Genomic DNA, 66735 nt, shown 5'->3' with positions numbered 1-66735 from the left:
AAAAGTCCTTAAAGCGACAGAATCACCTCAAAATCTCTCATCAGCCGTTAAAATTTTCACTGAAAACCAGCTTAATTTTTCGAACCGTGTCCACTTCGATGTGTCTCACAGGTTTAGAAAAAATTTTGATCAAACAACGCGCCAGTCTCTCAGCAACTTCTCAGACAAAGGAATTCCGACGAGGGGCTGGACAACTCCTCCCACAAGGAGTGCTCACAGGCGAATGACGTCACCGACAGGCGTGGAAAAACTCACGCACGCGCACGAGGGTTCAAGCATGTCTGACGTAAAAACATATGAATGAAATCCATATAGTTTTTGAAAAAAATAAAAAGGACCGTAACTTTATTGACAGCCCTCGTATTTTATATTTTATCTTAGCATTTTATATTGCTTTCTGCTTAATGTTGCACCATTATATCAAAGCAAATTCCTAGTCTGTGAATCCTGTTCATTGGCAATGGCAGTAAACTTCTTCTGATTCTGATTCTGATTCAATTGAATGTTGAATGTTGTTCACAACAACTGCACGAAACTGCATGAACTGAAAGTTCATGAACTGCATGAACAACTACTGATACTCCTTTTATATCCAATCATGACCCTCACCTGTTTCCAATTAGGTGTTCTTTGCGGATTCATCAACTTTCCCAGTCTTTTGTTGCCCCGTCCCAACTTTTTTGAAACGTGTTGCAGGCATCCATTTCACAATGAGTAAATATTTGCACAGAAAAATGAAGTTTGGCCATTAAATATCTTGTCTTTGTGGTGTATTCAGTTGACTATAGGTTGAAGAGTATTTGCAAATCATTGTATTCTGTTTTTATTTACATTTCACACAACGTCCCAACTTCATTGGAATTGGTGTTGTATCATACTGATATGACAATGTTGAGATATGATAATAAATAAATAAATACGATAATTTGGCCATATTATACAGCCCTACTGTCAACTAGCTGAAAACTTTGAATATTAATTTACATCTACATTAAAAAAATGCTTAAAGTGGCAGGGGGTTAAGAGGGCTGTAATTAGGAGGGTCTGTGGGGTGGAGCAGGGGTCTTTGGGGGTAAAGTCTGAAGGACCTAAATGACATGGTTAGATGGTGAAGAGCTTCGCTCGTTCATGTCCACGTCATATACATATTAATATAGATGTACGAGATTGGTGAGCTTCTCCTTTTTCAGTGCAAATAGTTAAATAAAAAACAGAAGTAAAGCATAAAATAGTTATAAATATAAAATAATTAAAAGAAAGTATCACATTCTGGACTCGTCCGTGCCACAAACACATTTGGTCCATGTGTTTTAGCCCTGGTGTCATAGATTGTCAAGATATGTTTAAAGTAAAACCTATAGCTACTCTCACACATCTGCTGCCGAGTCCTCTCAGCACAAGTCGGGAAAAGTCTGTCTTTTTTCCTGAACTTGATCACACTCTCAACCACCTCTACTCAACCTACTCAACTCAGATTTAAATCAGGATAACACTTTCTGTGCTCATTGTGAAAAACTGGATGCTGAGTTGTGCCAAGCCGACAGCGAGTCACACAAGTGAAGCACAAGTCAAACCGAGGCAGCCAGGAGTCTGAATGAGCCCCTGAAAATTCCAAACATGAGCAGCACACCTCTTAGCTGTGATGCTTTAGAATGATTTAAGAGGTTTTGCCTTTATCATCTGATGGTTATTAATCACATTAATCCATTTGGTTGCTTTGAGTGAAGAGATTCCGTCTCAGACGTGCTGCTGTGGTCCGAAATGACGCATGTGCAAATGTTATTGTGTAGTTATTGTGAAGCTTTCTGTTATATCATTTTTTGTCAGGTTTCAGTTCTGATTTCACACAGGTTTATTCCATGTTAGTTTCTGTAGATTTGCACTTGGATGCTGTTGGTTTTGTTTATATTGTTATTGTTGCATTTATGTTTTTTCTTTTATTCTGGACTCAGGTTTTTGTCACTTTTTCTGTTCAATCTTACATGCTGTGTTTGCACCTGTCACTGATCAGCTTGTTTGTCATTTAAACCTTCACTAGTTGTTGCTTTGCTGTTTGATTCTTTCCCTCTTTCCATTTTTGTGGCTCCCCCAGTAATTACTCCATGAGTACTTAGTGGTCTTTTTCCCATGTAGTTTTTGGTCTCTGTGTTAAATCATCTCATGTAAATCTATTTTTGGCCTCTATTGGTTTTTTTTTTACCGCGTGGAGGTTGTCATCTCTTGGAATTTGTGTGTAAAATTAATCACTTTGGTTTTGGAACATAATCATTGTGTTCTGCAGCTTACATCCTGGGGTTCTATTTTTGACTTTCTGAGATCTAAGTTGCTATTAACACTGTCCATCATACAAGTAGCATTTGACAGAGGTTTTTCAACAGTGAAAACAAAACAAACAAATAAACAAACAAACAAACAAAACATTCAGGAGCACTTTGACCCAGAACAAAACTTGAGTCATTCAGGCTCATGTACACTGCGAAAGAAATTCTCACGTCTTTGGACAATGATACTGTAATAAAATTGTTTATTAATGTTTTAGGGCTGGTCATGTTTCTTTGAAACTACTCTAATGCAGAGGAAAAAGATGATAATGGCATCATTAGAAATTTATGTTATACTGTGAATAACAAGCTTGCAGAGAACAGTGCAATATTATTTTATTCTTTATTTATTAGAATTACATATCTGTGGTCACTAATTTGCTTGTTATTTGATACTGCTGCAAAGGACATGCTGATGATGTAAAGAATAGTATTGAAGATTTGCCATTTAAATCATGTTCTCATATTTGTGAAATCTAAGTTGTGAACATGTGCACTCAAGTTGAAATAAATCTACATTGTGAAACAACCGTTACTTGCACTGAATTAGAAATATTTCAGTAAAAATACACTGAATTATTATATGGCGGTGACGCTATGCGCGCTCTGATTGGCTGATTCCCAGTCTGATATTTTCGCATATCAGACCGTTACCATGACAATCAGTCTCAACGCGTATTTTCTTTTAGTCCAAAGGTGTATTTTCTTTACAAACCAGGAAGCTAAAAGTGCATTTAGAAAAAAAAAAAACAATTCAGGTTTTTCGCACGGACCGAGCAAAGCGAGGTCCATACTGACAACACGTCCCTGTACAGACCTCACACTTGGTTATTATAAGGCTTTACAAGAACAATGTGCTATTGTAGACTAAGGTTATAATTACATGATTTTAATAATAATACGAGGTTGTGATCTAAAGTGGGCTGGTCTGAGGCATGACACTCCAGGGCTGAAAATGGGTCCCACTCTGGTCCTTGTCATGCTTTTTTGTTTTATTTTTTTAGATGTTACTGACTGGAGGATTACCCATTCACACTATCTTTCAAATGCACATTTTTTTTTTTAAAGATTTAGTGGAGCTGCACATCAGCAAACTGCATTTAATTTAAATATGATCAGATTAAAATATTCATGATAATATGAAAATTCAGTAAGGTATATCTTCTATTATACATTCCAAATCAAAGGTCTATACTAGTGTATACTAAGATACACCTAAATATCTTAAAAAAGAGAGTAGAGCTACTAAGGTGCCTGGTCTTGAGAACCAGGGATGTATGGTATATGCTAAAGAAAAGAAGTGGACCAAAAGACAATCCTTGCAGGACTCCACAGTAAACAGTTGTTATGAAATCAAATATTGTTTGATTTATTTTACATTATTTAAGGCAATATTAAGGCTTCACTCACGGCAGAAGTCGGGAGAGCTGACAATTGCCGTTTGGTATGCTTATGTATTTTGGGTCATGGATGAACGCTGCAACAGTGGAAAGTTGATAGGACAAACATTTTAGTGAAATTAGCAATTTTAGCTAACCAATAAACAATTTACCTCATGCTGCAATGCATCATGGCTGTTCAGGGTTTTGAGGTTTTAAATGTTATTGTGGTTCATGTTAGTTTAACAGTGTTATTGATTTATTGTGTTTTTGTAGTTCAATTGGTTTAAGCAGTTTAGTTAAGTGCTATGTTGCCATTACCATGAGTGACTTAAGTGTCATGTTGGTACCATGAGTGAAATGTGTATTGCCTATAATCTCTAACCCTAACCCTAATCCACCACTATCTCTATTTGTCAAATTAAAAGTACCTGCTTATAGCAGAATGCAGAAAAAACAAAAAGCTGTGTGTGTGCATGTGTGTGAGTGTGTGCAATTTTGATCACACACAAACTGTGGAGAGCTGACATTTGCCATTTGGTATGCTTGTGTATTTTGGGTCAAGGATGAACAGTGGCAAAACTGAACGTTGACAGGATTAATATTTTTAGAGAAGTTACATATATTAGCTAATAACATTGAGGGCCCCTTCACACATGGCGCGAATTTGGTCGATTTGCGCATAAAGTGCGCATGAAGCAGGAATCGTATGCAAAATGTGTAGGATTGCAGCTGCTTCTAACGCTTTGTACACCTGTTGCCACAACTGTTTACGCACACCAGTGGCTGAAAGACAGAGTTTGCAGTGTGCAAACCCATTGAACCCTCTCATGGCAGGTGTCGGCCAAACGCCAACTCACACGCATGAACATCTAACACCAGTCGTTTGGCACTCAGAAAATGTGTGGCCATTCATACTATCATCACGAAAACAGTCTGCAGACAATCACTCTCGAGGTGGATGTGAAATTTGTCTAAGTGCCCCATGACTGTGGAGTTGCCAAGTGCACATGTGGTGTGCCAGAGTGTCGGCTGTTCCCCCAACACGTGTGTGTGTGGTTCACGTCCCCCCGCAGATGAGACATCTGTCATCTGATCACAAAGTGACATCTTGGTCTGTGTGTTGACAGGACAGGGGGCGTGGCTGGCAGCCCACAGCTGTTGAGACATCTCCGGTCCTGGACATCACAGTTGCAGCACACGTCCTGTGTTTTGACAGACACGCGTGTGTGTGCTTGTGTGGAAATACATAAAAACATACATTGCTTTTGTGATGGGAGGAGAAATGGATCGTCACTCTGTTTGGACAAGCAGCAGGCATTCTGAATGTCACGTCTGACAGGACACGTGTGTCGGGCCGTGAGGGCCCATTGCAGGACCAGGACAAGCCAAAATTATGACAAATATGCCACTTTCAGTCACATGTCAGCAGAAATATGCCGTACCAAACGCCGTTTGGCCAGTTATCACAGCGCTTTTTTTTTCTTTTTTTAGAAAATATGTTTATCTGGTTGTTGATTTTAGCCATTTCACATTCCTACAACAAGACAGTGATTGTAGTGCAGTGGTAAAGTTTCCATCTGGTAATCAGAGTGTGTGGGTTGGAATCCTGTGGCATTTTTTTCTTTTTATTTAACCAGGGTTATTTAACCACGGGCTTCTGTATTGCGTCCCCTTTTATGTATTATTTATATCTACCCAGTGATATTCACTAATTGTACAGCTGATTTTTATTATATTTTCCTTCACATCATCAGCACAACGTGGTGCACCTCGTCTCGTGGAACACAGCAGCTGCAGCAGCTCACACTGTGTTCCAGCTTGAAAGACACCATCGCGTGCATGAAGAGTCGCACCGACATCGTGCACTGCTGCCCTTTGGCGCGATGCTTCATGGTGTGCTCATACGAGCTCTACCGCTGTGAGTTGCCCTGAGTTGTATGTATTCGCACTTTGTGTGAAGGGGCCCTGAACAATGGACATTGACATTTACATTCTGGACTCACATGCCAATCCAACAGAGGGCAGTAAATCATCTATATATTAAAAGCATGAGTGCGTGCATGATTTTATTTAGTAAATTCAATGTAAGTACATAATATAATTGTAAATAAGTTAACAATGCATGGGTGACACAAAAAAGTAAAAACACTTATTTCCATTGTGGTCCATTTAAAAATGAAATGACAAAATAGAAGTACTAATAAAAGAACAACAACAACAACAATTGTGTATATGATAACAAAAACCTAAACAATTTATAAATACATTAATGCAGTAAATTAATATTAAAATTATGTAATTAACAGGAAATAAAAGGGTTGAGTTCTTCTAAAAAGTGAGGTCTCAGGTTCTAAAAACATTCTGGACTCACACACCATTCCAACTTATTACAGAATCTTTGCACAATTTATTACCGCCCTTGACAAATGTCAGCTACCTATTTTCTAAACACTACCCAAATCTAGAGCTCGTGGATCCCCGCCAGCAACACACTAGTACATGTGACATATCATAGTTTGATTTCCTTTCTTTAGTTGCTGTTTATTTTGCGTCTTTTTATTTGGAAAAAAAAATGATGTTCGAACCACTATGTCAAACAATGACGCATAGATGAAGCATTATTTGTGCATCTTCTCTGCCTCCACACAACCCATGCATCCCATTTTACACACAAATGCAAAATGCACCTCAGCGTGCGTGCATTTATGAGGTGAAATGGGCCAATCAAACAAACCGTGACGCCAAAAACCTTTCGCCTTGTGATGCTTAGCTGACGTCTGATGAAACAATGACACACAGACAGGCGGGAAGAGTCGATGCAACAACAGGCATGGATGGATGGAGGGGTGGGGGTGAAGTAGAAGAGAGGGGGTGGGGGGGATGAGAGACAGATCCTCTGACATCACTTTTGGGTTTTATATAATGAGGGAATCGAGCCCACTCTTTACCACATACAAGCGGTCGTGAAGACAAGAAGAGGCATCGTTTGGAACGGCAGCACAGAAGAGGAAGACGTGGCTGCAGCATCAGCATCAGCATCCCTCTCTGTGTCTCACCCTGAACTTTATGGACTAGGTTCATTGTCAAGTCAGCTCTTTAGAATTGGATTTTTTTTATTTTTGTTTGGTTCTTCTTTTCGGAGCATGATGCAGGCACAGTTGATGTGTGTGCTTTTCCTTTGTTTCACATGTGGTGGACTTTGTGCAGGTAAGCAACACATGTAACAGCTCACAGCTTTAAGCACACAGTCAACACTTTTTTATTGCGTAAAGCCACAGTATAAAGTGAGAATGATGACTGAAAGATGGCTTTTGCTGCAAAAAGTTGAAGATACGATCACTATAAATTGCACTGGAGGGATTTTTAGGAACATTTTATTTTTCTGGTTCGAAGATGAAATATTAACGTTTCAAGTCCAATAATTGTTATAAACTTATTTAGGATACGACAAAACTGACAGCTGCTTGATAAATTATTTCCCCTCAAATTAAACCATTATTTATGACTCTGTCTTTTCAATTTTGAGTTGCAGTAATTATTTATGTTCTAAGATTTCCATATAATTATACCTTATGTGAGACCATATTTATGAAATTAATTTTTTAAACTCCAGCTTCAGTGAATACATTTTTTCAAAACAATCATATCATAATCTTATATTGGCAGCGCAACAGTGCCAACGACTTACAAAGATCTGAATCAACAGGGAGACAGTTGCCTTAACATCCTGTACAGCGCTATGTGAGACTTTGGATGTCTGGAGGAAAATAAGATTTTTTTGTGACATAAAAACACAGACATGCTTTGTGTCCTTTAATATTAAGGTAAAAAAAAAGAGATTTTTCCCCTTTTGCTACAAAAGAGCACATTTATTAAAATAAAGAATCCTGTTATTTTGCTTTAATTCAGAACCATCCACCCATCCATTTTCTATTCCCAGTTATTCCACTTCAGGGTCATGGGGCGGTGGGGGAGCTGGAGCTTATCCCAGTGGTCATTGGGCTGGTCACAAGATGCACCCTGGACAGTCCAATACTCTATTGGAGAACTCACATATCGAGATAAACAAATTAATTCACACCTAAGACAAATTCAGCCTCACCAATTCACCTAACCTGCATATCTTTGGAAGTGGGAGGAAGCCGAGGCACGCGCACCATACGTGGAAGAAACATACAAACTCCACGCAGAAAGGACCAGGTCAGAAATGAACCCAGGACCATCTAGTCCAGGGCTGGATCCAGAGTGAAAATCTGACAGATGCATTTTTGCCCAATGATAAAATAAAAATGGTACACGTCTTGTTATTCAATTATCTTTATTCTTTATTTGTGTGCCACATACACTGTCACACTTCTTTTAATATATTTATTATACTTCATGGACCATAGTGAACACTTCCAGTTTGTATAAATATGATGTCCTAAAAAACAACACTATAACAAAAACTGAGATGGTGGATCCTTGATCTCTGGACATAAATAGGAATAAACAAAACTTGTACTTTTTGTCAAAAGCATTTCCTTTCAGACATTATTGGCATGAATGTCTTTCCATATATCTGAGCTGAGCTCTTGCAGCTGCTATGTTGCACGTCTGGATGTAATTTGTAAAGAAATACAGCACGTCTCATTTTGGGAGGAAAAAAAAAACGTTTTAGTCGATTCTAGTTTCTTGTCTATATCACGTTTGTAAGAGGTGTCATTTTATTTAAAGCGGCAATTCATTTTGAAGTTATTAATTCTGACCAGACTCTGTCTCAGCAGAGAGCCGTACAGAGTTTGTTGCTGTGCCAACGGAACGGAGGACGATTCTCGTTTCTTGACTACAACAAGACAAGAGTCCCAGTTAGTGACTTTAATCCACACAAAAGTGACTGACGGTATTTTAATGGCTTTGAGAGGGGTTAAGAAGCGGACTTGCCATTTCTGAAGAGCAGCGAATCAAAGAACCAACGAGCTAGTGGATTGAAGCATTGCTTCAATGGTTCACGCTTCAAAGTGGAGTCGCGCTGCAGAAACGGTTGATTACAGAGCCGCTGCAGATCAAACCCTGAATATCCGACTTTATTTGTATGTCCGTATGACTCTGAAACTTGGAAAAATTGGTATAATTTACAGACAATCCGTATAGGTTGACATGTGGTCGGAAAACCACGAAAATGTAATTTCAGTCATCATAGATGACTGAAATTATAACTTATATAAATTATAAATTATTATATAAATTTATTATAATATTAAATATATTAAATTATTATAAATTATAAAATATAATATACAAATATAAAACTTATAATATTATAAATTATAAATTACTATTATAAACCACTCACTGTTTCTTGCTGAAATAAGCGCCCAATTTTCCTTGCACAACTTTTTTCCTGGATGCCATGATCATCGACTTGACTGGACTGACACTATGTTTGTTTGATCTGGTTTGAATTTTCCTGTGTACACCTGCGTGGTGCATTGTGGGATCAAAAGCTGTATGGGCACGTTCGGCACTATTCGGGATTATTCGAGATTTTGTTTTACCCATGACGAACGATGCGTAAAAAAATCTGACCGATGCAACTGCGTCGGTCCAAACTGGTCTGGATCCAGGCCTGTTGTTGTAAGGCAACAGTGCCAACCACTAAGCCACCGTGCACAACTTTTTTCCTGGATGCCATGATCATCGACTTGACTGGACTGACACTATGTTTGTTTGATCCGGTTTGAATTTTCCTGTGTACACCTGCGTGGTGCATTGTGGGATCAAAAGCTGTATGGGCACGTTCGGCACTATTCGGGATTATTCGAGATTTTGTTTTACCCATGAGGAACGATGCGTAAAAAAATCTGACCGATGCAACTGCGTCGGTCCAAACTGGTCTGGATCCAGGCCTGTTGTTGTAAGGCAACAGTGCCAACCACTAAGCCACCGTGCCACCCATTTAGAGATGAGAACTTTTTTTTCAGTCCAGTCTCAAGCTTTTTTTTTGTGCTCCCAACATGAAATGAGTCACTTTTTTGTGACTTGTTTTATTTATTTATTTATTTTATTTTACTACTTCTAACCCTCTCTTTTCCCCAAACCATAACCCCACAGACACTCCCCACACCCACATTTCATGATACTGTCATGAAAATGTGGTTATTTTCGTGACATAACATGAACTAATAGATTAATTTATTTTTCGTGATGCCATCGGAAAATGGCATGAGATTGGGATGATTTTTTTTTTTTTTGTAAATGGTACTTTACACACAAAATGAATGAATGAATGAATGTGTGTTTTTTTTTTTTTTTTGTAAATGGCACTTTCCACACAAAATGAATGAATGAATGATGATCTTAAATGTGTGTTTTGTTAAACATTTAGTAAATTGAACGGGCACAAATTTAAATCGGATGCTTAAAGTTGTCAACAACTGATTTTCACTGATATGGCTGAAATGCTTCCAATTAAGTAAAGTACAAATTCTTGATACACAATAAATGATGTTCATAATCTGACTCTTATTTTGTATAAGTCACTGGGGACAGATTTCAATTGATTGGACTGAAAGTTATGTTTTTGTCTCTCTTGTAACTGACAGGTGTGGACCAGGAGCAGCGAGCGCTGGAAGAGGATCTTATCAGCAGCCTCTTCACATCTAAGGTACCACATGTTTGCACCTGGAGCATCAGAGCCTGATCATTCACCCCTGACGTGTGAGACACACTCCCACCCTGCCGCTGTAGCATAGCCTGCCCAGCTCAAACTGTTCCCATATGATCCACAACTCTGCTTCTCACCTTGTAGCTGTTTTCATATTGGCTCAATAGATGAATATTTTATGCACATTTTTCATTACTCAGATTCTGAGTAGAGTGAAGTGTAGCACCACCGCGTCATTTTGACAGAGGTGGCGTTCATAACCTCCGCCATGTCGCCCCTGTGTGTTTGTTTGTTTGTTTGTGAGCAACCTGGAGCCCACAATTTTTCATACATCTTTATGAAATTTTTACTGAAGATTTCAAAAATTCATAAGTCAAAAAAAAAAAAAAAATCTAATTCCTTTCATATTTGTGTTATGTAGGATGGTATCATTTATCGACTGACAAAGTTTGATCTGGATCTGATCCAGATTGCAGATTTTGTGGCCATTTAAATTTAACATTGAAAATCCTATTTAATGTATAATTTACATTATATCTTAATCAAACGTGCCCCAATCACTCTCATATTTGAAAGTGAGGTGCTGACTGACACTCACTGTCACCTGACAACATTTCATTAGGATCTGATCCGGATTGTGGATTTTCTGGATATTTGAATTTATACTCAACAAAAATATAAACGCAACACTTTTGGTTTTGCTCCCATTTTGTATGAGATGAACTCAAAGATCTAAAACTTTTTCCACATACACAATATCACCATTTCTCTCAAATATTGTTCACAAACCAGTCTAAATCTGTGATAATGAGCACTTCTCCTTTGCTGAGATAATCCATCCCACCTCACAGGTGTGCCATATCAAGATGCTGATTAGACACCATGATTAGTGCACAGGTGTGCCTTAGACTGCCCACAATAAAAGGCCACTCTGAAAGGTGCAGTTTTGTTTTATTGGGGGGGGGATACCAGTCAGTATCTGGTGTGACCACCATTTGCCTCATGCAGTGCAACACATCTCCTTCGCATCATCCGTGAAGAGAACACCTCTCCAACGTGCCAAACGCCAGCGAATGTGAGCATTTGCCCACTCAGGTCGGTTACGACGACGAACTGGAGTCAGGTCGAGACCCCGATGAGGACGACGAGCATGCAGATGAGCTTCCCTGAGACGGTTTCTGACAGTTTGTGCAGAAATTCTTTGGTTATGCAAACCGATTGTTCCAGCAGCTGTCCGAGTGGCTGGTCTCAGACGATCTTGGAGGTGAACATGCTGGATGTGGAGGTCCTGGGCTGGTGTGGTTACACGTGGTCTGCGGTTGTGAGGCTGGTTGGATGTACTGCCAAATTCTCTGAAACGCCTTTGGAGACGGCTTATGGTAGAGACATGAACATTCAATACACGAGCAACAGCTCTGGTTGACATTCCTGCTGTCAGCATGCCAATTGCACGCTCCCTCAAATCTTGCGACATCTGTGGCATTGTGCTGTGTGATAAAACTGCACCTTTCAGAGTGGCCTTTTATTGTGGGCAGTCTAAGGCACACCTGTGCACTAATCATGGTGTCTAATCAGCATCTTGATATGGCACACCTGTGAGGTGGGATGGATTATCTCAGCAAAGGAGAAGTGCTCACTATCACAGATTTAGACTGGTTTGTGAACAATATTTGAGAGAAATGGTGATATTGTGTATGTGGAAAAAGTTTTAGATCTTTGAGTTCATCTCATACAAAATGGGAGCAAAACCAAAAGTGTTGCGTTTATATTTTTGTTGAGTGTAATATTGAAAAGCCCATTTGGTGTATATTAATACAATAACATGCTTTTGGAGGGTGGTATGCATTTTCAGAGGCCCGACGTTCATGCCCAGTCATCCAAAATGACGATATTTGTCCGAGTTAGACGAGGGCGAATATCTGTTGTTGCGGGCGACTGGCTATGAACAGAGGGACTCATAAAATGCATACTGCACGACAACAGCATGTTATTTGCATTATTATCACTTTACTGAGATGCACAACACGTAATGCGTACGTAAAAAGTTGGCTCACGTTAACGTTTGTCGTGTCGGCTGGCGCGCGCTGCTCTGCAAATTCGCCAGTGTGTCCTCGTCAAGCTGGCTGCTTTGGCTGCTGTTCTTTGTCGGATTATCCATGAGAAAATCATCCATTTGGGAGCAACACGCACTTCTGGCCTTTGTATCTTTTCCTCTGCGGGTAGTTTTTGGGCTGCGCGCTATGACGTCATTTGTTTACGCACAGCGGGTGGGTATGCCGATACTTGTTCGCTACTCCGGGCGAGTATAGCCAGGTAGCGTCGATGTAAATCTATGCTACCGGCCTAGCAACGCCTCGGTAAAGTGACAATAATTTGCAATATTATCACTTACTGAGGCGTTGCTGGGCCGGTAGCGTAGATTTACATTTACACTACGTGTCCATACCTGCCCACAGTAGCAATATTGGGTAGTGGGCAGGTATCCCAATACCCGCCCACTGTGCATAAAGTAGTGACATCATATTTGAATTTTTTTTCCAAGGTAAAATTTTGTAAAATTGGAAAGTAGTGTTGGTGGAGGTTTGCGCTCTACGAGCGTGATGCTCTAGTTTTACCTGTGACCCTGGCCAGTGCGTGCTTGGAAAATGTATGTGCTCATAAAGGCATGAGTGCATCAACACGAGAGTCCACACAGCCGTGTCCTTTGTCAATGGGTGTGTGTGTGTGTGGGGGGGGGGGTCACAAGTAATAAATTCAGTTCAGTTGTAACTTTTAGTTTTTATATCACATTTATTCCGTACTTAAACGTGAAGTTGAAAAAAGTGGAGCTGGAGGCAGGTGGAGATGGATGGAGCAGCCTAATAGGATTCAGATGGTCCTGACGGCATCCGAAAGACAACACACTGACTCTTTTACTGCCCCAACAGCATGATGAAGGCCGTGGTGCTCATAGAACAAATCGGGGATGTGATTCATTGCTGCTGATGTTCAGAGGTTGCTCAGGGGTGATGATTGCAGTAATAAGCTGCCAGATGTCTGGTGGAGAATATTGTCGAAGATGCTTTGAAATACGCTTTTAATATACACACTGACATACAGGTGGGAATGTTTTTTTTTTCTCTCTGGCTTTTGTAGAGAAGCTTGAATCTTCGACTGGACTGAGTTGCTTGACGCGAGGACGTTTCGCTTCAAATCGCAGAAGCTTTCTCAGTTAAAATTCTTGCTCTGGTAGTCTGACTTAAGTCTGACCCTTGTAGAGAAGAACAAACAGAAGCCACAAAAGCTGGAGTTTTAAACCTAACTAAACAAACTCTCAAAGGAGTTTCAGTCTTTTGTTCATGCTAATGAGTCATTCACGTCATCAAGGGAGCCATCAGAAAGGCATCCATCCCATCATTAGAGGGACAGCTGTCCTGCCATTAGGTGTGCTAACTACAGCACAATAGTTGCTAATTAGAGGTATTGTTTAGTCACTAGCCTATAGCAGTCTGCCTCTCAGTAGGAGGGGTCTGGTTAGGTTTAAAACTCCAGCTTTTGTTGGCTTCTGTTTTATTCTTCTCTACAAGAGTCAGACACAAGTCAGACTACCAGAGCAAGAATTTTAGCTGAGGAAGCTTCTGCGATTTGAAGCAAAACGTCCTCGCGTCAAGCAACCCAGTCCAGTCGAAGATTCAAGCTTCTCTACTATGGATACCACCTGGACAACTGAGAGACACAGAAACACTCTTTGGCTTTTCTTACTTCCACCATATTTTCAGCCGTGTCCATTTGTTTGTCATCAGGATGATACACAAACTGATTCTCATGGAATTTGGTGAGATGCATGAACCAATATTATGTGACTGAGCATTTTTCAACATATTTGTTGGGTGGTTAATTGCGCTGGCAATCCAAACTTTTAAGCATTAAGAGGGAGTCAGTGGCTACATTTACATGCCGTTAATATTTGGGTTAAGGTCAATATTCCGGTTTCTGAATCATTAGGAATAACCCGTTTACATGCTTAAGCAGACAGAATTACTCCTGTATACATGATCATTGGTATCATTTGGAATATCTCCATCTAAACAGCGACGCACATCTTCCACCGGTGCTTGATTTGGTCTGGCGTTCGTGCAGATCCTGTTTCGCATAACTTTTCGGCCACCTTCTTGTAAATGTCACTATCTCAGTACTTTCTACCGTCAATAAAAGACATTATATTCATGTCTTTCAACGATACTAATGAAGTACTCAGGTTCCTCCTCGATCCAAAAGGGTGGTGCTGTGCTGCCGCGTCTGCATTTCCCCATGCTTATTTACCTCTGCTTCTGTGGTGTCCGGTGGGTTGCTCGCGCTGCATAAAAGTAGTTGCCGTACTCAAAAGACCAAGATTCCTTGCGGATAGGACATGCGCAGAACACAAAATGATGTTCCTTTCTATGGGGATATTCCGATGCGCGTTTATATGACCTGATATTCAGGTTAGAAAAGGAGTAACCCAGGGGTCAAATTTGGCATTTACAAACCGGAATATGAGCATATTCGGGGTTTTGCAGGTGCTTACATGGCCGTGCGCAACCGGGTTATTGCTAATATTCCAGTTATGAAAGGGTTATTGGCTGCATGTAAACGTAGTCAGTGTTGTGATGGGATGGTAATTTTGAAAGACTAATTGTGTAGTTGATCACGGGTGGTAACGTGACAGACAGCAGTATGAGAATTTTTCACATAATGAACACAAGTGCAAATTAAAATTCAAATTGCCACTTTTGCTACGCACATATTCTGCCACATAACTTAGTGTGCTCAAGCTCTTGGAATGAAAATGTGTTTAAGAATTTGCATTAATATCATGGATGGAACAAGAATTATATGTCTGAAATTGGTGATTCATTTTTTGTTTGGATTTTACAGAAAGCCATCGGTTAAGACTTTGCATCTGTCCTCCTGTGCTCAGCATAAGTCCAGTTGTAATACTGCCAGAGTCTTTAAATTCAGAGTGAACATTCTTGGGACACAGACCTTGGCCAAGGTCAAAGATGGCTAACCTGGACGTATTTTAAGAGGTTAAAAAGTCGCATTCTGTTCGTAATTTTATGGTATGATCTTGTGGACGTTAGCATGGGGACATCACTTCCCGGTGTCGCTAGCTGCTAACTTACCCTTGTTTTTGGCTAAATATAACACCTTTATCATATCTATGTAAAAGCTAGCAAGAAATAAACACTTCTAAAACTGGAAATGCTCTTTCTGCAACCCAGTAACACCTGTGGTGTGATTTACAAGGCATTTAGTGGATGTTAGCGTGGTATCATCACTTCCTGGTCTAATTAGCTGCTAACCGCTTTATTTCTGTTTAAATATAACTGTTGGGGAAAGTGTAATGCATGGACCCACAACAGGGGACGTAAATGAATGATCAATAGATAAGCCAATAAATACAATTTATTACAGCAAATGTGCACAACAGGTCAAATACTGCTTTTAGTCAGTCAATCACAAAATACAGCAGGTGACGTGTGGGCAGGCCCGAGGGTCGGAGACGCCTATCCAGAGAAGAGCCGGGACCCACAAGGTTCCACCGCCAATAGAGACCTGCAGTACACCGAAGCCGCCAAGTCCTGAGTCCCCAAATGGCCTCTGCTTCCAGCTGTCAGATCCGGTACTGCTAGCAGGAACAAAAACAGGTTAATGGTGGGTGTGTGGACACCCAGTAAGCAGTCAGCAAAAGACAACAGTTCCTTCCTGAGGGAAAATCCACCATTCCCAGAAACAGGAACACCGAGAACGTGCAGTACCAATTGTATACTTAAAGTTCAGGAAAGTGAGGAGTGGGAAACGCCTACTCCCTCCAACCTCCACAAACACAGCTCCAAGCTGCGAGCATACAAAGGTTACGACTGCAAACTCAGTAGCAAATAATGTGCAAACGGCACAGAAATGGCTGAGAGGTTACCTGCATGGTAAGCTGATATCTCTGCAGAGATGTGGTGTCTCCTCCAGGCTTTATGGTGCAGCTGATGGTGATTGCTGACAGCTGTCAGTCCTGGCTCCTGGATGGCAACTGCGCCCTCTGGTGCGGCCCACACAACAATAACCTTAAAAAATGTACAACCCCAATTCCAATGAAGTTGGGACATTGTGTAAAATGTAAATAAAACAGAATACAATTATTTGCAAATCCTCTTCAACCTATATTTAAGTGACTACACCACAAAGACAATATATTTAATGTTCAAACTGATAAACTTTACTGTTTTTGTGCAAATATTTGCTCATTTTGAAATGGATGCCTGCAACACGTTTCAAAAAAGCTGGGACAGTGGTATGTTTACCACTGTGTTACATCACCTTTCCTTCTAACAACACCCAATAAGCGTTTGGGAACTGAGGACACTAATTGTTGAAGCTTTGCAGGTGGAATTCTTTCCCATTCTTTCTTGATGTATGATTTCAGTTGTTCAACAGTCCGGGGTCTCCGTTGTCATATTTTGCGTTTCATAATGCACCACACATTTTCAATGGGTGACAGGTCTGGACTGCAGGCAGACCAGTCTAGTACCCGCACTCTTTTACTACGAAGCCACGCTGTTGTAACACGTGCAGAATGTGGCTTGGCATTGTCTTGCTGAAATAAGCAGGGACGTCGCTGAAAAAGACGTTGCTTGAATAGCAGCATGTATTGCTCCAAAACCTGGATGTACCTTTCAGCATTGATGGTGCCATCACAGATGTGTAAGTTGCCTGTGCCATGGGCACTAACACCCCCCCATACCATCACAGATGCTGGCTTTCGAACTTTGCGCTGGTAACAATCTGGATGGTCTTTTCCCTCTTTTGTCCAGAGGACACGACATCCATGATTTCCAAAAACAATTTGAAATGTGGACTCATCAGACCACAGCATACTTTTCCACTTTGCATCTGTCCATTTCAAATGAGCTCAGGCCCAGAGAAGGTGGCGGTGTTTCTGGATGTTGTTGATGTATGGCTTTCACATTGCACGGTAGAGTTTTAATTTGCACTTGTAGATGTAGCGATGAACTGTGTTAACTGACAATGGTTTTCTGAAGTGTTCCTGAGCCCACGTGGTAAGATCCTTTACACAATGATGTTGGTTTTTAATGCAGTGCCGCCCGAGGGATCGACCGTCATGGGCATTCAATGTTGGTTTTTGGCCTTGCTGCTTATGTGTAGAAAGTTCTCCGGATTCTCTGAATCTTCTGATTATATTATGGACTGTAGATAATGGAATCCCTAAATTCCTGCAATTGAAAGTGGAGAAACATTGTTCTTAAACTGTTGGACTATTTTTTCACAGTGTTCACAAAGTGGTGATCCTCACCCCATCTTTGCCTGTGAATGGCTGAGCCTGTTGGGGATGCTCCTTTTATACCCAATCATGACACTCACCTCCAATTCCAATTAGGTGTTCTTTGAGCATTCATTAACTTTCCCAGTCTTTTTTGCCCCATTGCAGTTTTTTTTTTAAACGTGTTGCAGACATCCATTTCAAAATGAGCAAATATTTGCACAAAAACAATAACGTTTATCAGTTTGAACATTAAATATCTTGTCTTTGTGGTGTATTCAATTGAATATAGGTTGAAGAGGATTTGCAAATCATTGTATTCTGCTTTTATTTATATTTTATACAACGTCCTAACTTCAATGGAATTGGGATTGTACCCAAAATATTCTGACAGCACAGAAAAAACAATCAATATTATCAGATATTTTCTGCATGACCATGTGGCCAAAGCATGTAATTTTTCTCCTCAGTGCAGTTTTTAGTTCAGTCTTTCCTTTTTGATGTTTTAACCCTTTATCTTTTACACCACATGATCAATGTGACCTCCTTATCTGACGTTCTTTCGAAACAAATCACCGTCTCCAGTTTTCCAGAAAGCCACCTAACAAATTCAAGTGTCCTTACCATTTGCTGGGAGTTAGTTTGCTCTGAGACTGAATTTTGTTTGGAAATAGATGCAAGTCTGCCCTTAGGATGCATTGCACAGAATTCAATGATTTTTGTTCTCTGAATTACGGTCAACCGCAGCATTTTTCCTGGACTTTAATGTATTGCAGAACAAACTTTAGGATTCCTGAACTGAGAAAAACACCATTATTTCCCAGTAAAACCATTTCCTGGTATTCATATTTCAGAGTACTTTTGGGTACATTTTTTGAGACACTATATATATATATATATATATATATATATATATATATATATATATATATATATACGAGGGCTGTCAATAAAGTTACGGTCCTTTTTATTTTTTTCAAAAACTATATGGATTTCATTCATATGTTTTTACGTCAGACATGCTTGAACCCTCGTGCGCATGCGTGAGTTTTTCCACGCCTGTCGGTGACGTCATTCGCCTGTGAGCACTCCTTGTGGGAGGAGTCGTCCAGCCCCTCGTCGGAATTCCTTTGTCTGAGAATTTGCTGAGAGACTGGCGCGTTGTGTTGTATGGCTGGGGGGGCCTGGCTGCTGGTTTGTTTGCCTTTTGTGTTTCCTCCCAGGTGGCGTGCATTTGGGACTGAGTGGCTGTGTTGCTGAGGCTGTTAGGAGGACTTCACCCTGATCACCTGCGACTCGTCAGGACTCACAGCTGAGGTGCATCTGGAGGGATTGGAGTATGTTGGCATTTAAGACTGAAGTGCACAGTGTGCATTTGCCAGAGACTCGACCTTGTGACCAGACGGGTGAGATCGTCGTCTTGGGAGCCATCTCATCAGCAGCGGACGCTGAGAATGTCCAGGTTTGATGCACGGTCTGTGAAAGAGGAGAGGGTGAGGTCTCACGCTCGTCAGCACACTTCCTGAGGTACGTTGGATTTTGTGACTAACAGTTATACAGTCAGTAAATGTGGTGTCCCTCACACCTTATTGTATTGAGCTGTATGTTAGTCATGTATCAGCTTCCACTGCGGTGGTGATTTGTGAACGGGATGTTCCATGCCTGCAGGTTGGAAGCTGATCAGTAATCAAGCCAGGAAGTGTTTGCTGTTTGTACACCTTTAAGTGTTCTGTGTGTAGAGTGTGGACTCACATAATGGTTCCTTCTTTCACAGACTCGGTTGTTGCGGCCACCTGGGGGGTGTCGGCGGGGTCCTTGGGTCCGAAACAGCTTCTGGCTCCGGACCATTAGCGCTGCTGGGAGCGCACCACGCCAGACCGCACCTTTTATTATTATTATGATCACTGTTATGTATTAAATTCAGTTAGCCTTTGTACCGTGCTCTGCTTATTTCATACTGGGTCCTTCAAACGCTGGTCGGTTCTCCGAGCTGCGTCCGACACATAACACGTTGTTTGATCAAAATTTTTTCTAAACCTGTGAGACACATCGAAGTGGACACGGTTCGAAAAATTAAGCTGGTTTTCAGTGAAAATTTTAACGGCTGATGAGAGATTTTGAGGTGATTCTGTCGCTTTAAGGACTTTTCACGGTGCGAGACGTCACTCAGCGCTCTCAGGCAGCGTCATCAGCCTGTTCAAGCTGAAAACCTCCACATTTCAGGCTCTATTGATCCAGGACGTCGTGAGAGAACAGAGAAGTTTCAGAAGAAGTCGGTTTCAGCATTTTATCCGGATATTCCACTGTTAAAGGAGATTTTTTTAATGAAAGACGTGCGGACGGGTCCGCGCGTCGGGACGCAGCCGCCGCGACGCTCCGCCACAGGAAAAACACCTCTGTTGAAAGCCTTAAGGACAAGTTGGAACATGTCCTGCCTGTTAAACAATTTCTCATATACTCACTCCACTGAAAGCCATCAAAAGCCGCCTGGATTTTACAAATGGTTATCAACACGGAGGTGTTTTTCCTGTGCCGCCGCACCGCGTCGGCTGCGTCCCGACGCGCGGATCCGTCCGCACGTCTTTCATTAAAAAAATCTCCTTTAACAGTGGAATATCCGGATAAAATGCTGAAACCGACTTCTTCTGAAACTTCTCTGTTCTCTCACGACGTCCTGGATCAATAGAGCCTGAAATGTGGAGGTTTTCAGCTTGAACAGGCTGATGACGCTGCCTGAGAGCGCAGCGCGACGTCTCGCACCGTGAAAAGTCCTTAAAGCGACAGAATCACCTCAAAATCTCTCATCAGCTGTTAAAATTTTCACTGAAAACCAGCTTAATTTTTCGAACCGTGTCCACTTCGATGTGTCTCACAGGTTTAGAAAAAATTTTGATCAAACAACGCGCCAGTCTCTCAGCAACTTCTCAGACATAGGAATTCCGACGAGGGGCTGGACGACTCCTCCCACAAGGAGTGCTCACAGGCGAATGACGTCACCGACAGGCGTGGAAAAACTCACGCATGCGCACGAGGGTTCAAGCATGTCTGACGTAAAAACATATGAATGAAATCCATATAGTTTTTGAAAAAAATAAAAAGGACCATTACTTTATTGACAGCCCTCGTATATATATATATATATCCATCCATCCATCCATTTTCTTCCGCTTTATCTGGAGTCGGTTCGCCGGGGCAGCAGCTCAAGCAAAGCCGCCCAGACCTCCCGATCCACACACACCTCCCCCAGCTCCTCCGGGGGAACCCCAAGGCATTCCCAAGCCAGCCGAGAGATGTCGTCCCTCCAGCGTGTCCTGGGTCTTCCCAGGGGCCTCCTCCCAATGGGATGTGTCCGGAACACCTCTCCAGCGAGGCATCCAGGGGGCATCCGGAAAAGATGCCCAAGCCACCTCAACTGACTCCTTTCGATGTGGAGGAGCAGCGGCTCGACTCCGAGCTCCTCCTGAGTGACTGAGCTCCTCACTCTATCTCTAAGGGAGCGCCCAGCCACCCTGCGGAGGAAACTCATTTCGGCCCCTTGTACTCGCAATCTCATTCTTTCAGTCATGAGCCAAATCTCATGACCATAGGTGAGGATCGGAACGTAGATCGATCGGTAAATTGAGAGCTTTGCCCCCCTACTCAGCTCTCTCTTCACCACGACGGTCCGATACAGCGACTGCATCACTGCAGATGCTGCACCGATCCGTCTATCGATCTCACGCTCCATCCATCCCTCACTCGTGAACAAGACCCCGAGATACTTAAACTCCTCCACTTGAGGCAAGGACACTCCAGAGACCTGAAGAGGGCAAAGCACCTTTTTCCGGTCGAGAACCATGGCCTCGGTTTTGGAGGTGCTGATTTTCATCCCGGACGCTTCACACTCAGCTGCAAACCGCCCCAGTGCACGCTGAAGGTCCTGATTTGATGAAGCCAACAGAACCACATCGTCCGCAAACAGCAGAGACGAGATTTTGTGTTTCCCAAACCAGACCCCCTCTACACCCTGGCTGCACCTAGAAATTCTGTCCATAAAAATAATGAACAGAGCCGGTGACAAAGGGCAGCCCTGGCGGAGGCCAACGTGCACTGGAAACAGGTTTGACTTACTACCGGCAATGCGAACCAAGCTCCTGCTGCGGTCGTACAGGGACCGGATAGCCCTTAGCAAAGGACCCCGGACCCCGTACTCCCGGAGCACCCCCCACAGGGTGCCTCGAGGGACATGGTCGAACGCCTTCTCCAGATCCACAAAACACATGTGGACTGGTTGAGCGAACTCCCATGAACCCTCGAGCACCCGATGGAGCGTGTAGAGCTGGTCCAGTGTGCCGCGACCAGGATGAAAACCACACTGCTCCTCCTGAATCCGAGGTTCGACCATCGGTCGAATTCTCCTCTCCAGTACTCTGGAATAGACATTACCAGGGAGGCTGAGGAGTGTGATCCCCCTATAGTTGGAACACACCCTCCGGTCCCCCTTCTTAAACAGAGGGACCACCACCCCGGTCTGCCAATCCAGAGGCACTGTCCCCGATCGCCATGCGATGTTGCAGAGGCGTGTCAGCCAAGACAGTCCCACAGCATCCAGAGACTTAAGGTACTCAGGACGGATTTCATCCACCCCAGGACCCTTGCCACCGAGGAGTTTTCTAACCACCTCGTTGACTTCGGCCCGGGTAATGGATGAGTCCGCCTCTGAGTCCCCAGTCTCTGCTTCCTCTTCGGAAGACGTGACAATGGGATTGAGGAGATCCTCGAAGTATTCCTTCCACCGCCCAACAACATCCCCAGTCAGGGTCAACAGCTTCCCACCCGCACCATAAACAGTGCTGGTGGAGAGCTGCTTCCGCCTCCTGAGGCGCCGGACAGTTTGCCAGAATCTCTCTTCTGGCAAACTCTCTCCCCCTCTAGCTGCCACCTTATCGTGGTGAGGGAGTTTGCGTACCCGGATGATCCTAGGAGCTATGTTGTCGGGGGCTTTGTGCCCCTTGTAGGGTCTCCCAAGGCAAACAGGTCCTAGGTGACTGGTCAGACTAAGGGCAGTTCAGAACCTCCATGACCAGTAAAAAATCAAGGACTGAGATGTCGCACAGTATGGCGGAGCCGGGGCCCCACCCTGGAGCCAGGCCTGGGGTTGGGGCTCGCGCACAAGTGCCTGGTGGTCAGGCCTTAGCCCATGGGGCCCGGCCGGGCTCAGCCCGAAAGAGCGACGTGAGCCCACCCTCCTGTGGGTTCACCACCTGCAGAGGGGGCCATAGGGGTTGGGTGCAGAGAGGATTGGGTGGCAGTCGAGGGCGGGTGTCCCGGCAGCCCGGTCCATGGAATATATATATATATATATATATATATATATATATATATATATATATATATATATATATATATATATATACACACACACACACACAGTGGGGAAAATAAGTATTTGACCCTCTGTCAGTTTTGCAGGTTTTCCCTGCGACAAAGAATGGAGAGGTCTGTAATTTCTATTGTAGGTACACTTCAACTGTGAGAGACAGAATCTAAAAAAAAAAATCCAGAAAATCACACTGTATGATTTTTGAATAATTAATTTACATTTTATTGCATAAAATAAGTATTTGACCCCCTCCCAACCACCAAGAATTCTGACTCTCACAGACCTGTTCATTTTTCTTTAAGAAGCCCTCTTATTCTGCACTCTTTACCAGTATTAATTGCACCTGTTTGAACTTACCTGTATAAAAGACACCTGTTCACACACTCAATCAATCAAACTCCAACCTGTCCACCATAGCCAAGACCAAAGAGCTGTCTAAGGACACCAGGGACAAAACTGTAGACCTGCACAAGGCTGGGATGGACTATCATCTGTCCTTTACAGTTAAAAACTAGCAGTCATCCTCATGACCCTAAATGTGAGATTTGAAAACCTTCAAAAACTACACCTCTTACCGCTCAACTTGCTCTAGAATGAAATAAAAAGTTTAAATGGATGAAAGGTTGAAGCTTGTACTGTTTGTACAGCCATCACTACATCTCCTCTGGCAGACAAACATGACAGGTTTCAATACTCAGCAGGGTTCCTTTGTTGTTCATAAATAACAAAAGCAAAGTCAGCCTTGGAGCCTTTGTGACCATTTTTACTCTGTCTTCTAAATCTCTATTTGTCCTCAGTGACACCCACAAATCTTTGCAGCACTGTGTGCAAGATCCACAGCCCACATGCAAGGAGGCCCTCAGGCAGGGCCCACACAGGGGCCACCCATCGTCTTAAAGCCCTCAAACGTGATTATGAGACAACAAGCTGCAGCTGATGTCATCGTCCCATCTAGTCTTATCACTGTGAGTGAGGAGGTCCTTCTGTGCCTGACAATTTATAAGAAATTTTGAAAGGTGTAAGTTGCACTAGCAATCACAATGTTGTAAAAATATGTAAGACAGAATCCTCACTGCCTCATTTGTTCAAAGTGTTTTGATGCTGCTTATCCTGCTGAAAGCAGAAGTAGTTTTACAACCCCAATTCCAATGAAGTTGGGACGTTGTGTAAAATGTAAATAAAATAGAATACAATGATTTGCAAATTCTCTTCAACCTATATTCAACTGAATACACCACAAAGACAAGATATTGAATGTTCAAAATGATAAACTTTATAGTTTTTGTGCAAATATTTGTTGATTTTTAAATGGATGCCTGCAAGACGTTTCAAAAAACCTGGGACAGTGGTATGTTTACCATTGTGTTACATCACCTTTCCTTCTACAGACACCGCGCCATGTGGAACAGTAGAGGTGGGCGACAGAGCAGGCGACATTGAAGGAAATTTGAAACTGCTGGCTAAGGCTAAGCGTAAATTTGGTAAGATTGTAATTCACGTCGGCAGTAATGACACCCGGTTACGCCAATCGGAGGTCACTAAAATTAACATTGAATCGGTGTGTAACTTTGCAAAAACAATGTCGGACTCTGTAGTTTTCTCTGGGCCCCTCCCCAATCGGACCGGGAGTGACATGTTTAGCCACATGTTCTCCTTGAATTGCTGGCTGTCTGAGTGGTGTCCAAAAAATGAGGTGGGCTTCATAGATAATTGGCAAAGCTTCTGGGGAAAACCTGGTCTTGTTAGGAGAGACGGCATCCATCCCACTTTGGATGGAGCAGCTCTCATTTCTAGAAATCTGGCCAATTTTCTTAAATCCTCCAAACCGTGACTATCCAGGGTTGGGACCAGGAAGCAGAGTTGTAGTCTTACACACCTCTCTGCAGCTTCTCTCCCCCTGCCATCCCCCCAATACCCCATCCCCGTAGAGACGGTGCCTGCTCCCAGACCACCAATAACCAGGAAAAATCTATTTAAGCATAAAAATTCAAAAAGAAAAAATAATATAGCACCTTCAACTGCACCACAGACTAAAACAGTTAAATGTGGTCTATTAACCATTAGGTCTCTCTCTTCTAAGTCCCTGTTAGTAAATGATATAATAATTGATCAACATATTGATTTATTCTGCCTTACAGAAACCTGGTTACAGCAGGATGAATATGTTAGTTGAAATGAGTCAACACCCCCGAGTCACACTAACTGCCAGAATGCTCGTAGCACGGGCCGGGGCGGAGGATTAGCAGCAATCTTCCATTCCAGCTTATTAATTAATCAAAAACCCAGACAGAGCTTTAATTCATTTGAAAGCTTGACTCTTAGTCTTGTCCATCCAAATTGGAAGTCCCAAAAACCAGTTTTATTTGTTGTTATCTATCGTCCACCTGGTCATTACTGTGAGTTTCTCTGTGAATTTTCAGACCTTTTGTCTGACTTAGTGCTTAGCTCAGATAAGATAATTATAGTGGGCGATTTTAACATCCACACAGATGCTGAGAATGACAGCCTCAACATTGCATTTAATCTATTATTAGACTCAACTGGCTTTGCTAAAAATGTAAATGAGTCCACCCACCACTTTAATCATATCTTAGATCTTGTTCTGACTTATGGTATGGAAATTGAAGACTTAACAGTATTCCCTGAAAACTCCCTTCTGTCTGATCATTTCTTAATAACATTTACATTTACTCTGATGGACTACCCAGCAGTGGGGAATAAGTTTCATTACACTAGAAGTCTTTCAGAAAGCACTGTAACTAGGTTTAAGGATATGATTCCTTCTTTATGTTCTCTAATGCCATATAGCAACACAGTGCAGAGTAGCTACCTAAACTCTGTAAGTGAGATAGAGTATCTCGTCAATAGTTTTACATCCTCATTGAAGACAACTTTGGATGCTGTAGCTCCTCTGAAAAAGAGAGCTTTAAATCAGAAGTGCCTGACTCCATGGTATAACTCACAAACTTGCAGCTTAAAGCAGATAACCCGTAAGTTGGAGAGGAAATGGCGTCTCACTTAGCCTGGAAAAAGAGTCTGTTGCTCTATAAAAAAGCCCTCCGTAAAGCTAGGACATCTTACTACTCATCACTAATTGAAGAAAATAAGAACAACCCCAGGTTTTTTTTCAGCACTGTAGCCAGGCTGACAAAGAGTCACTCTATTGAGCCGAGTATTCCTTTAACTTTAACTAGTAATGACTTCATGACTTTCTTTGCTAATAAAATTTTAACTATTAGAGAAAAAATTACTCATAACCATCCCAAAGATGTATCATTATCTTTGGCTGCTTTCAGTGATGCCGGTATTTGGTTAGACTCTTTCTCTCCGATTGTTCTGTCTGAGTTATTTTCATTAGTTACTTCATCCAAACCATCAACATGTCTATTAGACCCCATTCCTACCAGGCTGCACAAGGAAGCCCTACCATTATTTAATGCTTCAATCTTAAATATGATCAATCTATCTTTATTAGTTGGCTATGTACCACAGGCTTTTAAGGTGGCAGTAATTAAACCATTACTTAAAAAGCCATCACTTGACCCAGCTATCTTAGCTAATTATAGGCCAATCTCCAACCTTCCTTTTCTCTCAAACATTCTTGAAAGGGTAGTTGTAAAACAGCTAACTGATCATCTGCAGAGGAATGGTCTATTTGAAGAGTTTCAGTCAGGTTTTAGAATTCATCATAGTACAGAAACAGCATTAGTGAAGGTTAGAAATGATCTTCTTATGGCCTCAGACAGTGGACTCATCTCTGTGCTTGTTCTGTTAGACCTCAGTGCTGCTTTTGATACTGTTGACCATAAAATTTTATTACAGAGATTAGAGCATGCCATAGGTATTAAAGGCACTGCGCTGCGGTAGTTTGAATCATATTTATCTAATAGATTACAATTTGTTCATGTAAATGGGGAATCTTCTTCACAGACTAAGGTTAATTATGGAGTTCCACAAGGTTCTGTGCTAGGACCAATTTTATTCACTTTATACATGCTTCCCTTAGGCAGTATTATTAGACGGCATTGCTTAAATTTTCATTGTTACGCAGATGATACCCAGCTTTATCTATCCATGAAGCCAGAGGACACACACCAATTAGCTAAACTGCAGGATTGTCTTACAGACATAAAGACATGGATGATCTCTAATTTCCTGCTTTTAAACTCAGATAAAACTGAAGTTATTGTACTTGGCCCCACAAATCTTAGAAACATGGTGTCTAACCAGATCCTTACTCTGGATGGCATTACCTTGACCTCTAGTAATACTGTGAGAAATCTTGGTGTCATTTTTGATCAGGATATGTCATTCAAAGCGCATATTAAACAAATATGTAGGACTGCTTTTTTGCATTCACGCAATATCTCTAAAATTAGAAAGGTCTTGTCTCAGAGTGATGCTGAAAAACTAATTCATGCATTTATTTCCTCTAGGCTGGACTATTGTAATTCATTATTATCAGGTTGTCCTAAAAGTTCCCTGAAAAGCCTTCAGTTAATTCAAAATGCTGCAGCTAGAGTACTAACAGGGACTAGAAGGAGAGAGCATATCTCACTCATATTGGCCTCTCTTCATTGGCTTTCTGTTAATTCTAGAATAGAATTTAAAATTCTTCTTCTTACTTATAAGGTTTTGAATAATCAGGTCCCATCTTATCTTAGGGACCTCATAGTACCATATCACCCCAATAGAGCGCTTCGCTCTCAGACTGCAGGCTTACTTGTAGTTCCTAGGGTTTGTAAGAGTAGAATGGGAGGCAGAGCCTTCAGCTTTCAGGCTCCTCTCCTGTGGAACCAGCTCCCAATTCAGATCAGGGAGACAGACACCCTCTCTACTTTTAAGATTAGGCTTAAAACTTTCCTCTTTGCTAAAGCTTATAGTTAGGGCTGGATCAGGTGACCCTGAACCATCCCTTAGTTATGCTGCTATAGACTTAGACTGCTGGGGGTTCCCATGATGCACTGAGTGTTTCTTTCTCTTTTTGCTCTGTATGCACCACTCTGCATTTAATCATTAGCGATTGATCTCTGCTCCCCTCCACAGCATGTCTTTTTCCTGGTTCTCTCCCTCAGCCCCAACCAGTCCCAGCAGAAGACTGCCCCTCCCTGAGCCTAGTTCTGCTGGAGGTTTCTGCCTGTTAAAAGGGAGTTTTTCCTTCCCACTGTCGCCAAGTGCTTGCTGACATGGGGTCGTTTTGACCGTTGGGGTTTTTACGTAATTATTGTATGGCCTTGCCTTACAATATAAAGTGCCTTGGGGCAACTGTTTGTTGTGATTTGGTGCTATATAAATAAAATTGATTGATTGATTGATTGAAGAGATTTTGTTTTAAGTTGTGTTGAGTGATATTTTTTAAACAAAAATGTTGATTGTGATAATAAAGTATTATGTTGTCACGTACAATGTTTGGCGAAATTCTGTCCTAGGTCTTTTGGATCCTTTGGATCTATGAAGCTTAAATATGAAAAAGTATCGGTATCGATATTAGTGATACTCTGCCTGTATTTACTTGGTATCGGATCAATACCAAAATTCCTGGTATCGCCCACCTCTATTGAACAGAGCTCACGTGGGTGACGTGACGGTCAGATCACCCGCTGTGTGCTCTGATCTGAGGGTCTGTTTCAACGGTCAGTGTCCGCTCTGTGCACGCGCTTGCTTGCTGCAGCTTGTCGCCACCATGGTGATATATGTTTTATTTATGTCCACGTAAATACAGCAATCAGACACACGCACCTCACAGTGGACAGTTGTTTGTCCATGACTGTCCAAACACAGTAGGTGTTGTGTAGCTGGAATGTCCAGAATAACAGGTCACCACATCTGCTTCTGTCGGAAGCCACACCTCCCGTGAGTGGAACGCACACACCCGCGTGTCAGTGTGTGTGTTTGCAAAGTCACACTCATGGGGAACTTAGACAAATTTCACAACAGTACAACAGTGATTGTCTGCAGTCTCTTGTCGTGCCAAGAGTGTGACTGGCCACACATTTTCTAAGTACCATGTGAACGGTGTTAGGTGTTTGTGAGTGTCACCTGGAATTTGGCCGACACCTGAGGGTGCTATGGGTTCGCACAGCGCACACTTTGTCTTTCAGGCACTTGTGTGCGCAAATATTTGTAGCAACAGGTGTATGAGGCGTTGGCGACAGGGATGACATTACATGGTTTGCACACGATTCCTGCGTCATGCTCACTAAGTGTGCACTTCGTCCAAACTTCGCACTCTGTGTGAAGGGGCCCTTAACATTAGAAGAAAATGTAAAAGCTATTCATTTGAATGAGAAAGGAGAAGGTTCCTGAAAGTTAACTGTTGATTTTAGTGTTGGTAAAACACAGATCAACAACATTCATGCAAACACTGATGCACTACAGGAAGAAACTCTTGCACCATGTTCTTATGGTAATGTATGACGTTTCCAAGGCATCAGATGTTGCTGGGCAAGTTTAAAGATTTTATGTGCTTAACTGTTTTGTGGACTGATCTTATTTTGGTTTTATATAATTTTTGTGACTTTTCTTGTGTTGTGAGCTTTTGAACTTAGATTGAGTGAAAGATATGGTTTGTCTCTGACTTTACATTAGTCAATAAATTTGCAATGTTTTCCCCATAATTCATGCTTCCCCCTCAAATATTTTTAGTCTGTAGTACAGGTGGCCTTAATATAGGGGGAGCACTGTATCGTGCTTACTTGATTTACTTCTTTTTTAAGTTATTTTTTTTCTTTTTTACACTTCTTATGAAGGAGCACGACTGCTTTGAGGGCTGAGAGGTAAATTTTCAAAGAGGAAATTCTGACATCCCACTTTGTCTGGAATGCAGCATATGACTTACAAAAACAGGAAATAGCTCTCAGACAATATAATCAGTTTCTTCCTGACAATGTCCGCCTCCAGTAGTCATGGATTCTGAGATAAAAGTTTGGTGTAAAGTTTGGAAAAATGGTGTTTCTCACAACACTGGAGAATACTGAAACATTTAGATGTAGATCTGTAACTTTCTCAGAAAGTAATGAATGCTTTATATCCAAAACCTCTGTTGAAACTCTTTGTTGGCATACAAGATCTTGAAGAGTAAACAAACTGGAGCGATCACATCCTACAAGGCAGTGACACCACAGAACACTCTTTAAAAGAATCGTAATGACAACAAGATACACACAGTTGAAGGGACACGTTGGACAAAGCCATATACAGTGGAAATGCCCTGCGTTCATAAAACCTTAGTGCATATAAAAATATAAACAATATTAAAATACTCCCGACCGTATTAGCATTGTCTTTATAATTTGCATTTGTTCAATTGGTATCCCAGTGCCAAGTAAATATATATATATATATATATATATATATATATATATATATATATATATATATATATATATATATATATATATATATATATATATGTAAATCACCTCAGAAGTGTTATTAGGTTCCACAAACAGTGTTTTCAATTTATTTCTCACTAGATTTTACAAAATATTTGAGAAACACGTTATATAAACATATAAATGAAGTGTCCCAACTGTGTCCCAAGAATGCTTCCTGTGAATTTGAAGACTCTGGCAGTAATAGGACTGGACTTATGCTGAGCACAGACAGACAGACGGATGGACACCAAATCTTTGCAATACCCAATGGCCGTATGTGATGGCCTCGAGTAAAAGTCACAAGTAGTATATGCATTATAAAGGTGATAAACATCTTTTACATGACAGCTTTTACATGACATTTCAGTGCAGATTCAAAAAGGGATAGTCATAAATGAGGCAAACAATGGAATATTTCTTTGTGAAATGTTGTGGAGTAGACCACTAAACTTAAGTACAAATAAAGTATTTTCCAGAGTATAAGGTAGGCCACTAGATAGAAAGGCTTGGCTCTGCTACTTATATGCAGGTGCAACTTACTGTGCATCTGCAAAGTATTCACAGCACTTCACTTATTCCAAAATTAAGCAAATTCATTTTCCCCCCAAAAATTCTACACACAGTACGCCACAATGACAACATAAATAAAGTGCTTTCGAAATTTTTGCAAATTTATATAAAACACCCCTAAGAAATCACATCTGCATAAGTATCCACACCCTTTGCTCAATACTTTGCAGCCTCAGGTCTTCGTGAATATGATGCCACAAGCTTGGTGCACCTATCTTTGGATAGTTTTGCCTATTCCTCTTTGCAGCACCTCTCAAGCTCCATCAAGTTGGATGGGGAGCGTTGGTGTACAGCCATTTTCAGATCTCTCCAGAGATGTTCAATCAAATTCAGGTTTGGGCTCAGGTTGGGCCACTCAAGGACATTCACAGAGTTATCCTGAAGCCACTCCTTTGATATAATAATGGCCAGCCATCACAGCCTGATGGAAACTGTTATCCACTTTAGATGTTCTTATTTTGGAAGACGATGTTTGGAAATACTTGGAAATTCCTTATTGTGGAAAGAATAAATGCAGCATGTCCTTCAATTTCCCGTTCCAGGTGTGTTTTCAGCCTGAACCAGAGGACAGCAGTGGTTTGTCCTCCCAACGAGAAGAAAAAAATAGCATTTTAAAAGTTGAAAGTGTCACTGCTCCATTTATTTATACCAGCATTAACCACAGACATTCCTCTCTTCAGCATTCTATTTGCAACAAAAATAAATTCCATTAATGAGCCACCAAGACATAAATTAAATCAATAAAACAACTAGAAGCACTCAGAGAGTGCAAACCTCTGCCAAGGCCATGGGGTCACTGACACCATAACATCTACACGCCGTGGAATCATTGAACCTAAAAAAGTCGAACAATGATGTTTGCTCAGTAGTAAAAAAGTTTCATCTGCTGTGACTGGATAGCATGTATCCTTAGTGCTTGGCATCACAGTTTATTGCAACTTGCACCTTTCCCAGAAGCTACTGTCATCTGAGCACTGTTATTGATATTGCATGTGCTTATAGACAAAAACAAATAAGAGACAAAATTCAATTTATTATTCAACTAAACTGCAAATATATGAATTTTTTAACATTTATGAAACACTTCTCTAAACAAGGCCATAGGGTCACTGACCCTAAAGAGATTCCCTCCTTGGCACAGTGATCTATTCAACAATTCAGTGTTACAACCAAAACTATGATACATACACTTTTCTTTCCTTTATATTTGACATCCTTGACCATGAAAACATACCATTAGAACTTGGAATCACATTTATGTCTTTATTAGTTCAAAAGTTATTGTATAAAAACGATTTTTCGGTAATGGCGGTTTTCTTCTGGATCTAGCTCCATAACATTTGAAGCGACATCAAATCTGATGACACCTTACTGAATCAGTACAGATTCAGCTACAATTTGCTGTTAGTTGTGCATCTCTAGCTTCATTTGTCACCTCACACTGACACATTTTCCATTTTCCCTATATTTTTGCATATTCTGGATCACCAGATCCGGAATCAGGATCCGATCATCACCAAACTTTGTTGTTTGATAGAACATTTGACTCTGTTACACCCTAATTTTTTCAAGCCTTTCTGCCTTGTTTTTGTGGAGGTAGAAACTAGAATGTCAAAATTCCCCCTATCCCGCAATGGTGAAGAATCTTTAAAAAAATTCCTGGATCCGGATCGTGATCCGGATCACCACTAAAATTTAATCACTTGTTCCTCTTGTCCTTTCCAACCACTCCACAAAATTTAATCAAAATCCGTTCAAAACGTTTTGAGTTATCCTGCTGACAAACAGACAAACAAACAAACTCGACCGAAAACATAACCTCCTTGGCGGAGGTAATAATACTGCTAATAATAATAAAGTTAAATTACACATGCTCCACCTATCAATCAAAGGGTACTGCTGGTGGTGGAAACACAAGCCAAGCCAAACTAACAGTTCAGAACCGTACCTTACTGTGCTGTACTGACCCACACCGGTCAGTGGAAATGAGGCTTTAGTGGCCACCAAGATCCTATGATTAGGAACAAGGCTTCATAAGTGAAAACAAAAGCCCTACTTTGCACATGCCTGGTTGAACAAGCCCAGACATGTCCCATTGTGCCAACATTCCTATTTACACTAATATGTTAAAGGATGTGGCAAATTATATTGTTAAAAAGATGCCAACATGGCTCATACAAGAGGTGTCAAGGACCTGGACCCAAAAAAAGTTGGACACAAAAGTGAGACTCACACAAGAGCATAGTGTAAATAAAGGGTTTTAATTTGATTAGATAGAACATTATCGATCCCTTGGGAAGACTCGCTCAGGGAAAATGAGGTTCCAGCAGCATTGTATAGCCACACATAGGGTAAGAAGCACACAGAGTATCAAAAGTGAAAAAGGGAAAAACAGTTTGCAAATATAAACACAAATACACAATATAAATAGCAGACATACTGATCAATACTGGTTTACTGGATACTACTGTTCTTCTCATTCCTTACCTCTGTCTTCCTGTTACTCCTCCTCCACTCGAGTGAGGAGTTGTACAGAAAAAAGTCGGTTCACAGGTATGCGAGCCAAAATCAGCAATGGTATCCAAAACATGAGACAAGGTTGAGGTCAAAAACAGACAAACAGATTCAGAAAGTGGCAAAGCAAACTCGAGATCAAGAACTAAGGAACTGGCAAAGGTGTGGGGAAAAGGAGAGGGTTTAAAAATGAAACAAAGGTGTGGGAGCACAACCGGGAAGGGGGCATGGCAAACAAAAGGAACAAGGTGTGGGAGACCCAACCACCAGATAAGAGAGTGCAGTCAAAAAAGCAGACAAGAAAATCTTAACATAAGCACAAAGACAATACATAAATCCCCACATGACAAAAACAATCCACGACAGGAGGTTCACTGTTCCTAATCTTTATCAAAATGCAAGATTTCAGAACTGAATATGCTTTCATCTTTATGCTTCTCTGTCTGACTCACAGAAATGTTGTGGCCCCACTCAATGACTATGGCCTACACATCCTATTCATCTCAGGAAACAAATAAACAAAGCTAATGAAACACTAATAGCATGGAAAACATTATTGATTGCATGATGGGTCATAACACAAACAAAAAGATAAAATTCAAAATGCCATAATGACACTGAACAAAGAAACATAAAATGCAAAATAACTGAAACATGATTCAGGGTTTGAAGAAATCACTTGCTGTTGTCAGGCTATGAACTTGTAAAAGTAATTACTTGCTGATTTTAATTTCTAATCTAATCCTTTTCAAATAATCACTCTTGTTCCCACTGTGCAGTTGAAACAGAATAAGCAGAGTGCCCCCTACTGGCGTGTGTCACTGGCCAACCTGTGCAACCTGGTGAACAGCCTGCGTCAGGGGGCCTGGAGCAGCGAGGATGAGGAGGAAGAAGAGCTGAGGGAGGGGAGCATTCGGCTGCTGGAGGAGCTGTATAGTCTGCGCCACATCTGCCGGGCACTGCAGGGCCGAGAGGAGCAGGTGAGTACATCCTAAATGCATGGGTGTGTAAACTGATGGGGGAATAGGGAACATGTCCCCATTGACAACATCATCTATATTATAATAGCCAAGAGGGCTCTATGTGCATTCATGTGTATGGCTTCGATCTTGGAGAAACTGGAGAGAGCTGACATTTGCTGTTTAGTATACTTATGTATTATTGGTCTAGGATGAATGCTGCTAAAACGGAAAGTTGATAGAACTCGCTAACAGTGAACAATGGACGCAGTGCTGCAATGCACCATGTGAGTTTGGGGTTTTAAATGTTATTGTTCATAGTTTAACAGTGTTGTTAGTATTATTGATTTATTGTGATTTTGTCGTTCATTTGGTTTAGTCAGTTTAGTTAAGTGTCATGGTGCCATTACCATGAGTGAGAAGTGTAGTGCATTTGATGTCTTCCGCCACTGTCTCTGTTTGTGGGCGTGTAAAAAAAAAAAAAAAAACACCGGCTTGCGACACAATATAGAAAAGACAAAAAGCTCTGCGTTTGTATAACTTCGATCATGGACAAACTGTGGAGAGCTGACATTTGCCGTTTGGTATGCTTATGTACAGTAGTGTTCAGAATAATAGTAGTGCTATGTGACTAAAAAGATTAATCCAGGTTTTGAGTATATTTCTTATTGTTACATGGCAAAGAAGGTACCAGTAGATTCAGTTGATTTTCACAAATCCAACAAGACCAAACATTCATGATATGCACACTCTGGCTATGGCTATGAAATTGGGCTATTAGTAAAAAAAGTAGAAAAGGGGGTGTTCACAATAATAGTAGCATCTGCTGTTGATGCTACAAACTCAAAACTATTGTGTTCAAACTGCTTTTTTAACAATCCTGTGAATCACTAAACTAGTATTTAGTTGTATAACCACAGTTTTTCATGATTTCTCCACATTCTTAATTTTGTTAGTTTGGAACCAGGATTTTGCTTGTTTACTAGTGTGCTTGGGGTCATTGTCTTGTTGAAACACCCATTTCAAGGGCATGTCCTCTTCAGCATAAGGCAACATGACCTCTTCAAGTATTTTGACATATCCAAACTGATCCATGATACCTGGTATGCGATATAGCATAGGCCCAACACCACAGTAGGAGAAACATGCCCATATGATGATGCTTGCACCACCATGCGTCACTGTCTTCACTGTGAACTGTGGCTTGAATTCAGAGTTTGGGGGTCATCTCACAAACTGTCTGTGGCCCTTGGACCCAAAAAGAACAATTTTACTCTCATCAGTCCACAAAATATTCATCCATTTCTCTTTAGGCCAGTTGATGTGTTCTTTGGCAAATTGTAACCTCTTCTGCACGTCTTTAATTTAACAGAGGGACTTTGTGGGGGATTCTTGCAAATAAATTAGCTTCACACAGGTGTCTTCTAACTGTCACAGCACTTACAGGTCACTCCAGACTGTCTTTGATCATCCTGGAGCTGAACAATGGGTGAGCCTTTGCCATTCTGGTTATTCTTCTATCCATTTTGATGGTTGTTTTCCGTTTTCTTCCATGCATCTCTGTTTTTTTTGTCCATTTTTAAAGCATTTTAATCAAACTACGCTGTTCTTCTGAAAAATGTCTTGAATGTCCCATTTTCCTCAGGCTTTCAAAGAGAAAAGCATGTTCAACAGGTGCTGGGTTCATCCTTTAATAGGGGACACCTGATTCACACCTGTTTCTTCCACAAAATTGACGAACTCACTGATTGAATGCCACACTACTATTATTGTGAACACCCCCTTTTTTACTTTTTTTTTTTACTAATAACCCAATTTCATAGCCTTAAGAGTGTGTATATCATGAATGCTTGGCCTTGTTGGATTTGTGAGAATCTAGTGAATCTACTGGTACCTTTTTTCCCATGTAACAATAAGAAATATACTTAAAACCTGGATTAATCTTTTTAGTCACATAGCACTACTATTATTCTGAACACTACCGTATTTTGTGTCAAGGATGAATGCTGCCAAAAATGGAACATTGACAGGACTAATATTTTTTGAGAAACTACAGATATTTTTTAACACTAAACAATGGATGTTGATTATTACATTCTGAACTCACACGCCATTCCAGCAGGGGACGGTAAATCATCTATTTATTAAAGGCGTGCGTGTGTGCAGGATTTTATTTAGCTAAGTTTAATGTAAGTACATAATTGTAAATATGTTAAAAATACATGGATGACACAAGAAAGTGAAAAGACATTTCCATTGTGGTCAATTTAAAAATGAAATGACAATAGAATAATTTGAGTGAAGCTCGCTCATGGTACAGGGAGTCCCAAACAGGACGTGACAAATTTTTAGTCCACAGTGAAACAGGAAATGTCAAATGTCAAACACTTACTTGATCGACAGATGAGATCCCATGGAATCTCATGGGAACTCAGTGGTAAGTTCACACTGAAACAGGAAGTGCCAAATTTTTAGTCCACAGTGAAACAGGAAATGTCAAATGTTGGACACTTCCTGGCATGGGTGGAGCTAGAGAGGAGGCCAGGGTTGCACTCACTGATCTGTACATAACACTGGATAGCTCATTGGCCCACACACTCCATACAAACTGCTGAACCAAACTGGCATCTTACCACTCACAAGTTATGTGGACTGCACATAGCCAGATTATTAGAATGTCAACAATTTCAAGTAATAACTAAGCTGATTCTCTTATTTCCTTATTTTTGTTCTCCAGATAATGTAACCTTCATCCCTCCTAATCTATCTCTGCCATGATTAGCTATTTATTTCCTTTCTTTCTTTTAGTACTTTGACACATTCTCCCCTTCTTTTCTCAATTACTCATTTCTTACTGGGACAAATACTCACTTCTAAACATGATGATTCTTTAATCAAAAGTTTTGTGTAATCATGAGAAAGCTTGTCAAGATATATATCCACTCGCGTGGATAACGAGAGGGGGAACGAGAACAAAAGTGGATGGATAATATAGCAACAGTGGACTTTTTAATAGTTTCACTGAAAGAATAAAAACACCACTTAACTAGCTACAGGAGAGTTGGTTTTCCTTTGCAATGACAATATTTATTACACACAGCTCTATGAGCTTCAACCTAATATTCAGGGGTTGAAATACATTTTTTTTAACCTACTTGCACTGGTGCTAGTAACAAAAAAAGTTACTTGCACCAAAAAAAAAAGTTACTTGCACAACTAAAAGTCAGTCTTATATCAACCTTAAAACTCCTCCTCTGATGTGTCAGACTCTTCCTCTCTGGGGAGAGCTTGAGGGCAGAGCAGCAGCAGCGGCAGACAGTTTTTTTTTTTCACGTGTGCGCGCGAACGTACGGAACCCGGGAGAGGTCACTTAAAGTGATTTTTTTTTTCTGGCCATGTTAATTTGTGCATATGTTTTCCTTTAATTGAGCCCTTGAATTATAATAAAACATGCGCACGTTTTCAATTCGTTCAAAATGATTTGACCTAAATTGTCATCCTCATGATAGGGAGACGCTTCACCCTCAGCATCCTTTTTAATGTGCTTAAACTCCAGATGATGGGTAGCCAGAGTTCTCTATATGTCCTTGTGCACCCAAACTATGATGATATACCCTGACCACATCCATTTCTAATGAAACATGTGCACAATATAATAAAATGTGCGCACATTCTCTCCACATGCAAAACATTTTGCGATGGCACTTCCGGGGCTCCGTAATTTACATGTGCGCACGCAAACGGGACAGGAGGTCCTCAAACTGGAGCTCCTGCAGCTGCAGTTTATTTGCTGCTCCCTGAAGCATTTGCTCAATAAACAAACAGTCTGAAGGACCTCAGTGATATGGTGGGATTCTGAAGAGCGTCGCTCGTTTTTTTCTGCGACATATACATATTAAAATATTAATACAAGTGAAGCGACACAAAGTTTGCTCATGGTGCACTTTGTCCCAAACAGGAAGTGCCAAATTTTGAGTCCACAGTGAAATAGTGCAGCGGATAACTGAAAAAAAAATGCTTCAAATGGTGATTCAAGCACCAAATTTGGCACACATACTCCTTAGACATTACTCTTTTAAAAATGCCGGGTACCCATGTGCACTTTCAATAGGCGGCCAAGAAGGGGTCAATTGAAGTATTACACAGGGGTCAAAATTTAAAAATGCTCCAATCATATTGAAATGTATTCCATATTGTTTGTCTGATCATAAAGATTCCAAAAAGGTATAGTTTGGACTATCTGTGAATGAATGGTCTGGAGTTATGGGGTAAAAACAGCAAGAACACTGAGAAAGGTCAATTTCAGTTTGTACAGGGGTCAAAAGTTAAAGTTGCTCCAATTTTGGTAAAAAGTGGTGCAAATTACTGGTTGAGCTAATAGGATTAATAAATGGAATAGTTTTGACTGTGTTGCATGCTTGGTTTGCAAAGTAAAGGTTAAACAATATCAGCATCCATTGGATTCTATGACATGTGACATATGCTACCCTGTAACATGATAACTAAGCATGATACATGATGCAAACCATATTCACCCAACTAATAATTTGCATCACTTTTTACCAAAATTGGAGTAACTTTAACTTTTGACCCCTGTACAAATTGAAATTGACCTTTGTCAGTGTTCTTGCTGTTTTTACCCCATAACTCTGGAACATTCATTCACAGATAATCCAAACTATACCTTTTTGGAATCTTTATGATCAGACAAATAATATGGAATACCTTTCCATATGATTGGAGCATTTTTTAATTTTGACCCCTGTGTAATACTTCAATTGTATTTGTATATTTGTGAATATTTTCTGGGAAGACTTATTTCTGGTGTTCATCTAAATTTGCATTTCATCTGGACAAAGAGAATGTCTTATTTGGTATAACTATAGATGATAGACTGCAATATTTAACTTTTAATGTTTTATTAATGATGGAAAAGTTTTTCATTCACAAAAACAAATATATGAAGAACCATTAAAGCAATAGAAGTTGTCACACTGCTTCACACAGTAACACATCCATCCTATGCATTTTCTGTGCCCTCTTACTCCAGTTAAGGGCCACAGAGGGGAGGGGGCAGCTGGAGCCCATCCCAGCAGTCATAGGGCATGCAACAGGGTACAGGATGGGTTGGACTCCAGTCTATCGCAAGGCCACGTATAGACTGACAAACACATTGGGGGAGTGGGGTGAACAATATGAGAGTTCTGATGTCTGCCAGTCTGGATCACCTCCAAAATGCATTGGAGTCTTCCATGCCCTAATATGTTATCTGCGGTGCAAATTTGGTGAGAATCAATGAAGTAGTTTTGACGTAATCCTTCAAAGCCTATATAAAGTGGAATCTTGATCCAGAATCCGGATCACCTCCAAAATTTAATGGAGTCTTCCATGGCTTATGGCCCCTTCACACAGTGTGAATTTGGTCGATTTGCGCATAAAGCCTGAAGCAAGAATTGTGTGCAAAATGTGTAAAATTGTAGCTGCCTTGTACACCTGTTGCTACAACTATTTGTGCACACCAGTAGCTGAAAGACAGTGTGCGCTATGAGCGAACCCTCTTGCGGCAGGTGTCAGCCAAATTCCAGGTGACAAGCACAAACATCTACCACCGCTTGCATGGCACTTAGAAAATGTGTGGCCATTTGCACTATTAACACAACAACAGTCAGCAGACAATCACTGTCATGCTGGCAGTGAAATTTGTCTAAGTGCCCCACAAGTGTGGCTTTGGTCTGTGCGCTGAACTGACAGGAGGTGTGGCCATGGAGAGAAGCAGCTGTGGAGGTCTGTCGTTCTGGACATCCCAGCTGGACAACACGTACTGTGTTTGGACAGACATGGACTAACAACTGCCCACTGTTACGCACGTGGGTCTGCTTGCTGTCATAACATGGACATAAAAACATATTGCTGCGGCGATGGGCTGCAGCACACTCAGTTGCTGCAGCCCATTGACAGGCTGCCCCCAGGTTGAAACGGACCATCAGATCTTAATACTCAGCGGGCGATCTGACTGTCACATCACCCACGTGAGTTCTGTTCCACATGATGCGGTGTCAGGCCTGCAGCGCGCCATCCACAAGACATGCGTGCTGGGCAGGACACACACGCAGGCCGGCTAGACACGTGCCAGCAGATGTGGACATGATGAGATGAGCAAACTGCTTCTCATTCATGTCATTTCATGACTGTATGTCTGTGACCATGGGTCATCTGTTGTTGTTTGTCCTTCGGGGTCGAAGATGACCATGGCTCCACTAGGTGGGTAATCAGTGACGGTGCGTCCAGAGGTGGCTGATGAGGCCAATCCGGGCTTGAACGGTGCGCCCACATGTGGGACACACGTGGGTAGATGCTGCGGTGGAGGTAGAGGTAGCTCGGGCCTTGCGTGCGGCTTGTTTTGTTTTGGCGTCTGCGATCCGTCTGGCCTCTGCTGTGCGGGCGCCACTGGTGGTCTTGCTGTGCCACTGAGGGCGGTTGTGGGCAAGCGTTTCCCAAGAGGTGAGCTCAAAGCCCAGGTTTTTCAGGGACGCTTTGAGACAGTCTTTGTAGCGTTTCTTCTGCCCCCCGACAGAGCGCTTGCCCTGGCACAGTTCTCCATACAGGAGCTGCTTTGGCAGTCAAGTGTCAGGCATTCTGATTACGTGGCCAGTCCATCTGACTTGCGTCTTCTGCAGGAGGGTGTAGATGCTGGGGAGGCCGGCTCGCTCAAGGAGCTCCATGTCCGGGACTTTGTCCTGCCACCTGATGTGGAGGAGGCGACGGAGGCAGCTCATATGGAAGTGGTTGAGCTGCTTGGCATGTCTGCTGTAGACAGTCCAGGTCTCACTGGCATAGAGCAGGGTGGTTAGAACCACTGCACGGTAGACCTTCAGCTTGGAGGTAATGCTAAGTCCTCTCCGTTCCCAGACATTCTCACGGAGCCTTCCAAATGAGGCGCTGGCTTTTGCAACTCTGTTGTTGATTTCTGCATCGATGTTGACTGCGCGAGAAAGGGTGCTACCCAGGTATGTAAAGTTGTCGACCACCTGCAGATTCTGTCCTGTCACTGTGATGTGGGGTTCTTGGTATAGTTTTCCGGGTGCTGGTTGGTACATAACTTCGGTCTTTTTGGTGCTGATGGTGAGACCGAAGTTGTCGCATGCTTTCGAGAAGCAGTCCATTTCGTGCTGCATCTTCTGTTCTGTAGCTGCGTTGAGTGCGCAATCATCAGCAAACAATAGATCTCTGATGACGGTCTCTGTTACCTTGGTGACAGCCTGGAGGCGCCTGAGGTTGAACAGCCCGCCGTCAGTCCTGTATCTGAGGCGAATGCCGTCCTGGCCATCCTGGAAAGCGTCGGTCAGCATGGCGGAAAATATCATGTCCACAGTTCCACGTCCGACACGGAATCCGCATTGACTTTCTGGAAGGAGGCCCTGCTCAAGGTGTTGTAGTAGGTGGTTGAGCATGACTCGAGACAGGATTTTCCCTACGATGGACAGAAGGGAGATGCCTCTGTGGTTGTCCCATTGCTGGCGGTTGCCTTTCCTCTTGTAGATGTGGATGATACTGGCGTCCTTCAACTGTTGGGGGATCTCGCCTGCACTCCACAATGACTGGAAGAGCTTGGTCAGTCTTTGCAGCAATGCTGGGCCGCCTGCCTTGTACACTTCAGCAGGGATAGCATCTGGTCTTGGAGCTTTGTCACAGGAGAGCTGTTTGATGGCCTGTCTGACTTCATCTTCTGTGGGCGGAGTGTCGAGGTCTTTGTTGACCTCCACTTGAGGTAGGCGCGCAATGGCTTCTTCGTTGATTACGGCAGGGCGGATGAGGACCTGGTTGAAATGTTCAGCCCATCTCTCCAGTATCTGCGTCTTCTCTGTCAGCAGTTGGGTCCCATCTGCACTGAGGAGGGGGGGAGGAGCCTGAGGACTGAGGTCCGTAGACAGCATTCAGCAAGTCATAGAAGCGCTTGGTGTTGTGACTGTCCGCATAGCCCTGGATTTCATCGGCCTTCTTGCTAAACCAGGCATCTTGCATCACGTGTATCTTCTTCTGGACCCTCTGCCTGGCGTTGGTGAAAGCATCTTTCTTTGCTTGTGAGGAGGGGTCGTTCTGGTGGACTCGGAACAGCTGGTGTTTCTCTGGCAGCAGGGACTGAATCTCTTCGTCGTTCTCGTCAAACCAGTCCTGGTTTTTACGTATGGTTGATCCGAGGTGTTCGAGAGCCATGCAGTAGACAGTATCTCTGAACGCAGCCCACTGTTCCTCAATGCTGTCCTGGTCGTTCAGCGTGTCGGACAGCCTGTCATCCAAGTCACTGGAGAGTTGGTCAGCGACCTTCTTCAGCTTCGAGACATTGAGCCTCTTTACAGCCTTCTGACCCTGGGGTCTTCTTGCTGGTTGGATGCGAAGTTTGCACTTAGAGACGATGAGCCGGTGGTCGGTCTAGCACTCGGCACCGCACATCGACTTGGTCACCCGCACGTCCTGCCTATCCCTCTTCCTGGTGATGACATAATCGATCAGATGCCAGTGCCTAGAACGCAGATGCATCCAAGATGTCTTGTTGCAGATGGGGAGGCGGAACAGGGTATTGGTGATAATGAGGTTGTGCGCAGCACAGGTTTTGAGAAGCAGCAGTCCGTTGCTGTTGCACTTGCCAATGCCATGTCTTCCAATGGCTCCATCCCAGGTCTGGTGGTCGACCCCTACTCTAGCATTGAAGTCCACGAGGACAAAAAGTTTCTCGGACTGTGGGACTGCTGCAATAAGGGTGTCGAGTTCTTCGTAGAACTTGTCCTTGGTGTCTTCAGAGTTTGTCATGGTGGGGGCATATGCGCTAATCAGAGTCGCATTCTTCTTCCCTCCCAGCGGGAGCTGAAGAATCATCAGTCATTCATTGATGCCCTCTGGAAGCTTGGCAAGTTTCCTTGCGAGATGGGACTTGATGGCAAAGCCAACTCCTGCTTCTCGCCGTTCAGCGCTGCTGCGACCGCTCCAGAAGAATGTGTATCCGCCACCTTGCTCTGTGAGCTGGCCCTTGTCCGCAAGGCGTGTTTTGCTGAGTGCCACTATGTCCACATTGTAGCGAGCTAGTTCCCTGGCCACTAGTGCCGTTCTTCTTTCTGGCCTGTCTACTTTGATGTTATCCAGCAGGGTTCGCACATTCCATGTGCCAAGATTTAATACCTTCACTTTCTTTTTTGCTGAGTTATGACCGCTGAGTGGGATCCCCGCAAGCCGTGGTATGCTTACCGGGGTGAGTTTGAAGCAGGCTATGTTTGAGGCACCTTTTCTAGCCCCTTCCTCCCTGGAGGTGAGCAGAGCGATCCTAAACAGGGCTGCTCAGTCACCCAGGGGCTGCCGAACTCCACTGCTACTTCAGCCCAGTAGAGAGCGACCCTATGGCCTGGGCCGCCTGTGTGCAGGTTTGTGACTACAGTTCCCAGTGTATCCGCACCTGCTGCTTCACCACTCGCCCATCGCCACAGAACTTGTGTTTTTTGTTTTTTTTTATTATTATTACAGTGGTGGGTGTGTGGTGGTGTGGAGGGTGGAGTCATGACTTGCGCATGACTTGGATTTAAGTGAGGGAGAGTTGCGCACAGTCGTCAGCCTCACTCTCTTATCCCGGCCCATCTGTGTCCAGTGGCAAGACATAGTCAGGACGGCTGGAGATGGCTCGGGATGCAGTGGTTGGCCAACAGTGTCCTTAGCATCTCACTGTGCCCTGTTCACGCTCCACAGCGCTTAGCTGGGTCCGCCTTTCTGCCTGTTGAACCAATCAGTTGGTTTCCTCCGCGCAGTCCGCCGGATCCAGTCTTCGCATGCAAGGGTAGACAAGCCCGAATTCACTGAGGGTTTTAGACCTGTCAGCTACCCTCCGCCTGGTTCAGCCGGCCAGTCGAAGCTGTTGCCCGGGGTGTGGCCGCTGTTGCATGCTAACAGCTGCTAGGAGCCACAGGGGAGAGCTGAGTGCATGGTGAGGACCAAGATGGGTGAACTACTCCGAAGAGCACGACATGTCCCCCCAACAGAGGTACTACCTCTACCATACACCCCATACACCCCAGGGTCATCTACAGAGGAACAGACAGATCATATTGCCCGCTTGATATGAGGGATTCAAAATAATGCGATGTTTTTATATGGTGTGTGTGTTTTTTTTTTTGTTTTTTTTTAATACGTCCATGTCCTTCCTGATACCAGGCAGTTTCCAGCACCTTTCACAAGCCAGTGATGGTAGCTCATTGGTAAAATTTTTGATTGGCAACCAGCGTTTTTGGAAATCGTGGGTTGTGCTGAATTGTCCATATTCACACTATGTGTGAAGGGGCCCTTAATATCTATCTGTGGTGAAAATTTAAACGTTTCTGTAAAGTTTCACTTTTTATAGACTTTGAAGGATTCAATCAAAAACTACTTCACCGATTCTCACCAAATTGGCACCACACATACATAGAAGACTCCATTAAAGTTTAGAGGTGATCCAGATCCGGATTCTGGTTCGTCATTTCACTTTATAGGCTTTTAGCATTTTCCGCCATGTTGGATTAGCAGCCAGAAGAGAGAGACCTACCAACATATATCAGTTTGCTTCTCTACTTTTATTGGCTGTCACTGTGTGCTTCCCAGCAGCCCTCACGCAAATCTGGGGAAGCCCCCCATGTGATTTATGACTTTGCTATTATAGACTTTATGGGTCGTTACCGTAAGTAGTTCAAGCCGTCTGTTCTTTTGAAATTTTCCCGAATTTAATTTTTTTTCTAGACAACACAAATTTTGATCACATTGCCCATGTCATATTATGAATCCCTATTTAAAAGACAAATAAAATCATAGTTGAGCCAAACAAAATTCTTTTCATGACTTAAATCTTAAAAAGCTTACTGGCGGTATAACCTTGTTGGGAACAACTTTGGGCCCCCACACTGGACATGCTCACACTACAACTTTGCAAACAGAATTTTGTCCCCAAAGCATGAATAATACAAATACGCATTTATCATCTCTGGTACTGTGTCAAATTGCTTTTGTCATCTCCTCCCTCTATTTCATGTGTGACAGCCATGTCTTTATTTTTTTCCTCCTCCTCTGTACAGCAGCCCCTTGACTCTGTTGAATATTCAGAGGAGATTGCAGACACACCACCGAAACGAAAATCACCCTACATCCTGAAGAGACAAACAGTGCACAGCACAAAGTCCCGGAGGCCTTACATCTTAAAACGAAGCAGAGGTTACTGACAACCATCCCTATGGAGGGGATGCTGGAGTTTCGGTGACAACACACCATATGCTTTCTGTGGATGTGATTGTTTCCCTGCAGTAGTTTTTCTCTCTCTGTTCTGTCAAACCCTCTGTTGCTCATCCAGCAATGAGACCTGCTTGTTTTCAGCTCCTCAGAATGCAGAAACATCAAGTAAAAACATGCATCTGTGAAAGAACACATTGTATGTTATTTCTTCACTGCACAGTAACTTTATTTTCATTCAGAATGTGATTAAAGAATTCATAATACAAAAACAATGTGATTAAAGAATTCATAATACAAAAACAGTGTGACATGTCTTGGCAAATCTTTGAAGAACGTGACCTTTTGAACTCTACTGTAGTGTTCTAATCCTGCTATGGACTGGCAGCCCATCCAGGAAGTCCTCCACTGGGAAAGGTTCCAGCCCCCCTACACTCTAACTGGAACAAGTGGATATAGAAAGTGAAGGAAGGAATGCATGTAGTCAGGCTGGTACTCATGGTGCTTGTGCGTGCTAAAAATAAATGATGCGCAACAGAAAACAAGGGAAGTGGTTCATAAGAGGAAAGCAATGACAGATCAGAGGAAGAATGTTTCCCCTCTGCTGTGCATCAATGTTTAACACACATGAGCACCATGAGTACCAGTTATGTGCACCCCTGAATATACTACAAGACTGTCATTCCAGTGTTACTCATTTTATTTAAAATTCTTATTTGTATTAAATCTGACAGCTTTTTATAACCTGTTTTCAATCCACATCAAACCACTTTTTTTTAATTCATAAAATATACTAAAAGGATGACATAGTGACTTGCCTGAGATCAGCCATCCAGCAATTCAGTTGCAATTTCAATACAAATGTGAAGAAAAGATGACAAAAGAGTAATACAATAAAATGCCATAAACCCTTGAGTGGAGAAACCAGCAGCTCAGGTGCCTATTTTGGAGATGAAAGTTTTACTGATCTTGACTTCACAGATGATGCTGTCATCTTTGCAGAATCAATGGACACCTTAATTGTAGCACTTGAGAAGCTGCATGTCTGGGTTTGTGACTGTCCTGTATCAAGACAAAGATCCAGGTTTTCAATTACTTTGTACACTCGTCATCACAAGTGTATCTGCATGTGGAAAAACTAATGAACTTGAAGAGTCGTTCACATACAGCGGGTAAAATAAGTCTTGAACATGTAACGTTATTTTTCTCAGTAAACAGTGCATCCAGAAAGTATTCACAGTGCTTCACATTTTTCACATTCTTCTCTTTTTCCATATTTATGTTACAGCCTTATTCCAAAATGGATGAAATTTGTTCTGAAAATTCTACACACAACACCCCATAATGACAATATGAAAAACTTAGATTTGCTAATTACATATAAAAAAACAACAACAAAAAAAAAAACAAAGAAGTCACATGTACATAAATATTCACAGCCTTTGGTATGAAGCTCAAAATTGAGCTCAGGTGCATCCAATTTCTACTGACATTCATGTCTCTACGTCTTCAACCTTTGAGATAATGCGACACCTTGAAGAAGAGTACAGAGTCATGAGTTCACTGGAGTGATGTGTTTGGTGATGCCAGTAACTTTGGAGGAAAACGCAGGACCAAGTGAGCCCTGGTGCTTCCTGTCTTAAAGTTGTTGTGCGACTTGGAAGCAGTGGCAGCTGGTGAAGGGCACCTTGCTACAGGGCTATATTACATCTCACTAGGTGTACTTAAGAAACTGGGAACCAAGTGTATATTTGTAGCAAAATACAGTAAAATGGGTAACTCTCTCTCTCTCACAGACACACACACACAGTTTGACAAAGCTGTTGCACTTGCATACTCTGAGCATATTTATAAAGTATGTTGAGTATATTCTTCTTTCTCAATCTGCCCCTCCTTGGACATTAGCCAATGTCTATGGTAGTTTGTCCTCTAAGGACACCTGGATACCATTTGAATGACTTTGGGTCATATGAACTGTCTGTTACAATGTTTCCAGAGTATAATTCTTACGTTTTTATTTTGTTTGTTCATTTACTACTTTTAGAAGTCCTCAGACTTACATTCCATTGCAACATATGTACCAAAAAAATTATCCATTTGTTGTTATCAATAAATACACAAACTTTTTATATAGGGTTTTCCCAGGAATCAAAGCCAAAACAAAACAAACTCAAATAATCAAAGAATAAATTTCAATAACAAAAAGTACACCACCACAATACATAAAAATCCAAAATGAAAGAGCAGATAAAAGAAAAACGCTGCGACTTATACTCGTACTACTTTTGCCAACAGATTACAGACGTGACTTATGCATTGTTTATTTAATTTTTTTGAAAGGAGAGACTTATAATCTGAAAAATACTGTACATATAGGCTTCAAGATGAAGAGTATCACTTGGATCATAAAGTATCATAAAGGAATGTTACCAATGATATTTTGGTGATGTGCCGTTTTTCTGAGCGTGATCCAGCACACAGGTGCCTCAAAGTTGAGAACCTCAGCAGCTGGAGAAGGCCAAGGGGACGTTCACATTGCACCTGGCTGCAGAAGATAGATGGTTACTTTTGAGAGGTGTAGGTATACCTGTTGTATACCTGGGTAGTTGTCATCTGGGACCCAAAGTGCATCTGTAGTGTGGTGGATGTGGCAGCACACGACACCAGCACATACTCCAAGATCTGAGCTGGCCTGAGTGTGAAACAAAACTCTCAGTAAGAGATTGAGTTGCACAAAATTAACTTAGTACATTGGATATTTACATGATCTTCTGTCTAAGAAATGTTTTCTTTGGAGCTATATTTTTATTTTAGAATTCTAGAATAGGCTATTACCATGATGATGTTGACGATTACAACAAAAAAATGAAGTATTTTGTAATATATTTCTTCAATGAGTTTCAGATTTTTTGACCTTTTAGAGTCTCACAGTAACAAATGTTTACAGTGTTTCCGTACAGCTGTTGATTTTATGTTGCAACAAACTTCATAAAGATATTGTAACCTTGATCTTTTTAATTATTTTATATTGAAATCCTGAAGTCATAAAAACATGACAATGATATGATATAAATTATTTAATGATATTTACAACAAAAATGTTAAATTAACAGATTGGTGTAAAAGCTCCACCATGAAGAAACTTGTGTGATTTCAGGGATGACAAACAATTTTGAGGGTTAAAAAGAAGTAAGCTGATTTAATGTTAGAACTACATTTAGTTGAATTTAATCTGCTAATAGTTGTCAAAGTTATTTAAAATGCTAATATGCTAAAGAGAACGTTAGCTTCACTAATTAGCTGTTAAATTATTAGCTGAGCTGTGGTTCCGTGGTGTGGTGGACCCAATATAAGAACGAGAGCCCGCAGTCGCACTGAGACGTTTCCCGGCAAGGAGGCGTGGTTGCCATTGGCTCAGGACATCTCAGTGGGCAGCATGCACTGACACTCAAAGAATCTCATCAAGAAACAGATGGAAAATGCTGGAAAGCTGCGCATGTTAGCAAAGCCATGAACGAAGGAAGACAACATTTTCTTCCATAATTAAGCAGTTTTAGTTCTTCTTGTTACTTTTTCCATGACTTTTGTATGATAAACTGGTGCAAAGCATCATGCCTGTGTATGAAATCTGAGAAACCATGTTGAATGGAATTTTATTCAAAGCTGAATTTATTCAGTATTATACAAAAATTTAATGGGGCCCATGTAGAATTAATTAATGCGGTCTGTGTGCCTGTCTGGATTGTGTGGTACTGTGCCTGCAGAATTTGGAAGCTGAAACATATTGGATCTGTATAGACTTTCAACACTAAAATAAAATAAAAATTTCGTAGCTGATCATGCATTTGCTTTCAGAACTACTGGGCTGATGAAGCCATTCGCTTATAGAATCAGAAATCGTTTACAGCTGCAAGTGTCTTGTCTGCATTGCACAGTGGAGAACTTGTTTGGAATCCTGTCAAAGTTTATACACACACACACACACACACACACACACACACACACACACACACACACACACACACACACACACACACACACACACACACACACACACACACACACACACCCCCAATTCCAATGAACTTGGGATGTATAAAATGTAAATAAAAATGCAATGATTTACAAATCCTCTCCAACCTATATTCAATTGAATACATCACAAAGACAAGATATTTAATGTTCAAAATGAAACATTGTTTTTGTGCAAATATTTGCAAATTTTGAAATGATGCCTGTAACACATTTCTAAAAAGCTGGGACAGTGGTATGTTTACCACTGTGTTACATCACCTTTCCTTCTAACAACACTCAAGCATTTGGGAACTGATGACACCAATTGTTGAAGCTTTGTAGGTGGAATTCTTTCCCATTCTTGCTTGATGTACGACTTCAGTTCAACAGTGCGGGGTCTCCGTTGTTACATTTTGTGCTTCCTAATGGGCCACACATTTTCAATGGGTGACAGGTCTGGACTGCAGGCAGGCCAGTCTAGTACCCGCACTCTTTTACTACGAAGCCATACTGTTTTAACACGTGCAGAATGTGGCTTGGTATTGTCCTGCTGAAATAAGCAGGGACGTCCCTGAAAAAGTCATTGCTTGGATGGCAGCATGTGTTGCTCCACAACCTGGATGTACCTTTTAGCATTGATGGTGCATCACAGTTGTGTAAGTTGCCCATGCCATAGTCACTAATACACCCCCATACCATCACAGATGCTGGCAACAATCTGGATGGTCTTTTTCCTCTGTTGTCCAGAGGACACAACATGTATGATTTAGCAAAAACAATTTGAAATGTGGACTCAGACCACAGCACACTTTCCACTTTTCGTCTCTCCATTTCAAACGAGCTCGGGCTCAGAGAAGGTGGCAGCATTTCTGGATGTTGATGTATGGCTTTCGCTTTGTATGGTAGAGTTTTAACTTGCACTTGTAGACGCAGTGACGAACTGTGTTAACTGACAGTGTTTTTTTTTTTTAAGTGTTCCTGAGCCCACGCAGTAAGATCCTTAACACAGTGGTGTTGGTTTTAATGCAGTGCTGCCTGAGGGATCGAAGGTCACGAGCATTCAATGTTGGTTTTCAGCCTTTCCGCTTACGTGTAGAAAATTCTCCAGATTATCTGAATCTGATTATATTATGGACTGTAGATGATGGAATCCTCAAGTTCCTTGTAATTGAACATTGAGAAACATTATTCTTAAACTGTTGGTGTACTGTCCTCGCTGAGGCGTAGGAGCTTCGACTAGCCAGTGAGCTAAACTGACTCAATGATGAAGGACGTGTCCTTGTTGTAGTTTGCGAATTTATTACACAGTCTCATCGTTTTGAATACAGAGTGAAACTGGAAAAAATGAGAAAAATCAGCAATTAGCTATCTCTTTTCATTAATATACTCAACAAAAATATAAACGCAACACTTCTGGTTTTGCTCCCATTTTGTATGAGATGAACTCAAAGATCTAAAACTTTTTCCACATACACAATATCACCATTTCCCTCAAATATTGTTCAGAAACCAGTCTAAATCTGTGATAGTGAGCACTTCTCCTTTGCTGAGATAATCCATCCCACCTCACAGGTGTGCCATATCAAGATGCTGATTAGACACCATGATTAGTGCACAGGTGTGCCTTAGACTGCCCACAATAAAAGGCCACTCTGAAAGGTGCAGTTTTATCACAGCACAATGCCACAGATGTCGCAAGATTTGAAGGAGCGTGCAATTGGCATGCTGACAGCAGGAATGTCAACCAGAGCTGTTGCTCGTGTATTGAATGTTCATTTCTCTACCATAAGCCGTCTCCAAAGGCGTTTCAGAGAATTTGGCAGTACATCCAACCAGCCTCACAACTGCAGACCACGTGTAACCACACCAGCCCAGGACCTCCACATCCAGCATGTTCACCTCCAAGATCGTCTGAGACCAGCCACTCGGACAGCTGCTGAAACAATCGGTTTGCATAACCAAAGAATTTCTGCACAAACTGTCAGAAACGTCTCAGGGAAGCTCATCTGCATGCTCGTCGTCCTCATTGGGGTCTCGACCTGACTCCAGTTCGTCGTCGTAACCGACTTGAGTGGGCAAATGCTCACATTCACTGGCGATTGGCACGTTGGAGATGTGTTCTCTTCAACTCTATGCGAAGGAGATGTGTTGCAGTGCATGAGGCAGATGGTGGTCACACCAGATACTGACTGGTATCCCCCCCCCCCCAATAAAACAAAACTGCACCTTTCAGAGTGGCCTTTTATTGTGGGCAGTCTAAGGCACACCTGTGCACTAATCATGGTGTCTAATCAGCATCTTGATATGGCACACCTGTGAGGTGGGATGGATTATCTCAGCAAAGGAGAAGTGCTCACTATCACAGATTTAGACTGGTTTGTGAACAATATTTGAGGGAAATGGTGATATTGTGTATGTGGAAAAAGTTTTAGATCTTTGAGTTCATCTCATACAAAATGGGAGCAAAACCAAAAGTGTTGCGTTTATATTTTTGTTGAGTATATATAACTTCACAGTAAATATAAATTGTAACTGAAAGCTTGTGGCTGCTAATGGCGGCATATATCGACAGGTAAACAGCAAATTAATTAATTATCGCTCAACATGAGTCTCCAAGAATGAGCAGCTCCGACTAGTGGTAGAAATAATTATCTTAAACAACGTGGGTAATAGTTCCCATTGACTCTACCAGCTTCACAGACTTATTTTTAGCACAGATTCTACAGTGAAAAACATAATACATACAAGCGTTGCTTCTCCAAGAAATAACCAACGGTTTAGCCTTTCATATTTTAGACTGTAAGCTCTCATCTCTGTCTGCAGCAGCGTGTGTGGATATCACATGACGCACTTACACAGCACTTCCTGCTCTATTGCAGTTTTTAGTGTCAAATAAAAGCATTCCTGTCAAAATAAAACTCCCTTTAACAAACTGAACTAAGATGCCTGAAAGGCAGAACACTCACCGCCTGACCTTATTAGGTCACTATAACCAACTCTAACCTTTATTTAATCTGTTGGCAAAAGTAGTACTACTTCTGTAATCGGTCTCTGAAAAGACTTCAAAGAGCCTTGATCTGACGTCTTTATCTGGACTTCTGACTTTGCCAACTCTTCCTGGAAAGACAGCAGTGATCTTTGCCATAGGCCACTTGTTGCGTGCAGCTTGACAGTCCATGAGGAGCACGATGTCTCCTACTTTCAGATCTCTTTGTCTGTCCACTTCCTTTGGGTCTGTAGAGTGGGAAGGTACTCCTGACGCAAGCGGCGCCAGAACTCGTCGGCGAGGGCCTGCACCTGTCTCCACTGTTTGCTGTAGAGATCCTTCTTTGTAAACTCTCCTTGAGGTGGGGAACCTCCTACTTTCTGAGTAAGAATCATTGCAGGCGACAATATGGAAGGTGACTCTGGGTCAGTAGAGACTGGGACAAAAGGTCTAGCTAGCATTGATAACTGCCGCCACTTCCATCATTAGAGTGCATAAAATGTCGTGGGAGAGCTGAATGTTTTGTTTGAGCAGGATACCATCTAGGATACATCTTGACAGACCTATAAGCCATTCCCAAGACCCTCCCATATGGGACGCATGTGGGGGGTTGAAAACCCATGAACAGTTCTGCTCATTCAAGAACCTGTGCACTGTGACATCTGGATCTTTGTGACTCAATCCCAGTTCCTTTGCAGCTGCCACAAAGTTTGTTCCACAGTCTGATCTTATCTGCTTTGCCGGTCCACGTATGGCAAAGAACCGCCTCAGCGCATTAACGCAGCTGGATGTATCCAAAGATGCAATGATCTCAATGTGCACGGCCCGTGAACTCGTGCAGCAGAATAGCATAGCCCACCATTTGCATTGGGCCTGGCCTCCTCTTGTGCGTCTGGAAACAACTGGCCAGGGTCAGAACATGTCAACTCCAACATACGTGAAAGGTGGAGATATGTGCAAGCACTCTGGGGGTAGGTCAGCCATGAGCCGCTTTCCGCCTATGACCCAGTAACCTACTGCTCTGGGGGCCCCTTCAGTAAAGTGGCGGCCTTGATGTTTTACCTGCTCATGGTATTGTCTCACTAGAAGTAGGGAGATGTGACTGTTCTTAGGCAAGATGATAGGGTTCCTCTCTGCTGCACTTATGTCCATGTGTTTTAGTCTTCCACCAACACAAATCAGATGTCCTTTAAGGACGGGGTTGAGCTTATTAAGTGTACTGTTTCTGGACACAGACTGTGTTAGAGAGATCTGCAATTTCACTTGAGAAAAACTCTTCTTGTGCTGCTTTGGTGATGATGAATCTTGCTTGAGACAACTCATCAGGAGTTTGTGGGAGAGTACAATGGTGCCATCCTTTACATGTGCTCAGCCTTTTCTGTGTGTACGTTTTGACGATGTGAATGAGCATAGCGATTGCCCCTTGTGAGTGAGTGCATGGTTGAAATGCGTTTGAATCTTGTGGCGTTAAGTCCCTTTTCTTGACTGTGTGAGGTAACTGCTCACCTCAGACCTTATTTCTGTGTCTGATTCTGGGTTCACAAGCTCATATGTCTGTTTTGTGTCCTCTTCACTACTGCTTGGTATGTACAAAAAAGCTAGTCCTGTAAACCATGTTGTGTGTGTCAGTGAGGCTGCGGGGACTGACCTGGAGGCGTAGTCTGCAGGATTCTCTTTAGAACAGACGTAGACCCACTGACCTGGTGTTGACTGATGAATGCGATGAACTCGATTGTGAACGTAGATGTGGAAACATTTAGTTTGATTGTAGATGTATCCAAGCACGACTTTGCTGTCAGAGTAGAACCTAACTGAGTCCAGGTTCAGGTCAAGTTCGTCCTGGATGAGATCAGCGACTTCCACAGCAAGTACTGCGGCACTCAATTCCAGCCGAGGGACGGTGGGATGGGAGAGTGAGGCTAGCTTTAGTTTTAGGAAAAACTAATCCTACATCCACTCGTCCTTCATTTTGGACAGTTTTGAGGTAGGCTACGACGCCAATGGCCTTGGTGGATGCGTCGGAAAATATGCATAGCCCTATGTGCTTTGCTTTGGAGAGTGAAGTTATGCTGTATGCCTGAGGAATGTGCAGCTTGTTCAGATCGTGCAGAGACTATCTCCATGCTTCCCATTCTTTAAGCTTTCCTTCGGGAAGAGGTGCATACCAATCACACTTGTCTACACGGAACTCTCTCAAAAGACTTATCTTCAATGGTTACTGGTGCGAGTATGCCCAAGGGGTTGAAAATGCTGTTCACTGTAGACAGAACACCCCTGCGAGTGAATTGCTTGTTTTCTTCTGACACTTTGAACGTGAAGGTGTCTGTTGTGGTTACCCATAGTAGGCCTAAACTGTGCTGCACTGGTGTGGCCTCACCACTGAAATCCAGGTCTTTCAGAACAGCACAATCTTCCAGTGCAAATGCTTGGAGGACAGTGTCATGCCTTGTAAAGTCTTTTGCAGTGAGTTGAAGCGAGACATGACATACTCACGGTTGTTCAACAGCCATTGTCGCTGGGCTCTGAAGGGTAAGGGAGCAACCCAATGATTTGACTTGTCCTTGAACATTTCTCTGTCCATTATTTCCAAGAAGATTGCGTCTTCGATGGACGGGCCTGGTTTGTTGTCAGAACCTGTTTCATTGAAGACATTCTGTACTAGGGCCTCTTATGATGCTTTACCAGATTTAGTCATTTGGTCTCCTTTTTAGCAGGCATTCTCAGTTAGCCTAACGGAGCTGTTGCAGGACGTGCAGATAGAAGGATAGCCGTTTTCTAATACATTTGTCTTGTATGGGTTTACAGTTGGTTTGTGTGAATTTCCAAGACACACATCACCTATCAGGACCCATCCTAAGTCCAGTCTCTGTGCGAATGGGGCATTGTGAGGTCCATTCACCTGCTGACGGACCTTGTGGACCCTCAAAATGTCTCTCCTCAGCAGAATGAGGATTTTTGCGTTGGAGTCAAGCTCCGGAATGTATTGAGCCATTTTTCTCAGATGGGGGTGGTTGCGAGCGGCATCGGGTGTGGGATTTTAGTCTTGTCATTTAGTATTTCATCACACTCGATTAATGGTGGGAGTGAGAGTACTGTTTTTCCATCAAGAGATTCTATCTGGAAACCTTCTGCTTTGCGACCTGCTGTCTCAGTTGGCCCAGCAGAAGTTTTGAGTCTGTAGGGGAACAGATTGCTCTTTATTTCAAACAGTTCGAAGTCTGAGTGGACTAGTGAACGATTACTTTGGTCATCTAGAATAGCATACATGTTAGCTGCTTTTTCACGCTGACCATGGTAATACACTCGAACCAGACAGATCTTAGAGCAGGATCTACCTGATGGCACAGGATCTTCCTGTGCCATACACCTGAGTACATTGTGAGCTCACTGCTGTACTGTTGACAGTGCTTTCTTCCTCCCCGTCATCGCTTGCTGCGGGTAAGGACCGAGGGGAGACTTGAGGTGGTGGACCTAGATGCATGGCAGTTTCATGACGATTGTTGCACTCCATACACTTCATGGGCGCTTTACAAACCTTCGCTAAGTGACTAGTCGAAGTGCAGCACTTGAGACACCATTCTGTTTGAAAATAGCTTTACTTTCAATACTTTTTGCTCTGAATGCTCTGCATTTCTTTATTGGATGTGGTTTGTTGTGGATGGGACAGTTTTTCTCTAGTCCATCAATTTTCTTTGCAGGCAGGTTTGCTGGCTGTCCTTGCCCTGTAGAGATGTCGGTTTTATGAACAGATATTTTACTACCATAACTCCTAGAGGGAGCTTGATTTGGTTTCTTGTTTGTATGTGGAAAAATAAAACTTGGATCATTTCTCCTACGTGCCTCATGACAGATGAAACTGGCAAAGTAATTGAACGCGGGAAATAGCCCACTGTTTTCCTCTTTGTACTTTGAGCCGACTGAGACCCATTTCTCTTGTAGCCTGTAAGGAAGTTTTTCTATGATAGGTCCTATGCCCCTGGCAGTGTCTAGGTATGTTAGTGCTGTCAGGTAGCCCTCTTCCTTAGCACATTGTAGCTCCATGAGGAGATCACCTAGGTCTCTTAGCTTCCCATAATCTTTGGTAGATATTTTAAGGAATTCATCAAGTCTTAAATAGAGACTTCTGTCGCAGCGTAGCATTCCTGGAGATGTGCCCAGGCCTTTTGTAGAGCTATATTTGGGTTTTCAGGCTGTACAGAGCGGATTCTTTTGACATGTTTGCCGGACTCCATCCCAAGCCCCTTAACCAGTAAATCCAAAATTTAGTTAGCTGTGAGTCCTAAATCTGAAGTGGCACTGTTGAATGATGACTCATGCGCAATAACTCTCTGGTTTGTCATCAAATTGGTAGAGGCTTGTACTCACTAGGTCACAGCGAGCCAGGTATCGTGCTAGGTGTTCTGTTTCAGGTGTTACACTGATGGGAGTTGTAAAGTCTCTGGGAATGAATGATGCCGCTGATGGATTTGGTGAAGGGCTACAGTAGTAGTGAGTTGACTTGGGCTTTGGTTGGAGTCTGTTTTGTCCATAACAAATGCTTGTTTGATCATTGTTTCCACAATTGTCTTGGCTGTCAACAAATGTTTTGCTTTGCGGTTTGTTATGCTCATTGTCATCTTTATCCTGTCCCTTTAAGTCCTTCTGTGATAGGACATCCCATGCGACAAAGCTTTCTTCTGGCAATACTGGACTGGGTACTGTGGGATGTGCAGCTTCCTGACTTTGTTGTGATTTAAGTTCTACTTGTCTTTGGACATATTCTTGAGTCCATGTTGCAATGTCTTTTTGTAAGACTTCACGAGCAGGTGAGTCTGACTTTACTGATTCTAATTCTTCTGCTGCCTCCAATGCTTCAGCTTGTGTAACGGCTGCAGCTGCCTCTCTGAAATGCCAATGCACTCAGTTCAGCTTCCAGCCTTGATTTTTGTAACTGTAGCTCTGCTTCTCTTGCAGCCTTTTCCACTTTTAGCTTCGCTTCCTTTTCTGTATCGGACCTTTTTATTTTTTGCAAAAAACCATATGGATTTGAATCACGTGTGACTGCATCAGCCAAGCTTGAACCTTCGTGCACATGCGTGAGTTTTCACACCTGTCGGTTGCATCATTCACCTGTGAGCAGGCTTTGTGTGAGCAGTGGTCCACCCTTCATCGGATTTTTATTGCGAATAAATGTCTGAACGATTTGGAGAAACTGTGCGAGACCTCCAGCTGGACACCATTCGGAAAATTTAGATGGCTTTCAGCGACGATTTTATGGGGATTACACAGATTAAGGAGTGCTCCAGCCGGTTTAAAGACCGCCCACAGCATCAAAGGCAGAAGGCGTGGGCATCAGCACATTCTACTGTTATAGGAGTTTTTTTTTCATGGAAAGAGAAGCGGAGGATTGTGCCACCGTGCTCCTCACTGCGCGGGACAAAACCACCTCTGTTGGTCTCACAGGACGGCTTTCGGTTGCTTTTCAGTCGTGTGAATATCCGAGAAATTGTGCATGAGCTTGACATGCCCCAACATGTCCTGTGAGGCTTCATCACGGCGTTGCTTTGCGCCATGCGGCTCCACGGCGACGCGTGGAATTCCTCCGCACGTCTGTCTCAATGTGCCGAAAAAGTGCTGATGTCCACGTCTTCCGCAATTCCTCTGCTAGTCAGACGACATACCGGATCAAGACAGCGTCCAGTTTAGAAATGAACGGCATATTCCACTGTTACAGGAGTTTTTTTTTCATGGAAAGAGGAGCGGAGGAATTCCGCGCATCACAGCGGAGCTGCATGGCGGAAAGCAACACCGTGATGAAGCCTCACAGGACATGTTGGGGCATGTCAAGCTCATGCACAATTTCTCGGATACTCACACGACTGAAAAGCAACCGGAAGCCGTCTGAAAGCCGTCCTGTGAGACCAACACGGAGATCGTTTTGTCCTGCGCCATGAGCGGCACGGTGGTGCAATCCTCCACTTCTTTCCATGAAAAAAACTCCTGTAACAGTAGAATGTGTCGAAAAAGTGCTGATGTCCACAACTTCTGCTTTTTTCAGATGACGTCCCAGATCAACAAAGCCTTCACGTTGGAAATAATCTGGTTGTTTCAGCGGGGTGTCAGCCTGTCGATCTGCACTCGGAGCGCGCCGCGCTCTGACGCTGCAGGCGGTCTTTAAACCGGCTGGAGCACTCCTTAATCTGTCTAATCCCCATAAAATCGTCGCTGAAAGCCATCTAAATTTTCGGAATGGTGTCCACCTGGAGGTCTCTCAGTTTCTGGAAAAATTTGATGCAGCAAATCTCTAAATAGTTGAAACATTTATTCGCAATAAAAATCCGACGAGAGGGGTGGACCACTGCTCACAGGCGAATGACGCAACCGACAGGCGTGAAAAAAAAACTCACATGTGCATGAAGGTTCAAGCCTGGCTGATGCAATCACACGTGATTCAAATCCATATGGTTTTTGCAAAAAATAAAAAGGTCAGATACTTTTTGGACAGACCTCGTATGCAGCCCGTGCCTCTGCGTTGGCTCGTGCTTGTACCATTGAAACAGATGTAGATGAGAGAGAACGTTTTGTGGTTTTTTGAATGCACTGATGCTTTGTCTGACTGTGCTGGTTCCATTTTGTATCCCTTCTGCTTGGTGCCTTTGGTGTAGAGCTTTGGTCAATTCCACCTTTTCACTGTACTGTCCTTGCTGAGGCGTAGGAGCTTCGACTAGACAGTGAGCTAAACTCTGACTCAATTATGAAGGACGTGTCCTTGTTGTAGTTTGTAAATTTATTACACAGTCTCCTCATCGTTTTGAATACAGAGTGAAACTGGAGAAAATAGAGAAAATCTGCAATTAGCTTCCACCATTCAGAAGATTTAGACGGCTTTCGGTGGCTTTTCAGTCGTGTGACTATCCGAGAAATTGTGGAAGAGCTGGGCATGTCACAACATGTCCTGTGAGGCTTCAACACGGTGGTGCTTTTGCTGCGCCATCAGCTTTGTGCCGAAGCCATCGGCATGAATTTCGCTGCAACTCTTCATGGCAAAATCTTCTGTCACAGTGGAATGTGCTGAAAAAGTGCTGATGTCCACCTCTTCCACAATTTCTCAGATAGTCACACGATGGTCCCGCATCACCACAGAGTTCACTTTGGAAATGATCTGGTCATTTCAGCATGTTGATGGCCGACCGGAGCGTGGCTCGCTTTCCACCGTTGTGCGGCCGTCTTTAAACCGGTTGTAAAGCTCCTTAATCTGTGTGATGCCCATAGGATCGTCACTGAAAGTGGCCTGAATAATCCGAATGGTTTCCACCTGGCTGTCGCCCAGTTTTTGGCAAAATCTGATGCAGTCGCGCTGCTCCACTCGTTCTGCCATTTCCTTGCAAAGAAAAAAAATGAGACTCCATGCATCCTCACACAAAGGCTGCTTACAAGCAAATGACGCACTCGACAGGCATGAAAAAAAACTCACGCATGAAGGTTCAAGGTTTGCTCATGCAAGCACACGTGATTCAAATCCATCAGGTTTTTGAAAAAAAAAAAATAAAAAAAATAAAAAAGGTCAGATACTTTTCTAACAGACCTCGGACAGGCGTTGCTTCTCCAAGAAATAACCAAAATAACCAAACCTAGACTGTAAGCTCTCATCTCTGTCTGCAGCAGCATGTGTGGCTATCACATGAAGCAAGTACACAGCACTTCATGCTCTATTGCAGTTTTTAGTGTCAAAATAAAAGCATGCCTGTCAAAATAAAACTCCCTTTAACAAACTGAACTAAGATGCCTGAAAGGCAGAACAGTTGGACTATTTTTTCATACAGTTGTTCACAAAGTAGTGATCCTCACCCCATCTTTGCTTGTGAACAGCTGAGACTTTTGGGGATGCTCCTTTTATGCCCAATTATGACAATTAGTGTCCTCAGCTCCCAAACTCTTGAGTGTTGTTAGAAGGAAATATGATGTAACAGTGATAAACATACCACTGTCCCAGCTTTTTTGAGAAGTGTTGCAGGCATCCATTTCAAAAACAGCAAATACTGCTGATTTATCTCAGTTGGAATAGATTGGATCCATGTAAACTTTCAACACTAATATTTGGTATTCTAATCCAGTTACATTTTTTCCCGCAAATCTGATTGGTTAATTGTGTGATACTTCAGACTGTATAATATCGGGGTAACGGTGGCAAAATATTTGACCGTTTCACATTTGGATGTAGTCCTCTGCACCTTGAATGGTGTTCTGATGAGATGTCATTCCTGTCGACAGGCCAGCCCTCCGCAACTGCGCAATATTGTCAGGACGACAATCATTCAACATTCAATTTTTGCGACGAGACGCACATCTCTACAGAACACCGGTCGCGCACACTGCTACGCAGAAGTCAATAATGGCGCTGTTAGTTGAGAGCGAGAGAAACTCACGTACCAACGACGCCACTGAAATGGGTGAATTTAAGCTACCATATGAAAGTATTGATGTGGATTCTGATACAGAATTACAGTTTCACATTTGATGCATTTTCCTGACCACTGATGAGTGATGCTGCCTCAACGGTAAGCCTCATCGACCAAATTACCTATAGTAAAATAAATCATGTAAATGATGCAATTGGATTAGAATGGGAATAACCCCCTTCTGTCTGATGATCTGCGGATGTTCATGCTGGATTATGTTGCAAATATCCGTTTTACTGGCTCCACTAACGCGCTAAGATCCATTTGCAACCATATAACCAGCATGAGCGTCTGCAAATCAACAGACACAACAGGGTCATTTCCTAAATGTGTGGGTGTCAGTGTAAAGGAGTTACCCTCTGGGGCCAACACCGTCGTATACGATGGCTAAGACCAAGCTTTACTAAATTATAAATAACTTTTGAAGAGAAACTTTTGCTGAAAAGTTAACTCCGGACTTTCGAGCCAGCCAGCGGCCATCTTTGTACTCCTCATAGAAGCTGTGTGATGACGTGCACAATGTGAGTGTCCAATCGGAATTGGTTCACCGTCACATGGTTTTCCAAAATCCAATTGTAGGGCAGATTTACCTCACGTGAAAAGTCAAAGATCGTTTTCAGGAGTGATATATTACTAGTTGGCCCATTTGAATAGCCCCCTGGCTGCTCCAATGAGTACATACTATTAGTACTTACTCAGTGCGTCCTGCAACCATTATGCACAGTGAAAGTGAGCAGACGGAGAGCCTCCGATGACAATCTCACATGCTCAAACAAAGAGTGTGTAACTATCAGGATTGCTCCACTAGTTTGCATGTGAATGTTACTGATATCTCTGTTGCTTTCTCTGCGTAAAGCACAGTTTACCATATCAAAATAAAACGCATAGACCATTTTGTATATATTGTTCAAAATGTGCATTTGTGTTTATTGTACAGTCTCACACAAGACCTCAAATTACCTTTATAAAATGTCAAAACAGTTGTTTATTATAGTTTGCTGTGTATTTTGTATTTTTGATTGTAAACCTTTATTACACTTATAAAACAACAAAAACATATTCTGAAAGTACAAGTTGTTCTGAAAAAAGAGACAAAACTTGATAGTGGGATGCAGGGAGAGCTGTTAACATCAATAATAAAACATTTATGCCAGGTGAGTGAACTGTCCAAAAAATGCCCTTGGACCCCAGAGAGTTAAAGATTCCACTTGCCACCTCTTGGTATAAAAATGCCCTTTATTTTACTTTGTAAATTGTTTAAATGCTTTTTGTTGAATTTAAATATCCATGGACACGGTGTATTAGGAGCGCTCTCTGCTGGTGCCCGTGCAGACGTGAGAGGTGCAACCTGTACATATTCTGCCAGAAAACACCAGGCTTCTCTGTGTATGTGTTGATAAGCTCAGCTAAAATATTTTATAAAAGTCAGTTTCTTTATAAATGTAATACCTTTCCATTTCACATGGTTGAGAGAGTGTGAGACTTCTGTAAAACCTTTCTGTGATTATACTTGTATTTGTTTGAGTCATTTAGGCTGAACTTGTGGTATATTTTGCTAGCTAAAATCTTTTGTTCACCATGGTGTAGCATTCTGGACTTTTAGTTCAATTTCTATTTTTTATATGTTTAGCAATGCTGGAGCTTATTTTTGAAAGAGTGGCTGTGAGACATTTTCTGCTTCTGTTCTTATCAGAATAAATGGCATGATGGTGCCAAAAGCTAGAGATCTTTGCCTAGTTCATCACACAATGCAAGGGAGAGTACATAGCCACTACATCAGGATAAGTTTAATACTATTTTTTTTCTTTGCTCATATTTTAAACATTGTTTTTTTAAAAAACATTTAAACATCTATGTGTGTTTTTAAATGTCTTTGGCATAGGTAACAGTTTAACAAATAATAAGGGAAGAGTATTGATAAGATTTTGATATCGATGCCATTATCAATTCCGCTTATAAATCCGATTCTTTATCGATTCCCGTTTTATTGAGTCTTAAAGCAAATAAATATGAAATTGGTCACTGGATCCCTGATCTCTGGACAAATAAACAAAATCTGTAGTTTTTCTCAGCAGCATTTCCTTTCAGACAATGGCATGAATGTCACTCCATACCTCTGAGCTGAGCTCTTACAGCCGGCTGTGCTGCAAGTCAATATCAATGTAATTCATAAAGAACGCAGGTCGTCTCATTTGGGAGGAAAAAAAGGTTGTAGTCTGTTTGTGTTACAACTTTTGGAAAGATGTGTCATTTGATTTAAACGGTGATTCGCTTTGAAGTTATTAATTCTGACCGGACTCTGTCTCAGCAGAGAGCGGCGTGACATTTGAAGCTGTGCGAATGGAATGGAGGACGATTCTCCTTTCTTGACTGCAACAAGAGTCAGTTAGTGACTTTAATCCACACAAAAGTGACTCACTTGCTGCTTCTGAAAAGCAATGAACCAATGAAGCAGCGGATTGGAGCATTGCTTTGTTGGTTCATTGCTTCAAAGTGGAGCCGTTACATAAGTGGTTGATTACAGACCCTGCAGCGGGTCTGTAATCAACGTAAAGAAATGCTAATTTTCCCAATAAAACACCCTCAAAACAACGGCGGCTCTGAAGGACCGATAAGGGAATCGTTAAAAAAACAAAAAGGTTATCGATGTTGGGGGATCGAATAATTTCTTAATGATTCTTGAAAAGAACCGGTTCATGATACCCATCCCTCACACCTCCCCTGAAGAAATCTGGTGTCCCCAGGGGGGGCGCGCTTCACAGTTTGAAAACCACTGATGTAAATTCTTTTTACTGGGTCAATATCCAGGTCAGAACGGTATTTTAACATATTTTGTGAGCTTTTTCCATGTGTGTTCACTTGTGTTTCCGCATTGAAAATGCGCATGAAATATTTAACATCCGGGCACTGCACGTATTTTGTGCAGTTAGGAGGTGTGATGTCGCTGTCCATGGAGACATTGACATTTAGTAGGCAGCATTGGAAGTGTGGACTCTAGTTCTCATATCTGGCTCCGCGGCTGGACCCAGGACTGACATCGTCTGCTAGAATCTATAAAAAAAAAAAAAATGCATCATGCACTCAGGACGGATGTAATTTAATGAAAAATGTGTTATCCTTGTGCCTCCTTTTTCAAACTAAATTCTGACAGTGGTTTTTAAGAACACCTCAGTCATAAAATATGCATAATTTGGTCAAAAACTACAAAAACAAACCAACCAAAAACTTGGAGACTTGACAGTAAGACGTCAAACTGAAAAATGCATGACTTACTGTATGTCATTACTGTGCATGTGCTTCTCTGTGCATTTTTATTTGCAGATCTGTCATTGTACTTTCTGCAGTGCACTGCAGAGAGCTTTATTTTGACAATTTTGGAATTATTATTATTAGTTTTATGTGGAGCAGCCTGACAGGAGAGGCTTCAATGAAAGAAATTCCATACTTGACATCAATATTCCAGCCATGTCTGTGACCATGAATAATGTACACGCCGTTTACCTTCAGCAGATGGCACTGTTGCTTAATATGTCAGATGGTTGTTTGAGGGTGGAAGACTGAAATTTTCCATAAAATATGAAATTCAAGTGCAATGAAAAAAAAAAAATCCTTGGGTTAAAATCAGAAAAGGAGAACTAATTATTTTCCATCTACTTTCAGCTTTGAATAGCTGTTTTCAAAACCATTCTCAAAGTTCATTCTCTACTTTTATTTTTGCTTGCTCATTTCAGCTTTTATCCTGAACTATAAGCGTGTCAAATACACTGAAATAACAGTTTCAAGGCCCGACCTGCTGCAACAGCTGGTGACTATGGCACCTTGCTCATATTGCCCACAGGAGGCATGGCTAGTACTATTCTAGTAATGGAGTATTTAAACACACACACACACGATCTCATCAGTACAGAAGGGGAGCTCAGATTTATTTAGTTAATTGTTTAACCGGGGCTGCATTTTTTAGATTTTTTTTTTAGGTTTGTGGGTTCATCTTTTCACTCAGCTAAAAAAATAATTTTTATCATTGCACTACTGATTTCAAACAGTCACTGTCTTCAATGCAGTGTTGTATAAAGTACCGGAAAAATGACACTTAAGTAAAAGTACAGATACCCATTAAAAAAATGACTTTGGTAGAAGTTCAAGTCACCGACTGAAATGCTACTCAAGTCAAACTCTTAAAGTATGTAGTATTTATTGTACTCAAGTATGACAAGTAATGTACAACTAAATGTACTCAAGTATTGAGAGTAAAAGTACAAGTAAATGTTAATCAAAAACGGACTGATTTTTTTAATAAGTTTATCTAGGCTTGTAAATAACTGGTAGTATTAGTCAAAAAACTGAAAATTGCGCACATCACACAAAAACACTTCAGAAACAAGGTTTCAAAACCTAAATGAGAGTAGGCTACTCACTAGGTGTTCACAGGAAACATTTATTTCTATATTTATTTTTTTTCATTGTTACATGGTTTTATCTTTTCTGTTGTGTTTTGTTTCATTAGGTTCTTTTTGTCTCTCTAAAATTGTAACATTATTAGCCTATTATTGACTATTAGTCTATATGTAGACTATTGTTGTTGCTAATATGAATAAAATAAATTAAAAAAATTACAATTTGACTCTTACAACGAACACAAAACACAAACGTGTTGATGCGAACAGCTTAAATGCTTCAACATTGAAAACACCATAGACATGCTAAAGCGTTAGCATCAGTCGCATTTTTTTTAAGTTATAAAATGCATCTATCAATTGTTTCAGAAGACCATAACAGGTCGGTTTAACATAAAAATATTAAATATTACTCAGACATATGCTCTTCAGGGTTTTAGAGGGGGAAAAAAAATTAGCATAAAGCAAAATAAAATCCACGAATCGTACATCGAAGCACTGCTTCGACCTGCGAATCACTGCTTCGTTTGGTCAAGGTTCAAAGCAAAGCCGCGCTGCAGAAAAGTTGATTACAGACCCGCTGCAGGTCTGTAATCAATGTAGAGAAATTATAATTTTCCTGACAAACACCCCCCAAGTGCGCAACTGCAAAAAAGCCTACCGGACATGCCTCATGACAAATCGTCCTGACTTCGTTGCAGTCACTAGTAATCAGTGGTGTCTCTGGGTGAAAACACGACTTTTTTTTCTTCTGAAAGTTCTGTTCTCTCACGACGTCCTGGGTCAACAGAGGCTTAAATTAGGAGGTTTTCAGCTTGAAACAGGATGACGTCACCTCGGAGCTCTGCGCAACGTCCCGCTCCGTGGGAAGTCCTTACAGCGATAGAAACAATCCAAAATCTCTCAGCCGTTAAAATTTTCACCGAAAACCATCTTAATTTCTCGAATGGTATCCACTCGGATGTGCCACAGTTTTTGAAAAAATTTTGATGAAGCACAGCGCCAGTCTCAGCAACTTCTCAGACAATGAAAATCCGATGAGCGGGCCGGACCACTCCTCCCACAAGGCATGCTCACAGGCGAATGATATCACCAACAGGCGTGGAAAAACTCACGCATGCGCACGAAGGTTCAAACTTGGCTGACGTAAAAACATGAATCAAATCCATATAGTTTTTAAAAAAAAATAAAACAGTCGGTTTCTTTTCTAATACACACACACGCCTCTGCAACATTGCGTG

The 66735-nt window shown here is 42.0% G+C and overlaps 1 protein-coding gene across 1 annotated transcript; it reads left to right on the top strand.

The window, feature by feature from the left end:
• The first annotated feature begins 6589 nt into the window (after positions 1–6589).
• On the top strand, positions 6590–45934 carry nts (neurotensin). Its single transcript, XM_034175903.1, has 4 exons — positions 6590–6910; positions 10288–10349; positions 34245–34445; positions 45512–45934. Exons 1-4 carry the CDS (start codon positions 6847–6849, stop codon positions 45653–45655), a joined length of 471 nt encoding a protein of 156 aa, XP_034031794.1. The 5' UTR covers positions 6590–6846; the 3' UTR covers positions 45656–45934.
• Positions 45935–66735: the final 20801 nt, after the last annotated feature.

The sequence above is a fragment of the Thalassophryne amazonica genome, chromosome 8 (genome assembly GCF_902500255.1).
Source record: "Thalassophryne amazonica chromosome 8, fThaAma1.1, whole genome shotgun sequence".
Classification (NCBI taxonomy): Eukaryota; Metazoa; Chordata; class Actinopteri; order Batrachoidiformes; family Batrachoididae; genus Thalassophryne; species Thalassophryne amazonica.
This window is presented reverse-complemented; position numbering and strand designations above follow the sequence as displayed.

Bases quoted from the DNA above. Each gene is read 5' to 3' on its own strand.
- nts (XM_034175903.1), top strand. From the start codon at position 6,847: ATGATGCAGGCACAGTTGATGTGTGTGCTTTTCCTTTGTTTCACATGT. The intron at 6,911-10,287 runs GTAAGCAACACA...TGTAACTGACAG, and splicing joins ATGTGGTGGACTTTGTGCAG to GTGTGGACCAGGAGCAGCGA. The intron at 10,350-34,244 runs GTACCACATGTT...CCCACTGTGCAG, and splicing joins GCAGCCTCTTCACATCTAAG to TTGAAACAGAATAAGCAGAG.